At 35.1% G+C, this 72,089-nt stretch overlaps 1 pseudogene; it reads right to left on the bottom strand.

The window, feature by feature from the left end:
* Window positions 1–22,333: 22,333 nt before the first annotated feature.
* Window positions 22,334–24,100, bottom strand: LOC136793374 (tigger transposable element-derived protein 1-like; annotated as a pseudogene).
* Between the last annotated feature and the right edge of the window lie 47,989 nt (window positions 24,101–72,089).

Genomic DNA, 72,089 nt, shown 5'->3' with positions numbered 1-72,089 from the left:
ATGTTAGTTTCTGCTTTACAACAAAGTGAATCAGTTATACATATACATATGTTCCCATATCTCTACCCTCATGCATCTCCCTCCCTCCCACCCTGCCTATCCCATCCCTCTAGGTGGTCACAAAGCACTGAGCTGATCTCCCTGTGCTATGCGGCTGCTTCCCACCAGCTATCTATTTTACGTTTGGTAGTGTAGATATGTCCATGCCACTCTCTCACTTTGTCACAGCTTACCCTTCCCCCTCCCCGTATCCTCAAGTCCATTCTCTAGTAGGTCTCTGTCTTTATTCCTGTCTAACCCCTAGGTTCTTCATGACCTTTTTTTTCCCCTTACATTCCATATGTATGTGTTAGCATACAGTATTTGTTTTTCTCTTTCTGACTTACTTCACTCTGTATGATAGACTCTAGGTCCATGAACCTCACTACAAATAACTCAATTTCGTTTCTTTTTATGGCTAAGTAATATGCCATTGTATATATGTGCCACATCTTCTTTATCCATTCATCTGTCGATGGACACTTAGGTTGCTTCCATGTCCTGGCTATTGTAAACAGAGCTGCAGTGAACATTTTGGTACATGATTTTTTGAATTATGGTTTTCTCAGGGTATATGCCCACTAGTGGGATTGCTGGGTCGTATGGTACTTCTATTTGTAGTTTCTTAAGGAACCTCCATACTGGCTGTATCAATTTACATTCCAAACAGCAGTGCAAGAGGGTTCCCTCTTCTCCACGCCCTCTCCAGCAACTGTTGTTTGTAGATTTTTTGATGATGGCCATTGTGACCGGTGTGAGATGATATCTCATTGTAGTTTTGATTTGCATTTCTCTAATGATTAATGATGTTGAGCATTCTTTCATGTGTTTGTTGGCAATCTGTATATCTTCTTTGGAGAAATGTCTATATAGGTCTTCTGCCCATTTTTGGTCTGTTTTTTTTTGTTTTTTTGTTATTGAGCTGCATGAGCTGCTTATAAATCTTGGAGATTAATCCTTCGTCAGCTGCTTCATTTGCAAATATTTTCTCCCATTCTGAGGGTTGTCTTTTGGTCTTGTTTATGGTTTCCTTTGCTGTGCAAAAGCTTTTAAGTTTCATTAGGTCCCATTTGTTTATTTTTGTTTTTATTTCCATTTCTCTAGGAGGTGGGTCAAAAAGGATCTTGCTGTGATTTATGTCATAGAGTGTTCTGCCTATGTTTCCCTCTAAGAGTTTGATAGTTTCCTCGCCTTACATTTAGGTCTTTAATCCATTTTGAGCTTATTTTTGTGTATGGTGTCGGGGAGTATTCTAATCTCATACTTTTACATGTACCTGTCCAGTTTTCCCAACACCACTTATTGAAGAGGCTGCTTTTCTCCACTGTATATTCTTGCCTCCTTTATCAAAGATAAGGTGACCATATGTGCATGGGTGTATCTCTGGGCTTTCTATCCTGTTCCATTGATCTATTTCTGATTTAGTGCCAGTACCATACTGTCTCGATTACTGTAACCTTGTAGTATAGTCTGAGTCAGGGAGCCTGATTCCTCCAGCTCCATTTTTCGTTCTCAAGATTGCTTAGGCTATTCGGGGTCTTTTGTGTTTCCATACAACTTGTGAAATTTTTTGTTCTGCTTGTGTGAAAAATGCCAGTGGTATTTTGATAGGGATTGCATTCAATCTGTAGATTGCTTTGGGTAGTAGCGTCATTTTCACAATGTTGATTCTTCCAATCCAAGAACATGGTATATCTCTCCATCTGTTTGTATCACTTTAATTTCCTTCATCAGTGTCTTTTAATTTTCTGCATACAGGCCTTTTGTCTCCTTAGGTAGGTTTATTCCTAGATATTTTATTCTTTTTGTTGCAGTGGTAAATGGGAGTGTTTTCTTAATTTAATTTTCAGATTTTTTATAATTAGTGTATAGGAATGCAAGAGATTTCTGTGTATTAATTTTGTATCCTGCTACTTTACCAAATTCATTGATTAGCTCTAGTTGTTTTCTGATAGCATCTTTGGGGTTCTCTGTGTATAGTATCATGTCATCTGTAAGCAGTGACAGCTTCACTTCTTCTTTGCCAGTTTGGATTCCTTTTATTTCTTTTTCTTCTCTGATTGCTGTGGTGAAAACTTCCAAAACTATGTTGGATATGAGTGGTGAGAGTGGGCCACCTTGTCTTGTTCCTGACATTAGTGGAAATGGTTTCAGTTTTTCACCATTGAGGATGATGTTGGCTGTGGGTTTCTCATATATGGCCTTTATTATGTTGAGGAAGGTTCCCTCTATGCCTACTTTCTGCAGGGTTTTTATCATAAATTGGTGTTGAATTTTGTAGAAAGCTTTCTCTGCATCTATTGAGATGATCATACGGTATTTTTTTCTCCTTGAACTTGTTAATATGGTGTATCATGTTTATTGATTTGTGTATATTGAATAATCCTTGCATTCCTGGAATAAATCCCAGTTGACCATGGTGTATGATCCTTTTAATGTGCTGTTGGATTCTGTTTGCTAGCATTTTGTTGAGGATTTTTACATCTATGTTCATCAGTGATATTGGCCTGTAGTTTTCTTTCTTTGTGACATCTTTGTCTGGTTTTGGTATCAGGTTGATGGTGGCCTCGTACAATGAGTTTGGGAGTGTTCCTCCCTCTGCTATATTTTGGAATAGTTTGAGAAGGATAGATGTTAGCTCTTCTCTAAATGTTTGATAGAATTCGCCTGTGAAGCCATCTGGTCCTGGGCTTTGTTTGTTGGAAGATTTTTAATCACTGTCTCAATTTCACTGCTTGTGATTGGTCTGTTCATCTTTTCTATTTCTTCCTGGTTCAGTCTTGGCATGTTGTTCATTTCTAAGAATATGTCCATATCTTCTAGGTTGTCCATTTTATTGGCATACAGTTGCTTGTAGTAATCTCTCATAATCCTTTGTATTTCTGCAGTGTAAGTTTTTACTTCGTTTTCATTCCTAATTCTATTGATTTGAGTCTTCTCCCTTTTTTCCTTGATGAGTTGGGCTAATGGTTTATCAATTTTGTTTATCTTCTCAAAGAACCAGCTTTTAGTTTTATTGATCTTTGCTATAGTTTCCTTCATTTCTTTTTCATTTATTTCTGATCTGATCTTTATGATTTCTTTCCTTCTGCTAACTTTGGGGTTTTTCTGTTATTTCTCTAATTGCTTTAGGTGCAATGTTAGGTTGTTTATTCGAGATGTTTCCTGTTTTTTAAGGTAGGATTGTATTGATATAAACTTCCCTCGTAGAATTGCTTTTGCTGCATCCCATAGGTTATGGGTCGTCATGTCTCCATTGTCATTTGTTTCTAGGTATTTTTTGATTTCCTCTTTGATTTCTTCAGTGATCACTTCATTATTAAGTAGTGTATTGTTTAGCCTCCATGTATTTGTATTTTTTTACAGATATTTTCCTGTAATTGATATCTAGTCTCATAGAGTTGTGGTTGGAAAAGATACTTGATACAATTTCAATTTTCTTAAGTTTACCAAGGCTTGGTTTGTGACCTAAGATATGATCTATCCTGGAGAATATTCCATGAGCACTTGAGAAGAATGTGTATTCTCTTGTTTTTGGATGGAATGTACTATGAATATCAATTAAGTCCATCTTTTAAATGTATCATTTAAAGCTCGTGTTTCCTTATTTATTTTCATTTTGGATGGTCTGTCCATTGGTGAATGTGGGGTGTTAGAGTCCCCTACTATGAATGTGTTACTGTCGATTTCCCTTTTTATGGCTGTTAGTATTTGCCTTATGTATTGAGGTGCTCCTATGTTGGGTGCATAAACATTTACAATTGTTATATCTTCTTCTTGGATCGATCCCTTGATCATTAAGTAGTGTCCTTCTTTGTCTCTTGTAATCGTCTTTATTTTAAAGTCTATTTTGTCTGATATGAGAATTGCTTCCCCAGCTTTTTTCCGATTTCCATTTACATGGAATATCTTTTTCCGTTCCATCACTTTCAGTCTTTATGTGTCCCTAGGTCTGAAGTGGGTCTCTTGTAGACAGCTTATATATGGATCTTGTTTTTGTATCCATTCAGCCAGTCTGTGTCTTTTGGTGGGAGCACTTAATCTATTTACATTTAAGGTAATTATCAATATGTATGTTTCTATTCCCATTTTCTTAATTGGTTTGGGTTTGTTATTGTAGGTCTTTTCCTTCTCTTGTGTCTCTTGCCTAGAGAAGTACCTTTAGCATTTGTTGTAAAGCTGGTTTGGTGGTGCTGAATTCTCAGCTTTTGCTTGTCTGTAAAGGTTTTAATTTCTCCATCAAATCTGAATGAGATCCTTGCTGGCTAGAGTAATCTTGGTTGTGGGTTTTTCTCCTTCATGACTTTAAATATGTCCTGCCACTCCCTTCTGGCTTGCAGAGTTTCTGCTGATAAATTAGCTGTTAACCTTATGGGATTCCTTTGTGTGTTATTTGTTGTTTTTCCCTTGCTGCTTTTAATATCTTTTCTTTGTATTTAATTTTTGACCGTTGATTTAATATGTGTCTTGGCGTGTTTCTCCTTGGATTTATCCTGTATGGGACTCTCTGTGCTTCCTGGACTTGATTAAGTATTTCCTTTCCCATATTAGGGAAGTTTTCAACTATAATCTCTTCAAATATTTTCTCAGTCCCTTTCTTTTCTTCTTCTTCTTCTGGGACCCCTGTAATTCAAATGTTGGTGCATTTAATGTTGTCCCAGAGGTCTCTGAGACTGTCCTCTGTTCTTATCATTCTTTTTTCTTTCTTCTGCTCTGCAGTAGTTATTTCCACTATTTTATCTTCCAGGTCACTTATCTATTCTTCTGCCTCAGTTATTCTGCTATTGATCCCTTCTGGAGTATTTTTAATTTCATTTATTGTGTTGTTCATCTTTGCTTGTTTCCGCTTTAGTTCTTCTAGGTCCTTGTTAAATGTTTCTTGCATTTTCTATATTCTATTTCCAAGATTTTGGATCATCTTTACTATCATTATTCTGCATTCTTTTTCAGGTAGACTGCCTATTTCCTCTTCATTTGTTAGGTCTGGTGGGTTTTTACCTTGCTCCTTCATCTGCTGTGTGTTTTTCTGTCTTCTCATTTTGCTTATCGTACTGTGTTTGGGGTCTCCTTTTTGCAGACTATAGGTTCGTAGTTCCCTTTGTTTTCTGGTTTCTGTCCCCAGTGGGTAAGGTTAGTTCATTGGGTTGTGTAGGTTTCCTGGTGGAGGGGACTAGTACCTCTGTTCTGGTAGTTGAGGCTGGATCTTGTCTTTCTGGTGGGCAGGTCCAGGTCTGGTGGTGTGTTTTGGGGGGTCTGTGCCCTTACTATGATTTTATGCAGCCTCTGTGCTATTAGATGGGGCTGTGTTCCTGTCTTGCTAGTTTTTTGTCATAGGGTGTCCAGCACTGTAGCTTGCTGGTCATTGAGTAGAGGTGGGTGTTGGCATTGAGATGGGATCTCTGGGAGATTTTTGCTGTTTGATATTTTGTGGAGCTGGGAGGTCTCTTTTGGACCAGTGTCCACAAGAGTGCTTGCTGTGTCATGCACAGCACTGACTCCTTCTGGAGCACCAAGAGACTTTCATCCACATGGCTCAGAATAAAAGGGAGAAAAAGTAGAAAGAAAGAAAGTGGATAAAACAAAATAAAGCAAGCTAAAATAAAGTTATTAAAATAAAAAATAATTGTGAAGAAAAAAAATTTTTCTTTAAGTAAAAAAAAAAAATAAAAAAACAGACAGAACCCTAGGGCAAATGGTGAAAGCAAAGCTATACAGACAAAATCTCACACAGAAGTGTACACATACACACTCACAAAAAGAGGAAAAGGGGGAAAAATAATATATCTTGTTCTCAAAGTCCACCTCCTCAATTTGGGATGATTCGTTATCTCTTCAGGTATTCCACTGATGCAGGGTACATCAAGTTGATTGTGGAGATTTAATCTGCTGCTCCTGAGGCTGCTGGGATGGATTTCCCTTTCTCTTCTGTTTTCGCACAGCTCCTGGGATTCAGCTTTGGATTTGGACCCGCCTCTGCGTGTAGGTCACCTGAGGGCGTCTGTCATTTGCTGGGACAGGACAGGGTTAAAGGGAGCAGCTGATTCGGGGGTTCTGGCTCACTCAGTCTTGGGGGAGGGAGAGGTACAGATGCAGGGCGAGCCTGCAGCGGCGGAGGCCAGTGTGACGTTGCACCAGCCTGAGGCGCGCCATGCGTTCTCCCGGGGAAGTTGTCCCTGGATCACGGGACCCTGGCAGTGGCGGGCTGCACAGCCTCCCAGGAGGGGAGGTGTGGAGAGTGAGCTGTGTTTGCACACAGGCTTCTTGGTGGCGGCAGCAGCAGCCTTAGCGTCTCATGGCCGTCTCTGGGGTCCGTGCTGATAGCCGCGGCTCGTGCCTGTCTCTGGAGCTCCTTTAAGGAGCGCTCTTATCCCCTCTCCTCGCGCACTAGGAAACAGAGGCAAGAAAAAGTCTCTTGCCTCTTCGGCAGGTCCACACCTTTTCCCGGACTCCCTCCCCTTCAGGCTGTGTTCACACCACCAACCCCAGTCCTCTCCCTGGGATCTAAGCTCCGAAGCCCGAGCCTCAGCTCCCAGCCCCCACCCGCCCTGGTGGGTGAGCAGACAAGCCTCTCGGGCTGGTGAGTGCTGGCCAGTACCGATCCTCTGTGCAGGAATCTCTCCACTTTGCCCTCCGCACCCCTGTCGCTGTGCTCTCCTCCGTGGCCCCGAAGCTTCCCCCTCTGCCACCCGCAGTCTCCGCCCGCGAAGGGCCTTCCTAGTGTGTGGAAACCTTTCCTCCTTCACGGCTCCCTCCCACTGGTGCAGGTCCCATCCCCAGTCTTTTGTCTCTGTTTATTCTTTTTTCTTTTGTCCTACCCAGGTACGTGGGGGAGTTTCTTGCCTTTTGGGAGGTCTGAGGTCTCCTGCCAGCGTTCAGTGGGTGTTCTGTAGGAGTTTTTCCACGTGTAGATGTATTTCTGATGTATCTGTGGGGAGAAAGGTGATCTCCACGTCTTACTCTTCCCACCATCTTCCCCCTTTCCCCCATCAACTCCATTTTTAAGATTTGACTACTCCAATTATTTTTAAGCAATTTATTTCTCTGTGGCACTACAAGGGAGCATAATTTCTTAGGGGGCCTGGAAAGTCTTCAGGATGAATTGAAATTTTGCCCTGAACTTTAAAAGATCAGTGGGATTTTATGAGATTCAGAAAGTTCCTCCATACAAAGGGGGGAAGCATATTCAAAGACATAGAGATGTGAAAGAACATGGTATCCTTCAAAAAGCAATAATTCTGTGTAGCTGCTTGGGCAGTTGATTGGAATCAGAAGAATGATTGGAAAGATAATTTGTAGCTGACTTTTGTGTTAAGATTCTTCCAATTTAGACTTTCTCTTTGTGTCTCTAAGAATATAAAACAAGAACGTAGAGTCAATTGAGAGAAATTGTTAGAAATTAATGTACAGTTTTTTTTCCCACAAGTTTAAATTTAGATAATGAACAGCACTAAAAAGAGGCAACCATATCTTCACAGTGAAATTTATCTTCTTACAACTGAGGTCCAGTACTATCACTTTCTGACAGCATATCAAGTGTAAGAAAAATTTTGGGGAGGCTGGGACTTTATAACTGCTAAAACAATATAGAAAAAAACTCTCCTAAGATGGCAGCTTTGTGATTCCTAGTCTTCGGGGTGGTTATTTATCATGGAACTTACCATTAGAGATAGTGATTGTCTCAAACTCTCTTGACACTGCATATTTATGAGACATACTTGACAAGACCTATTAAGTCATTTGATTGGCTATTCATTTAATGGGTTTTGTATTAGTCTGCTCGGACTGCTATAACAGAATACTATAGGCTGGGTGGGTTAATCAACAGACCTTTATTTCTCATGGTTCTGGAGGCCAGACCTCAAGATCAAGGGGCCAGCTTTGCAAGAGGGTCCTCTTCCTTGCTTGCAGACAGCTGTCTTTTTATTGTGTCCTCACATGGTGAAGAGAGCACAGTCTTTCTCTTATAAAGCCACTGGTCCTATCATAATAGCCCTACCTTCATGACTTTATCTAACAATGATGACTTCCCAAAGGCCCCATCTCCAAGGCTTAAATAGGAATTTGGGGGCTGGGGGACACAATTCAGTCTTTAGTAGTTCTTTATTACATATTTTAACATATAGCATTCATGTAAAAATTAAATTTTATTGACTTCTTTAGTTAGAGTTTATTTAAAATATCTTCACTTAAAACATTCTAAGATTGATATATGTGTATTATCTAGTCAACTTGGTTTCAAATTAAATATAATATGGTTTCACAAATAAACAAAAAAATGACCTAAATACCAGAGGGTAGCAGCTGTCCAAATAGAGCTTGTAAACATTTAAAATGCCACTTGTTTTACCAAGGTCTCTGTAAAAAAATACATTTGTCAAAATTTCAAAGCAATATCTTTTATAGTAGAGCTGGAAACTGACTTATTTAGAAACTCATTTAATACAGGTGCATATTCTTTTTAATTACAACAGATGTTATTAATAAACTTAGTGAGTATGGATCTTTTAATATCTCACAAGAGTGTGTGACAGCCCCATCTATCCATGGTGGCCAAAGAAGGAAAATTGGAAGGGTCATAGTTTTTTTTTAGTTTTTAAAATATTTTTTATAGTTTTATTTATTTTTATTTATTATTTATTTTTGGCTGCATTGGGTTTTCATTGCTGCATGCAGGCTTCTCATTGGGGTGGCTTCTCTTGTTACAGAGCACAGGCTTTTGGCATTCAGGCTTCAGTAGTTGTGGCACACAGGCTCAGTAGTTGTGGCTCTCAGGCTTAGTTGCTCCATGGAATGTGCGATCTTCCCAGACCAGGGATCGAACCCGTGTCCCCTTCATTGGCAGGCAGATTCTTAACCACTGTGCCACCAGGGAAGTCCCATGGAAGGGTCACAGTTTTGTTTGAATTCACTGTGGGCACATCATCATCCCAAATCAAGCAACCTAATGATATCTGCCTATTATTTACATCCTTTTTGAGGGACATCATACCTGAAAATATACTTTGTGAATTACACTTTTATAGAAAATTTCTAATTGGAAAAGACAACTCCACACCACCGCAGTAATTTACCATAACTCATGTGCTTCTTACACTGTGTAATTTACAAGTGCTCTCCTTCTTGAACATGATTAAAGTCATATCTCATGGGTGATTAGATAACCCCTTTGTACCCTTAGGTTCAAGGAAATAAATGGGAACAATTTTCTTTTTAATAGACAATGGTGGATAAACAAGCAAATACACAAACGTGCTTTAAAAGGTCAGCCACAATCAGCTGGCTTGGCTATTGCAGTATCTTAAACATATATACATATGTTTATATATACATTTATATATGTATATATAAACATATGTACAGTAATAAACCTGATTAAGAATACCTATTTTTCTTATTATAGTATTTTCTTCTGGATTATAATAGTATGCCCTTGGAATTTTCAAAAAAAAAAGAGACTTTATAGATTCTTTAAAAAGATTATGTTAAAAATAGCAAACTCTCTCACTCTACCCATTCAAGATCCAAATTTATGTTTAAAGGTCTTCCATTTTTCTCCTAATGTATGGCATAGTTTTTGGAGGGAATTGTATTTGTTTGATATATTCCCTTTTGTGATTCAATCCCATACAGTATAAAAATAAATATTTTTCAATTAAAGATTACAGTTAATGTAGTGAGCTTTGAAAAGGTCAAAACCTGAGTCTAGGCTTCACCTAGACCCATAGTGCCTTTTACAGTATTTTATGTCTTTATTATTAATAATACTGTGTTTGCTCTAAAGACAGAATCAGTCAGAGAGAGAAAAACAATACAAGATAGTTTAGCTTTCTTACTTTCTCAAACCCAAACCTTTGATAACAGAAAGGACTTCTGGCTAGTTTTTGCCATATCCAGAAAGAAGTTTACCTTGTCAATATGTTATTTGAGATGGCATTGCTTCCTTGGTACAGTACCCAAGAAAAGGGCTGTATCCCTTTTCTAGTAATATACAACCCACACAGCAGGAAGAAGGCAGTTCACGTACTTTTGCAATAGATTTTAAACTTTGAAAAAATATGAATCTATCTGGATTGATGGTACATTTGTGGGTACCTTATCTTTGCCTGTGTACTCAAATGGTGCATCTGTCTTTAATCTTACAGTATATCTCATGAACATACAAATCGAGCAAGATCCGAGGTAATCAAGTTCTCTGTGACAACCTCAGCAATCTTTCTGTTTTAGGGTGGGTGACGTATCTGTCTTCCTTGGTAAAGCCATGACTAATAGATGAGAATATTAACATCTTTCATCCTTTATATCTATCCAGAGATAATTTAGAGGACAAAGGAGATAGTGTGTGCCACATTAGGGCTTGTTTTGTTCATTCTTTAGACAATTAAGTGGAGACAGGTGAATATGACATATGACAAAGCTAATATTTTTTTTCAGCAGTAATGTTTTTACTTGAAATCCATCCTTTGGTGAGGGAGTTTCTTACCAGCGCATTTCTATATCATATTTCTATTTAAATGAAAGTTTGTAGTTCACTGTTTGATTATGTGCCATGCTGAGTCTTCTGAGAACACCTTTTCCAAGAAGACAGTCTCTAACTGGTCAGGCACCTATTCCCTTTGAAAAAGAGTAAAGTGGGAAGCTCAGACATTCAAAACAGTAATATAAGAAGCTACTGTAGACTTAGGATTCCTTGTACTGCTGGAATCAATGTGTTGAAAGACAAGAATATTTGGGGATACATGAAGGATTTTTATTTTGCTTGTTAAGAAAAAAAAAGTGAGAGAAGCTACATGAAGATCACACCCATGGTGGTATTTAAAATGCATTAATTTTCCTCCCTTTTCTACTTCATTTTCTGGATTATTTTCTTTCACTTTTGTCCTAATTCTACAGTGTCATTTAGGACCAGGGATGCAATATCAATATTAGTATTTTTTCATTCTGTATATGGTAAGTGAATACATTTATCATTTTGCTTCAGCTCTTCCATAATTTACAATAATAATGTTGAGCTTTGGAATTCTTTAGAGGGCATGAAAATAGGACTATATCAAGAGTAATAAATCTGGGCTTCCCTGGTGGCACAGTGGTTTGGAATCCGTCTGCCAATGCAGGGGACACGGGTTAGAGCCTTGGTCTGGGAAGATCCCACATGCCATGGAGCAACAAAGCCCGTGTGCCACAACTACTGAGCCTGCGCTCTAGAGCCCACGAGCCACAACTACTGAAGCCCGTCCGCCTAGAGCCCATTCTCTGCAACAAGAGAAGCCACCGCAATGAGAAGCCCGCGCACCGCAACGAAGAGTAGCCCCAGCTCATTGCAACTAGAGAAAGCCCGCATGCAGCGATGAAGACCCAACGTAGCCAAAAATAAATAAATACAATAAATACTTTTTTTAAAAGAGTAACAAATCTCATATTTCTGGCTTTCACGCCACATGTTGATAAAGAACGTCTCGTCCCTTTCAAGGGGTTCTGTTTATTCATTGTTGGAGGGCTTGTTGTGAAGACCATTAAAGTCCTTTGAATATCATTAAAATATAATGTTATAGTAGAGATAAGCAAAGTTCAGTATTTGGAGCCAGTTAGGTTTACATTTAAGCCCCAGTATTTGCCAATAGTGTATATATGAAGGTAACGTATGTATATAATGAAGGTAACATTAATATCTACCTTTAAATTTAGGGCACTCTGGAAAACATGTTTGATTTTTTGACAGGGCATGTGATGAACTACTTTTTTAATGATGCAGAAAATGAAAGAGGAACAGATAGAATCTAGCAGAAAGATATATTAGTCAAGCTCTTTGAGGTTGCAAGGAAGAGACAAACCTGGTTACTTCCAGTTTTAGAGATTTGTTATAACAATATGCAAGAATGATTTATTATTAAAGGCCACTCCATCAACTATCTAGTTTCGGATGTACACTACAATTTATGAAAATTGGAAAATTTACTCAGTGTTCCATTACCTGGCTGAAATAACCTATTTTCTCTTTGTAACCCTAACACAGTTGCCCAAAGGGAGATTTTGACTGGGTTGATAGACTGCTATCTCATATGGAGTAACATGGAGAGCTGGCCTCCTTCATACTCAGCCCATATACTGTTGCTTTCAAACAAAGAATTAACGCCTAAGTTTAGGGCAGCAGAGATGGTTTCAGTGAGATGTAGTGTCAAAACTAAGTCATTGCAGCCAATGCCTGAGAGAGAACGCTGAAACTAATGATAATCATTAGCAAGTGTGTGCAGCTATACAAGAATGGTATTAAGTATTGACTATAGTATTTTGATGCTGATGAAGTCCAATGCTTTTATTTCTCTCTATGAAACTATTTGACCTTAGAGTACAAATATACATTTCCCCTTAGGGTACAAGTTAGGAAACTGTAATTTAATGGGTAATATGTTATTTTTATCTGGTTTAAAGTAATATTCAAACTCCCTTTCCTAATCCCTAATTAGCTAAAGTATTACAAGACCAAATTACATAATCCTGAAGAAACAGTCATGGGAATATAAGTAATATCACAATGGATTGCTTCATTCTTCTAATTTATCCTACATAATTTAGGTTTTCTTCATTTTACCCAAGAATACCTCTGGATTTATTATTCTGCAGATAGGTGAAATATAGTATTCCTAGATGATTTCTAAGCAGGATTTTGGAAACTCTGAAGGAGGAAGGAGCCATGGGAATCTTGTATTAGGGTCTATGTTGTTTGGCCATTGCAGGAATTATACTTTGTCGGCTAAGGCATATATTGTTTAGCAGAGAGCTGATTTTGATAACTTTTTTCATAATGGTTTTTGATATTTGGCAAGCATTTTGAGGTTTTATATGTATTACCTGGAGCTCATACAGTACAAAGAGGTAGCATACTCGAGGAGGGATTAATAATTTTTGGCTTATTTGATTAGTAATTTTGGGAAGAAGGCAAAATTAATGGAGCACGATTCCAGATTAGTGAAGAGAGGATGAAATGGTCCAGTGGTTTTGCCACCTCTGAAATCGAAATAAAGTGTGAGAATTCCTAAGAATGAGCTAGTTACTATAAAATCAGGTCATCCAGATCCTCACTGGATTTTAACACTAGAAGTCTTGCATCCCAGGCCTCTAGTTTGCGTGACTAACTTGTTGCAGTTTTCCAGAGACTGTCTTAGATTTACAACAGTCCCAGGGAAACCAGGCCTATTAGTTACCTCCTCATGAGAAATCTTAGGCCAAAATCACCCAGCTGCTCCCAAACTCCTAACTCACAAAAATAAATGTTGATTGATTTAAACTACTATGTTTTGAGGTAACTTCTACATAGCAACAAATAACTAATATAGTACCCATTTTACAGTTGAAGATATATAGAGTCAGACATTTTAATTTCAGAAAAAATTCCCTTGTACAGAGTTGCTTAGCCCAAGTATCTAGTATGAAAATATATTCAATGTGATTGTGGACCACAATTACCAGTAAGTTATGTATGCCAAAGTGATATGAAATTGAAAAAATATGAACTATCAATAATTCAGGTTTCAGCAAAGGCCTGAGATTTGAAAGAGAACAAAAAAAAACATTGGTCAGGTAAACACCAAAACGTTCTGATATCTTAAGAATTTACTATTGAGGAAGTTGAGTAATCAACAGAATTTTCAATAAATTAAGATCAATTGCTCTCTCTAGGCCATCCATATTTTGAATAAATTGCTCCACTCAACACCTTAATTCTTCCTTTAGGCTACTCAGACAATGAACTGGGCTACATATATTTGCATTTAGTGCAATGAGGCTTTCAAAATAAACCTCATTGTTCCTGTAAGTATTTTGAATTAACAATCAGACATGTGCAAAACAGATGCAAATTTTAGCAGATAGTCTGTCTTAAGTAGCCCAATAATGAAGGTTTTACTTGCAGCAATATCATTTATTGCATTGTTTCAGTTCTTTTCTGTTATATACAGAGTTACTGCCAAAAGCCTCCTAGCGTTCCAAGAAATGAGGAAAAAAAATCTGCCTTTTAAAGTTGGGTTGTTAGAAAATTGATAGTTTAGCATTTCATATCCTACCTCTGTGAAACCCAGACTTGCATGAAAATTGCACTTGCTTCGGATAAGTGAAAACAAATCTTTGTTCACACTCAAGTCAGTTAGAAGATTTTAAAATTAATGACATTTACTGTTTTTTAAAACATTTTCAAGTAAATATAGTAACCTTAAGGTCAGATTAAATTGGACTTTGGATGTCAAATTGAAGACTTTGAGCTCTGCTTCAACTCCAGCAACTCCTCAGTCTTGCTATACCTCAGAATGACCTGGGAGCTTTAAAAGTACAGATTCCAGGACTCCAACGCAGATTGAATAGCCAGGGTAGGCATTAATTTTTTTTTTTTTGCTTTTATTTGTTTTTATAGTAACTTGATGATAGGGCAAAGGTGTTTTAGGAAGACACATTTCATTCCAGGTGAAATGTACAGGATGGACTGATGTGAAGATAGAGTGAGGTGAGACAAGCCTCTTGAGAGATAGTGGAAGCAGGTATTTTAGATAAGGGGTTTTTGATATAGTTTTAGGCATAAAGGTGAGCGCCAAGATAAGGATAGTGGCAATGGTAAGGAAAAAGCTTGTTACTGATGTCAGACATTTCCACAGAAGACTGTTTCTCTTCACTATTTTTGGTTTGGTCTTGTCCTGCTCTCATGTGCTCTTCTTTTAAAGGCCAGATAATGTTAAATTGACATCTGTATAGAATAAACCACCAGAAATTCAAACAGTTAGAAATGTCATCCTATCGGCCTGGATTCTGCCTTTCAGTAAAAGAAAAGCTTGGACTTCCCCTGAGGTTATATTTGATCCTCAAATCTTTCTGTTCCCACCCAAAGAGAGATTAAGAAGAGAGAAATATCCTCAAAAACTGCTCTCTGCAAACAACTAACACCTAAACAGAGAGAGGATGAGCAAGATCAGGAGAGGAAAGTCTCAGATAAGAGCACCGATTTATGTACAAAATATTACACATCTGTCTAAGCATGTTGATATTGAGTAGCAACTTGCTATTATATATGTTCAATCAGATATCCCTGACAGGTGCTCTTTGCACCCAGTCCAATCTTGAACATTCTTCCCAAAGATTGGGAATCTTTGGGAATTGGATTATGTCATAATAATTCTATTTATTATGTCTTATGTCAGCAACTACTGACATAAGACAAAATGGTGTACTATATAAACTTCTCTATTTTATCCAATCAGTCGCCCCAAAATCAATCTAGAAGATATTTAGAAAGGCAAAGAAATATATACATATTTTATCTCCCCAAAAGAAATATATATGTCATTCTCTCTAAAAGCAAATAGAAAGGTAGTTTACTGAAAACAATGATGTATTGTAAATCAAATTGTTTTTTGTTTTGTGTTGTTTTCCATAACACTAGCTGTTTAGTATTATTGGTATAGGACTCCCCTGCATTTGAATAACAAGCTACACTTTCATGGTGTGCTCAGAATAAACATCAACATGTTTATTCTGTACATCAACAGTGTTACAACTGTTGATGTTCTGTACATCAACATCAACAGTATTCTAGCCTTTTTTCCCCCAGCAGACATGCCTAGTCCAAACATGGTAATTGGACTAGGCATGTCTGCTGGGGGAAAAAAGGCTAGAATACTGCTCACCAGGAGAAGGGTCAAAACATCTCTTGTGGTTATGGGAGGAAAGATCATAAAATATTAACTTTAACATTTGCATCATTGTGCATGGAATTTTCTCACACATCTGTCCTGTGTTCTGAGAGTCACCACAACAATTATGTCTATGAATCAGCTGAAGTAAATATTAATAACAGTAAAAACAATGACAATAGCAGTAGCAGCAGTGACAGGTTATTGAAAACCTATTTGGTGCCAGCTATCTTTGGAATTCACAAAGCTCTGTGAGAGCAGGGACCTTTATCTGATTACTGCTGTATTCTCAGTGCCTAGCACCATGCCTGGGACCACACTATGGGCTTGCTATAAGTAGTGGTTGAATAAATAACCAACTACTAGTTTCCAAGCATTATTTTTTTTTAATCAAAAAGTGAACAAGACAAATATCTGCCTTCGTGGAGTGTATAGTCTAGCAGATTATTTTCACATTGAATATATACACACGCATATACACACACACACATACACATGTAACAGAAATATCATGTAAGGGTAAGGACTTTATAATTTGTGCATTTAATTTTTTAAAGTTTTTTTTTGAGTTTTCTAAATTTTATTGGAGTATAGTTGATTTACAGTGTTGTATAAGTTTCAGGTGTACAGCAAAGTGATTCAGTTATACATATACATATATTCATTCTTTTTCAGATTCTTATATATGTTATCATGGAATATTGAGTAGAGTTCTCTGTGCTATACAGTAGGTCCTTGTTGATTATCTATCTTATATATAGTAGTGTGTGTATGTTCATCCCAAGCTCCTGATTTATCCCTCCCCTGCCCTTTTCCTTTTTGGTAACCATAAATGTCTTTTCAATATCTGTAAGTCAGTTTCTACTTTGTAAATATGTTCATTTGTATCATTATTTTTATCATCTACAAATAAGTGATATCACATGACATTAGTCTGTCTGACTTACTTCACTTAATATGATAATCTCTAGGTCCATCCATGTTGCTACAAATGGTATTATTTCATTCTTGTTTATGGCTGAGTAATATTCCATTGTTTATATTACCACATCTTCTTTATCCATTCCTCTGTCCATGGACATTTAGGTTGCTTCCATGTCCTGGTTATTGTAAATAGTGCTACAGTGAACATTGGGGTGCATTATTTTTTGTATTATGGTTTTCTCTGGATGTATGCCCAGGAGTGGGATTGCTGCATCATATGGTAGTTCTACTTTTAGTTTTTTAAGGAACCTCCATACTGCTCCCCATAGTGGGTGTACCAATTTACATTCCCACCAACATTGTAGGAGGGTTCCCTTTTCTTCACACCCTTTCCAGCATTTATTGTTTGTAGATTTTTTGATGATGGCCGTTCTGACTGGTGTGAGATGATACCTCATTACAGTTTTGATTTGCATTTCTCTAATGATTAGTGATGTTGAGCAGCTTTTCATGTGCGTCTTGGCCATCTGTATGTCTTCATTGGAGAAATGTCTATTTAGGTCTTCCCCCCATTTTTTGATTGGGTTGTTTGTGTTTTTGACATACAGCTGCATGAGCTGTTTGTATATTTTGGAGATTAATGCCTTGTTGGTTTCTTCGTTTGCATATATTTTCTCCCATTCTCTGGGTTGTTGTTTGTTTTGTGTATGGTTTCCTTTGCTGTGCAAAAGCCTTTAAGTTTAGTTAGGTCCCATTTGTTTATTTTTGTTTTACTTTTCATTTCTCTAGGAGGTGGATCAAAAAAGATCTTGCTGCGATTTATGTCAGAGTGTTCTGCCTATGTTTTCCTCTAAGAGTTTGATACTCTCTGGCCTTACATTTAGGTCTTTAATCCATTTTGAGTTCATTTTTGTGTATTGTGTTAGGGAGTGTTCTAATTCCATTCTTTTACATGTAGCTGTCCAGTTTTCCCAGTACCACTTATAGAAGAGACTCTCTTTTCTCCATTGTATAATCTTGCCTCCATTGTCATAGATTAATTGACCATAATTGCATGGGTTTATTTCTGGGCTTGCTATCCTATTCCATTGAACTATATTAAAATTTGTTTATCATGCCTTTTTCCCCATTAGAATGTAAGTTCCATGTGGACTGGGACCTTGTCTGTCTCATTCACTGTATCCCCCTAATGCCTAGAACAGTATCCTGCATATGATACTCAATAAATAATTAAACTTTTGACCTTTCTACCTAAACTTGGTTTACATTCCCTGGGCATTTATTTACTTTGAAAAAGGGGGAGCTTACACTGAACCTAGAGTGCTTTAGTGGAAAGATATGAGTAAAAGTCACAGAGAAAGGACTGAAAGATAGGAAGGGGAAACCAATAAAGATTACTTCCTAAAAGCAACTGGAAATGTAAAAATTATAGACATGGAGAACAGATTAGAGGTTTCCAGAGGTTAGGAGCAGGATGGGATGGGAAAAAAGTGAGTATAGCTATAACAATGCAACTCAAGGATCCTTGTGGTAAGGGAACTGTTCTGTATCTTGATTGTGTCAATGTCAGTATGTATCCTGGTTGTGATACCATACTATAGTTTTCCAAGATGTTACCATTGGGAGAAACTGATTAAATGATACATAGGGTCTCTCTGTATTATTTCTTACAATTTCATGTGAGTGTACAATTGTCTCCAAATAAAATGTTTAGTTTAAAAAGTCGCTGTAAATGTGTCAGAAATAATGCATAAAGAATATTTAGATATTTTAAATACAGACAGCCATTTTGCTCCCTCATGGAATGCTCACATCTAACTTTATTTTCAGTGGATTGATAGAGACATCTCAGAGGCCCAAGCCAGCAATTACTGACACAAGACAAAGTGGTGTGCTACATAAACGTATGTGTTTTACCCATCTCTGTTGCCATGAAAAATATTTCTAAAATCCAAAATGTCATGTTTTCAAGTTATTCTCAAAGCTGCTGACAGTTGTAGCTGTTTCTAACATTGATTCTCAGTCTGGAATGTATGCCGAAAAATGCGAACATGGCTCTGGGATTTGGCGTGTAGGTCTGTTCACTCTTTTCAGTGATTTTGGATGACATCCAAACAAACTCATAAATGTAATATTCAGAGCATAGTTCTTTTCTTTCCCAGCCCTATCCCAACATATAAATCACTTCCAGGGGTGTGTATTTGGATATCCCCCCTCTCATTTTAAACAAGGAGGCAAGAGTTAAAAAAAAATATGTCCTTCAAGATCAACTCTTACATGAAAGTTCTGTGGAAAAGAAAGATCCATTTTTAAATAACAACCTAGTATGTGAGTCTCCCAGTATGGTAGTCTCCAACTCCTTGGCAGCAACTTTTTGTGTTTGTTTGGTATCATAGGTAAACAGTATTTAAATGAAATATAAATATGCATCCAATCTTGTACCAATGTTGAGTCCAAATTGATCCCTTTGAAATATTATATAAAGATTACAGACTAATTCCTCAAGCTTCTGGTTTTGCATGAGATCAACTCAACTAACAACATGACTATACACACAACATGGTCACTATAAATGGTGTGTGAAAAATGTTTGATTTTATGAAACTTTTGTGAAACTATCACTTTTGGTAAATATTTAAATCTAATCCTACTTTATGTGATTTTAATGCTTCTATTTATAGATTACCTCTAATGCTTTTAAAAAAGGTGTGTACTGATGATTGTTAAACTGCCTCAACCTCTTGAATCTAGAATTCTTTTCTACTTGATAGTTAACATAGCACATTTCATAATTTTATATACTGCTGTAGCACTTGACATACAAATCATCCCCTTGGTAATTATGTGGTTTTCTTTGTATATAGGTGTCTGATAACTGTTATTTCTTTATTTTTTTATACATCTTTATTGGAGTATAATTGCTTCACAATTCTGTGTTAGCTTCTGTTGTACAACAGAGTGAATCAGCCATATGCATACATATATCCCCATATCCCCTCCCTCTTGAGCCTCCCTCCCACCCTCCCTATCTCACGCCTCTAGGGATAACTGTTATTTCTTTAAAACCTAATTCTCCAAATATAAATCTGTGTTCAATGTAAAGATATGTAACACATAAACAAAGAACAGAAGGCAGTCATAGATAATTTCATTAAAAAGGGAAAGCTATTTAGCTTTTTGATTATGTTACATACATTTATTTACATATGGTTTATGTATTTCACCATTTAATTTCATTTTTTACAGTATGGTGATAGTTTCTGATATATGCATATGGGAAAGTTATGTATTTTTAATTAAATCAATTGGTTTAATTTTTTTTTTTTTGCCTTTCACTTTCTAACTACATGAGTTTTGGATAATTCATGTAACCTCTCTGATTTTTATTTTCATATGTTAAATTAAGATGATAATACCATATACTTCTCCAAGTTATTGTAAAGATTAAATGAAATAATCCATGCAACATTTTCATGATACCAGGCTTTTAGTGAGTATTCAGTGAATATTAGCTGTTGTTGTTACTACCAGCACTAATACCAGCACCATCACCACCAATACTACATACTTTTGTGTTCTGTAATTATCATCTTTACGTTTATTACTTAAACTTAAACTTTAAATAAGCTTTTCTATAGTATATTAGGACTCTATATAAACATAATTTAATACATACAGATGTATTTCATTAACTATCATTCTTAAATAAATGTTTTATAAACAACAACTTTATGAACATCTTTGGGAGTAAAACTTATTTTAAACTATTTTTTCTATACTATATTTTTCTTTGAAAATAACCGACCACCAATCCCATCAAGTGGTAGTCCCAAGTATTTTAATTCAGTGCTGAGTTATATCAGTTATATAAATTTTTATTACCTGGCCTTGGAAATCTAGATTGTTTTTTATACAGGGTAAGTAATTCTACACTCCATCTATTAAAGTAAACAAATCCAATAGAACCCACTTAATTTATAAAGTGGTGATTACATACAATTATGAGCTTGATGTTTATTTTCATGCTTGCATGCACATGCACATCATCCTATATATCTATGTTGATCAATCTATGTATATCTACCTACCTGTCTACTGTATCTATAATAACAGAGGCATCTTCACAGTCATATAGGTAAGCCACTCCATAAAGAGTTACTGGCAGTAGGATTATATCTAGAATTTTAAAGGAAAATCTTTAGTCTGTTAAAAACCTCACCATCCCAAGCTTTTTTAGGTTGTTTGAGGACATTTTGGAATTAGGCCACAGTTGGTAGCAGTGATGGAAAGAAACAATGAAAAGAGAAGATGATTGGTAATGCTGCTAATGAACTGGTTTGACACAGTGCTTAGCCCAGTGTTCATTATAAACTTGTAGATGACAGACATTTAGTCAATTCTATGTTATAATATTAAGGAAGAAACTAAAGCAGAATCTGTAGGTGATACTGCAGAAGTCATCTACAGTATTGAAAAGGCCATTTATAATTTGCAAAACTGCACATTACTTGATGAACTGAGCATACATAGGTAAGCTTGAGTAAGCTAGAAGGTTAATGATATGGCTAAAACTCTTACCAGAAGGAAACATATTTGACAAATGGTTTGTAGCATGTTAAAAAAAATCTGAACATTAAAATAATCAAGAAATTCCTAGTTTAGATGAGTTGTTTAATATTTATTATAGATACATAAAGAGACAAATGAGAATTATTTTTTAAGTGGTGAGGGAAGTTAATGAACTCTCTAAAGTATTGAAGTTACAAAATGTACATAAGGTGAGACTTCTAGACATCTACTTTTAGGAAGGAATAAAGAAAGGAATGGCTAATGCTATCAAAAACCATGCCAAAACATTATTCTTGTTTAAAAATAAAAATCCTTGCAAATTTTAGTGATATTAGAAGACTTATATAACTCTGTGCCACAGTATGTGGGGAAAAGCTGCCAAATACAGAAAACTCAGAGGACACCGAGAAATACACATAGGAAGAAAGTCTGCAGCTGTGAATTTCAAAGTGGTATTGCTAAATTTGTCAATCTGTTGTTTAGAAAGGCAAGCATGGGCTTTTACAGAGTTCTATTCCTTGCATTCCATTAGGCATTAAAGGAAGGCAGACTTGGGAGTTCCCTGGTGGCCTAGTGGTTAGGATTCTGGGCTTTCACTGCCATGGCCCGGGTTCAATCCCTGGTTGGGGAACTGAGGGAACTGAGATGCCGCAAGCCATGCAGCATGGCCAAAACAAACAAACAAAAACTAGGAGGCTTATTGAAGTATGAAACAGGAAGTAGTCTATGGCTGGTTAGGGAGAAGTAAATATTTAAATAACTCACACACAACTCTGTATCATAAGTAAAAAATACTAGCCCTTCCTCCACATAAGCCCCTCTAAACTGCTGGTCCATAGATACTTGGTTTATTCAAACATAAGTAGTTACTAATGAGGAACCAGCAAAAGAACTACAAAAATATACCATGAAAAACTACAGGCATACCTTGGAGATACTGTGGGTTCACTTCCAGACCACCACAATAAAGCAAATATTGCAATAAAGCGAGTCACAGCAATTTTTTGGTTTCCCAGTGCATATAAAAGTTATGTTTACAATATACTGTAGTCTATTAAGTGTGCATGGCATTATATCTTTAAAAAATGTACATTCCTTAATTTAAAAAAATACTTTATTGCTAAAAAATGCTAACTATCTTCTGAGCCTTCAGGTAGTCTTAATCTTTTTGCTGGAAGAGTGTCTTCCCTTGATGTTGATGGCTACTGACTGATCAAGGTGGTGGTTGCTGGAGGTTGGGATGGCTGGGTCAATTTCTTGAAATAAGACAACAGTGAAGTTTGCCTCACTGATTGTCTCTTCCTTTCACAAACGATTTCTCTGCAGCACATAATGCTGTTTAATAGCATTTTACCCACAGTAGAATGTCTTTCAAAATTGGAGTCAAGCCTCTCAAACACTGCCACTGCTTTATCAACTAAGTTTATGTAACATTCTAAATCCTTTGTCATCATTTTAAGTCTTCACAACATCTTCACCAGAAGTAGATACCATCTCAAGAAAGCACTTTCTTTGCTCATCCATAAGAAGCAACTCCTCAGCCATTCAAGTTTTATCATGAGATTGCAGCAATTAATTAATATCTTCAGGCCCCACTTCTAATTCTAGTTCTCTTGTTATTTCCATGCCATCTGCAGTTACTTCCTCTGCTGAAGTTTTGAACCCCTCAAAGTCATCCATGAGGGCTGGAATCAACTTCTTCCAAACTCCTGTTAATGTTGATATTTTGACCTCTTCCTGTGAATCACAAATGTTCCAAATGGCATCTAGAATGGTGAATCCTTTCCAGAAGGTTTTCAATTTACTTTGCCCAGATCCATGAGAGGAATCCCTATCTATGGCAGCTATAGCCTTATGAAATGTATTTCTTAAATAATAAGACTTGAAAATCAAAATGACTTCTTCATCCATAGGCTGCAGAATGGATGTTGTATTAGCAGGCATGTAAAGAACATTAATCTCTTCACCCACCTCCATCAGAGATCTTGGGTGACCAGGTGCATTATCAATGAGCAGTAATATTTGAAAGAACTCTTTTCTCTTAGCAGTCAGTCTCAACAGTGGGCTTAAAATATTTAGTAAACCATGTTGTAAACAGATGTGCTGTCATCCAGGCTTTGTTTATGCTCTATTTATAAATCACAGGCAGAGTAGATTTAGAATAATTATTAAGGGCCCTAGGATTCAGAATGGTAAATGAACATTGGCTTCAACTTAAAGTCACCAGCTCCACTGGCCCCTAACAATGGAGTCAGCATGTCCTTTGAAGCTTTGAAGCCAGGCATTGACTTGTCTCTGGCTATGAAAATCCTAGATGGCATCTTCTTCCAGTAGAAGGCTGTTTCGTCTCCATTGAAAAGCTGTTGTTTAGTATAGCCACCTTCATTAATTATCTTAACTAGTTCTTCTGGATAACTTGCTGCAGCTTCTACATCAGCACTTGCTGCTTCATTATGTACTTTTATGTGATGGAGATGGCTTCTTAAACTTCATGAACCAATCTTTGCTAACTTCAGACTTTTCTTCTGCAGCTTCCTCACCTCTTTCAGCCTTGATAGAATTGAAGTGAGTTAGAGCCTTGCTCTGGATTAGATTTGGACCTAAGGGAATGTCGTGGCTGGTTTGATCTTCTATCCAGACCAGTAAAACTTTCTCCATATCAGCAATAAGGCTGTTTTGCTTTCTTATCACTCATATGTTCATTGGAGTAACACTTTTAATTTCCTTCATGAACTTTTCCTTTGCATTCACAACTTAGCTAACTCTTTGGTGCAAGAGGCCTAGCTTTTGGCCTATATCAGCTTTCAATATGCTTTCCTCAGAATAATCATTTTTAGCTTTTGACTTAAAGTGAGATACATGCAACTCTTCCTTTCACTTGGAAACTTAGAGGCCATTGTAGGGTTATTAATTGGCCTAATTTCAATATTCTTGCATTTCAGGGAACAGGGAAGCTGGAGGAGAGGAAGAGGGATGGGGGAACTGCTAGTAGATGGAACAGTCAGAACACATATAACATTTATTTATTAAGTTTGCTATCTATTTGTATGTGTGTGGTTTGTGGTACCCCCCCACACACAATTACAATAGTAACGTCAGAGATCACAGATCACCACAACAAATGTAATAATAATGAAAAAGTTTGAAATACTGTGAGAATTATGAAAATATGACCCAGAGACAGGAAGTGAGCCAATGCTGTTGGAAAAATGGTGACAGTACACTTGCTTGATTGTTCCACAGTCCTTCAACCTGTAAAAAAAAAAAAAAAAAAAAAAAATCAATATCTGCAAAGTGCAAAACAGTGAGGCAGAGTAAAAGGAGGTATGCATGTATAATGAAAGGAACATGGAAAACAAGTGGTTAGTGAAGAATATTAACAAGAAAAATACTGTAGGTTAACAGATGACATAACTAAATATATTATTGTAATTCAGGTAGCTTAATAAAACAATCATAACTTTAATATAGGAGCTCATTTCACAATATATATGTATATCAAATTCTCACTTTGTATACCTTAAACTTATACAATGTTATATGTCAATTATATCTCAATAAAGCTGGAAAAAATAAATAGGATTTCAAAGCAGTCATATAAGAAGTCAGAGAAGATGTTTTAAAACAACAGAAAGAGCTAAAACATGAGCCAGCTGAATTAAGAGAAAAAAGTGGAAGAGAGAAATAAGGCCATCTTAATTTTGAGATACCATAAAAGAAAATAACTGTTGAAAACACAGCAAGGAATGTGGAGATAAGGACTGAGAAATGGTAAAAGCTAGTAAGAGAGAGATGGACATGAACAAAAAGTTTAAAAAAAGATTGATTAAAATAATGAATATGGAAGACAAGCAGAAGAACCAACTTACACATAATTGGTGTCACTAAAGAAGAGAAATAAATAGAATAGAAAATCAGTGTTTAAAGTATACTTCATAAAACTTTTCTGGAAATGAGATTTTAATTTAAATGCCTTTAAGGGTACACTGAGTCCCAGTCGGGAAAATGAAACAAAACAATGAACATCAAAATGCATCATAGTAAACTTTCTGGATTCAAAGATAAAGGAAGATTCTTTGGACATCCAAGTAAAAATGTGAAGTCACCTGTAAGGGAAAGAAACCCAGAAAGTCTCAAAAATGTCCACATCACCTTCCAATATTAGAAGCCAGCAGAACAGTGTTTGCAGAATCTTCAAAATAAATAAATAAATAAATAAATAAAGTGTGACCTCTGTTTTATCACTAGGCAAATATTAATTCAAGTATAATAACAGACTATGATTTTTGAATACACAAAATTTCATGGAATATAGTTTGCATATGTCCTATTGAACTGATCTAATAGAAGAAGAATTTCAAACAACCAAATGATGAAAGAGAATCTTTGTTAAACAGAGAGGTGGCAAGCATTAAATCCATTAAACCCTAGCCTTAAAACTAAAACTGAGAGAATTATTGTTTCAGAGCAGAATTTAAATATTATAAATCATGATACCATATTAATATTCTAGCTAAATAAAGTTGGATTGGTGTGTGAAAGAGAAAATAGAAAGTAATAATTTCCCAGTCTTCTATAGCCTGAGGGTGAAAGTATATAATTTAAAGCTAAAGGTAATAAAGTAATAGGTTACATATATAATGATATAATGTTAATTATAAGAGAGCAAAAAAATTAAAATTATGTTGGGGAGGTAAAAGAATAAGTGCATAATAATTCTACCATTATTATTGATGGAGTCTTATAGGTAATATGTTAAATAGAATATTAAAATTATAGTTATAAGAGGTAATCTCTTCAAAAACTAAAATCAAACCTCATATTATTGGAAGGAATATATACAGAAAAACAATGCGAAGAAAACACTAAGCACAAATAAATAATGTGAATGAGGACATAAAACCAGAAACCACAAATGTAGAATATTATGGCAGAATTAAGACAAAATCTATCAATAACTGTAAATGTGGTAAATAATCCATTAAAAAGAAAACCATCACATTTCAGTTGGAGCAAAGTGTGACCATATGCTGTAGAACTGTGATACAAGGAAAATCAAGTGGCTCAGAAAGGTTGAACATAAAAGTCAAAAGTATTTCAGTTGTGTATTAAAAAAAATAACATACCAGAAGTCTTGATGGTAATTTGAGTCAAAATCTGAGGCAAAAATAATTCAATAAGATGAAGAAGAGTAATTCTTACTAATAAAGTACAATCCTACATCGAAGTGTCAGTTATTCATCAAATAAGATACCTTAAAAAGTCATAAAGCAGAAAATATCAGTAAATGCAAGGAGAACTAGATACTATTATTAGTAGAATAACTTAGTTAACCTCTCTCATCCATTACAATTCTAGAACAAAAGTAGGAATGTAGAAAACCTCAAATGCTTACATGATCAGTTAGATCTAATAGATACATAGCTGAAAACAGAAAGACCACATATAAATTAATTACGGAATTTTTACAAAATTTGAGCAGGTATTAGGCCCAAAGAAAACTAAAAGTAAAACCCCATGAATAGGAAATTACCAAAAAAGAAAGATTACTGGTAAAATACATAATTGATAACCAAATCAGAAAAAAGTTCTAACATCTAGATATATAAAAATAAAAACTGTCAACATCTGAAGCAAAGAAGAAATATGAACTAAAATTAGAAAACAATAGGAAAGCTACATATCAGACACTTGAGGATGAACATAAACAATAAAGGAAATTTCATACACTTTTCAATGTATGTTAATGGACAAGAAAGAATGGAATTCAACATAGTACTGGAGTCCTAGCCAAAGTAATCAGGTAAGAAACATAAATAAAAGGCATAGAATTAGAAAAGAAGAAGTAAAATTGCCTCTCTTTGCAGATTACATGATTTATATATAAAAAATTTTAAAGAGTCCACCAAGAAACTTATTTCTAATTAACAAATTTAGGAATGTTGCTGGGTAAAATTTAACATGGATAAACCAGTACCATTTCTATACACTGATAATGAATTACAATAATGAATTACTTGAAGAAAAATTTAAAATTCCCATTTATATTAAGCATCAAAACAATAAAATACTTAGGAATAAATTCAATCACAAAACATTGATGAAAGAAATTTTTAAAATGCTAATAAAAGGTATCTTGTGGTAATGTATTGGAAGAATATTGTTAATATATCCATACTACTCAAAGCCATCTTTAGATTCAGTGCAATTCCTATCAAGATTCCAATGGCATTTTTTACAGAAGCAGAAAAAAAGTTTTAAAATTGATATGGAGCAACCAACAAGGGATTAATCTCCAAAATATACAAACAGTGTATACAGATCAATATCAAAAAACAAAAACAATGCAATCAAAAACTGGGCAGATGATCTAAATAGACATTTCTCCAAAGAAGGCATAAAGATGGCCAAAAGGCACATGAAAAAATGCTCAATATCACTAATTATTAGAGAAATGCAAATCTAAACTACAATGAGGTATCACCTCACACCAGTCAAAATGGCCATCATCAAAAAGTCTACAAATCATAAATGCTGGAGAGGGTGTGGAGAAAAGGGAACCCTCCTACACTGTTGGTGGAAATGTAAATTAGTATAGCCACTATGGAGGACAGTATGGAGTTTCCTTTAAAAACTAGAAATAGAGCTACCATACGATCCTGCACTCCCACTCTTGGGCATATATCCAGAGAAAACCATAATTTGAAAAAATACATGCATCCCAGTGTTCATTGGAGCACTGTTTACAATAGCCAAGACTTGGAAGCAACCTAAATGTCTATCGACAGATAAATGGATAAAGAAGATGTGGTGTGTGTGTGTGTGTATGCAATGGAATATTAGCCATAAAAAAGAATGTAATAATGCCAACTGTAGCAACATGGATGGGCCTAGAGATTATCATACTAAGTGAAGTATGTCAGAGAAAGACAAATATCATGTGATATCACTTATTTGTAGATGATAAAAAAAATGATACAAATGAAATTATTTACAAAACTGAAACAGACTCACAGATACAGAAGACAAACTTATGGTTACCAAAGGGGAAAGGTCGGGGGAGGGATAATTAGGAATTTTGGAATAACATATACATACTACCATATATAAAATAAACAGCAAGGACATACTGTATAGCACAGGGAACTATATTCAACATTTTGTAATAAACTTCATAGGAAAAGAATCTGAAAAAATGTACATGTGTGTGTGTATATATATATATATTACACATATGTATATGCATATACATATGTATATATATATATATATATATCTGAATCATTTTGCTCTACACCTGAAACTAATACATTGTAAATCAACTATACAAAATTTAAAAAATTTTAAAACTTGATATGGATCCATAAAAGATCCTGAATAACCAAACCAAAGCTGAGAAAAAAGAATGGGAGGCATCATACTTCCTGATTTAAAGCTATTTTATAAAGCTATAATAATCAAAACAGTATTGTACTGGTATAAAAACAGACCCATAGACCAATGGAACATATTGAGAACCCAGAAATAAACCCATGTGTATATAGTCAAACATTATTTCAAAAGATCCAAGAATACTCAGTGGAAAAAAGATAGTTTCTTCAATAAATGGTCCCAGGAAAATAGTATATTCACATGTAAAAGAATGAAATTCGACTGCTGTATTACACCACTCATAAAAATGAACTCCAAATTCATGTAAGACTTAAATTTAAGACCTCCCACCATAAAACTACTAGAAGAAAACAGGAAAAAAACTTCATGACAAGGGTCTTGGCAATGATAATTTTTGGATATGACACCTAAAGCACAAGTGATAAAATAAGTCAGACCACATAAAACTAAAAAGCTTTTGCATATCAAAAGAATCAATCAACAAAATGAAAAGGCAACCTACAGAATGGGAGAAAATATTTGCAAATCATATGTTTGATAAGGGATTAATATCAGAATATATAAAGAAGTCATACAACTCAATAGCCAAAAACCAAATAATGCAATTTAAAGAATGGGCAAAGGACCCAATTAGACAGTTTTCCGAAGAAATTATACAAATGGCCAACAGTTACAAGAAATGGTATTTAACATCAGTGATCATTAGGGAAATGCAAATCAAAACCACAATGAGGTATCATCTCACACATATTAGAATGGCCATGATGAAAAAGGCAAGAGATAACAAATGTTGGTGAGGATATGGAGAAAAGGAAACCCTTGTTCATGCTTGGTGGGATTGTAAATTGGTTCAGCCACTATGGAAAACAGTATGGAGTTCCATAAAATTTTTAAAGTAAAGCTACTATATGATCCAATGCTTCCATTGCCGGGTATATAGGTGAAGGGATATCTGCACCCCAATGTTCATTGCAGCATTATTTACAATAGCCAAAATATGGAAACAGCCTAAGGTCCATCAATGGATGAATAGATAAGAAAATATGGTATATCTATAGAATGGAATACTCTCCAACCATAAAAAAGAAGGTAATCCTGCTATTTGGGATAACCTTGATGGCATTATGGTAAGTGAAATAAGTTAGAGAAAGAAAAATACTGTATAATCTCATTGATATCTGGAATCTTTTTTTTTAATTTCTCATATTTTACTTTATGGTTTTACGTTGTATTTTTTAACTTGACTTTGTACACCTTTCCCCATGTCACTTTTTTTTTTACTGGAGTATAATTGCTTTACAACGTTGTGTTAGTTTCTTCTGTACAACAGAGTGAATCAGCTATATGTATACATATATTCCCTCCCTCTTGAGCCTCCCTCTCAACCCCCCCACCCCACCCCTCTACGTTATCACAGAGGACCAAGCTGATCTCCCTGTGCTATGCAGCAGTTTTCCACTAGCTAGCTATTTTACACATAGTAATGTATATATGTCAATGCTCCTCTCTCAATTCGTCCCATCCTCCCCTTCCCCCCTTGTGTCCACAATTTTGTTCTCTACATCTGTGCCTCTTAAAAGCAAATCAAACTCAGAAAAGGAGATCAGATTTGTGGTTACCAGTGGTGGGGGTTGGGGATTTAGGGAGATTTGGGTGAAGTGGTCAAAGACACAAAGTTCCAGTTGTAAGACAAACATAATGTACATGATGACTATAGTTTACACTACTGTATGGTGTATTTGAAAGTTGTTAAGTGAGTAGATCCTAAAAGTTCTCATCACAAGAAAAGAAACTTAAAAAAAAAATTATTTTTGTATCTATATGAGATGATGGATGTTAACTTATAGTGGTAATCATTTTATGATATGTAAATCAATTCATTATGCTATATATCTTATTCTGTACTTATTTCAATTATACCTCAATAAATCTGAAAGAAAAAAATCTCTAATTTCAAAATTATCATACACTAAAATTTACTTAAAATCTTCAAAATACTCATTTTTCATAAAGCCTTCTTTGTTATGTTCCCTAGTATACTAACTGGGGACACATTTTCCAAGGATTTATTTAGGCAAGTGTTTTGCCTCATAAAAATTTAACTCAGGAAGAAATTAGTAACCTTAATAGATCTATAATTATTTGTTAAAAATCAATAATGTAAAAATCAATATGTTTCCAATTTAAATCCTAACATATTTTTCATGGAATTTGAAAAGCTGATCATAAAATTCACAGAACCCCAAAATACCAAAAGTGTTGATAAGTAAGAATAAAGGATGGGAGCATGTTCTATCAGATATCAAGTTTTGTTTTATAGCTAAAGCAATGAAATTCATATATATTGGCTCAGGGGTGGCTATACATACCAAAGGAATGTCACAGAGATATCAAACAGAAAGATCAATGGGGAACACATGGACTGACTGTAACATGATCCTAGGTCCACAGGTTGTCAAACTGGAGAAAAAAAAGAAAAAAGAAAGAATGGAAACAAATCCTGTAAGAATTATGTAAGTCAATATGATAGATTAACCACAGTAGGGATAAAAGTGAAGCTATACACAAAAAAAGAAAAGCAAATTTGAGCAATTTATTAATTGATGATTTGGAAAATAGAACTAATAAATCAATCTAATTTCTGGCACACACAACATACGTATTAGAAATTACCTCATTTAATGAATGAAAAAAGCAGAAAGCATGAAAATATGCAAAACAGAAATGATAATGTTAAAACAGTTGTTGCAGAGAAAAATAATTATAAGTAGCTACATTTTGATTATGAATATATATGAAAATCTGGATGATTTGGATTAGTTCCCAGGAAAACATAAATGACCAAAACTGAACTCAGACTAGGAAGCAAATTTTAACTGTTCTAGTTCCATAAAATAAACTTTTTCAAAGAATTATGCCCTCCTCCCATCACTTAGCCTGCAGAAAAGTCCTAAGCTGTATGATTTCACAGGGGAATTCTGCCAAAATCTTAAAAAGATTGAACTCACATGCTATATTAACCACCACAGCAAATAGAAAAAGAAGGAAAGCCTTTAAACACTTTTATAGTGATAGCATTAATACCAAACTGAGAGATATAAGAAAAAAATAAAACTACAATGTATTTTAAAATTACTGCTAAATCTTTGTTACTAAGCAGGATCATGTTACAAAAGTTTAAAGATGTTATGAAAATTATGCCCCAAAATGATTCATGGCAGGGATGAATGGATCAATGGTAGCAATTCTATTAATATAAATTTTATAAAGAAAAAACTGACAAAAATCACAAAAACACTAACTATAATTGCTCAAAAGATCTGACAAAATTCAACATTAATTTAGATAAATAGAAGTGGACAGATAACACAATCTTTCTGTCTTTATGATTTTCTATCCTACTTGAAAGAAGGGGTAACTATACTTATATGAGACAAAATGGACTTTAAATTACACATGGTCAAAAGAGACAAAAAAGGTCATTGTATAAAGGGGTCAGTTCATCTAGAAGATATAACAGATATAAATATGTACGCATCCAACATCAGAATACCTAAAAATAAAAAGCAAATTCTAAGGGAATGTAAAGAAGTAAATAGCAATATAATAATAGTTGGGAACTTTCATACTTCACTCTCAATAATAGAGAGATCATCCAGACAGAGAAAAGATAGGAAGCAAGGGATTTGAACAGCACTATAGACCAAATGAACCTAACATACATATCCAGAGCATTCCAAGTTTCTATCAACAGGTGAACAGGTAAAGAAAATGTGGTATATGCAATGGAATATTATTCACACTTTAAATAGAAGTAAATGCTGTCACATGCTACAATATAGATGACTCTTGAGGATGTTGTGCTAAATGGAATAAGCCAGTCACAGAAAGATAAATAATGCATAATTCCACTTAAACGAGGTGTTTCAATTAGTCACATTCATAGAAACAGAAAGTGGTGGCTGCCATGGGCTGGAGGGAGAGAGAAATGGGGAATAGTTAAATGGATATAGATTTTTAGTTTTGTAAGATAAAAAGTTCTGGAGATCTATAACACAACAATGTGAATATACTTAACACTACTGAACTATAGACTTAAACATTGGTAAGATGGTAAATTGTATGTTATGTTTCTTTAAACCACAATTAAAAATTTAAAAATCATTAAAAAAAAAAAGATTTCCTCCTAAGATCAAGAACTAGAGAAAGATGTCCACTCTTGACACTTCTAGTAACCATTATCCTGGAAGACCTAGCCAGGATAATTAGGCAAGAAAATAAATAATAAAACACATCCAGATGAACAATGAATAATCAAAATTATCTCTATTTGTAGGTAATATATTTTTTCTTGTAGAAAATTATAAGGGCTCCACAACATGCTATTGGGGATTAAAAAAAGAAGTTTGGCAAAGTTTTAGCATACAAGATCAATATACAAAAATCAATTGTGTTCTGTACACCAGCAATGCAATATCTGAAAGTGAAATAAAACAATTACATTCATATCATCTGAATAATAAAATACTTAGGAATAAATTTAAGCAAAGAAGAATAGTACTTTTACACTGAAAACTACATAACATTGCCAAAAGAAGTTACAGAAGACCTAAGTAAATGTAGAGATCTACCATGTTCATGGTTTGGAAGATTTAATATAATTAAAATATTCCCCCAGGGCTTCCCTGGTGGTGCAGTGGTTGAGAATCTGCCTGTCAATGCAGGGGACACGGGTTCGAGCCCTGGTCTGGGAAGATCCCACATGCCACGGAGGAACTAGGCCCGTGAGCCACAACTACTAAGCCTGCTCGTCTGGAGCTTGTGCTCCGCAACAAGAGAGTCCTTGACAGAGGCCCATGCACCACGATGAAGAGTGGGTCCCACTCACTGCACCTAAAGAAAGCCCACACACAGAAATGAAGACCCAACACAGCCAAAAATAAATAAATTAATTAAATTAAATTTAAAAAAAAGATATTCCCCCAAATGGATCTATGCATTCACTGCAATCCCTACCAAAATTCCGACTGCTTTTTTTGTATTAATGATAAAGCCCAGCCTAAAATTCATATGAAGTTACAAGGCACTCTGAATAGCCAAAACAGTCTCAAAAAAGATGAACAAGTGGGAATACTCACAGTTCCTGATTTCAAAATGTACTACAAAGCTATGATAATCAAACCAGTGTGGCACTGGAATAAGGATAAACATACAGATCAATGCAATAGAATTAATTGTGTGTAAATAAATCCATAACTCTATGATCAATTGATTTTTGACAAGAGTCCCAAGACCATTCAATAGAGCAAGAGTAGTAATTTCAAGAAATTGTGTGCTGTGACAACTGGATACCTACTTGCAAAAAAAAAAAAAAAAAAGAATTTGGACCTTTCCCTCCCGCCATATATACTTTAGCCAAATCAAAACAGCAAAAAGAAAAATAATTTGGATTTTGTCAAAATTTAAAACTTTTGTGCATCAAAGGACACTATCAAGTAAGTGAAAAGGCAACTCAGAGAGTAAGAGAAAATATTTGCAAACCATATATAATGCAGTTTTATAGAATTTATAAATTGATAAAACAACAAAAAGACAATTCAATTTTTAAAATGGGCAAAGTACTTTAATAAACATTTCTTCAAAGGTGGATGGTCAATAAGCACATTAAATGATTCTCAAGTTCATTGGTCATTAGGGAAATATAAATGAAAAACACACTGAGATACCAGTTCATATCCAATAGGTTGGCTAGACTAAAAATAAAACAAACAAAATGACATGGCTTGGCGAGTGTGTGAAAAAAAATGATCATTCGTAAATTGTTCCTGCATCTATAAAGTAGCTCAGCTGCTGTGAAAACAGTTTAGAATGCCTCACAATATTAGAGTTACCATATGATTTAGCAATTCCACTCCTAGTCATATAACAAAGAGAATTCAAAACCGGTGTTCACACTTGTTCACTAATGTTAAAAGCATCATTCATAATAGCTGTCAGTAGTGGAATCAACTCAAATATCCATTAAGTGATAAATGGATAAACAGAAAATTGATATACAGTGGTATATTATCCAGTCATAAAAAATGGAGCATTGGTATATGCTACAACATGGATGAATCTTGAAAACATGGTGCTAAGTGAAAGAAACCAGTCACATAAGACCACATATTCAAAAACACATCTCCATACTTCATACCTTTTCTTAGCAAAGACACACCCTGTTTTCCTCGCATAGATATGTTTTCCTTATTATTTCTAGTAGTTTTAATTACATATATTAATTATAATTCTTTACCTTTAGGATTGTTAATTCCTAGTAAAAACTAAGAAGTACAAAATTGTGGACTGTCTGTTACACTAACATTCTGGGAATTGGCCAATTTATAAATACATTTCATAGACTTAGAAAACAAACTTATGGTTATCAAAGGGAAAAAGTGGTGGGGAAGGATAAATTGGGAGTTTGGGATTGACATATACACACTGCTATATTTATCAATGAAGTAGATAACCAACAAGATGTACTGTATAGTACAGGGAACTCTGCTCAACTCTGAAACAACCTAAATGGGAAAAGAATTTGAAAAAGAATAGATACATGTATGTGTATAACTGAATCACTTTGCTGTACACCTGAAACGAACACAACATTGTTAATCAACTATACTCCAATATAAAATAAAAAAATTTTTAAAAAGATTTAAAAAAATACATTTCATAATTTCTAGAAATATATTCTTCCTCATAGTAGAATTTTCAATGTGACATAAACTCTATTTATTAATAGAACCAAGTATCTTTAGTTCCTCTGTAAAAGGAAGCCAAAAGTGGATAAACCTACATTCAGTAATTAATGTTTCAGTATTTTACCTTATTTGGAAATAATCTAGATATTGAATGAATACCCATCATTTAAATTATCTCAGTATAACTTCAAGATTTCAACTTACCAAAAAGATTTTGGAAACTATTTTCATGTAGACATACCATAAAGAATATTTGTTGTTGAAAAGTTTAGTTTTGAACTTTATCTTACATCTATTTACTTGTTCATAAGAATTAGATTACTCATGAAAGTTTCATGAGGAATTAAACAGTTAACCCTCATCTTAAGTTATCCTTGCTAACAAGTTCTGTAACAGAGATAATGTGAGTTTGACTTTTAGTAAACCTGTAGAATAAAAGTTGGATTCTCCATTATATTTAATGATGATAACTCTAAAGACATGCCTGTTTTAATTAAACTAACAAACTTAAACTAGCTTTTACTAATCAAAGATTATCCTAGATCATGTGAACTTGAAAAACATTTGAGGTAGTTTCTATATTTCTGAGAGTGTACTTGATTTATATAAATATTTATTTTTCCTCAAGTCAGCTAAATAGAGCTTTATACAAACTAGTTTTAGCAATACCATCCAGAGGCAGAAAAAAATCACACATTTACAATATACATACATAGGCATACATAAACATACAGACAGAAGCAAACACATCTGTAAACTACCAACCTGGTGGACTGTTGTTTACAGCCTTGTAGTATCTTCAGAGTGAAAAGGCAATTCAGATAGAGGATTAGTAGACTGTGAGTATTCCGATAAAGGACGGTAGAGGGGGAGTACTAGGAGTCATGTCAGTCTTAGTCTTTTGTTTTAGGTACCTCTTGTGTCTTTAATTTTTCATTATTGGCCCTGTGCAATGAATCTTTCATTGAAACTATTGTTAAATTATTTTTGAGGATTCCTCATGCCAGTTAAAATCGGTATCCCGTTCTGTTTGTTTAAATTGGGAATGTTTACTCTCAAGTGTATTTTTAAAATGATCTTATCTAATTGGAACTGTAGGGGAGGAAAATTTTACCCTTTACCCTTTCTAGGTTCTTTGGCTGGCCTAATAATTAAATTGACATGAGACAGATTAACAGGAGAAAAACAATTTACTTTCATATGTACAACAGCCCCATTAAAAATATGAGACTCCAAGAAGTGACCAAAGCAGGGAGCTTTATACCTTTTAGACAAAATAACAATAAATTAGTGAAGAATTTACAAGACAAAGGAGTTTGGGCTTGGAGGATAGTAAATTAGTCAAGTAAAAAAGTTTGTTTCTATAACCTTTTCACCCTAAATTTCCTATTTCTGGTGATAAGGATACCTTTTATCCTTAATGTATAGGGAGGGTACCTTTCATGGGAGGTTTATTTCCTGCTTTCAGGGTGACAAAGGAGGGCCAGAGTGTCCTCACACTGGCTGCTTCTCAAGTAACTTTAATTCAAAATAATCAATATGCCAAACTGACATATTTTGGGGTTGCATATTCTGCACCCATTCAGAACGTTTCCCATAATGGCCATTGTAATTCTAGGTTGTCTTAATAAGTTTTTGCGATTTTTATTATTTACATCTTACAGGAGAATAGTTCTTAGACATTAAATAAGCAGAAGGTGTACTCAGTTCTCTGAAACTTGAGGATCACAATTCTTTAGCTAAGCATTGGGTCTCAGCCAAATTAATCCCCAAGAGAGATGTGCCACTTGGTTAAGGATTTTGTGTTGTTTTATAGTGTACCTCATTGCATGGAAATTTTCTTGAGGGTGGCTTGTGACTTAGTTCTAACCTGTTCTGTGACCAGTTTATCCTAGCACAGGATCTTAGAGTTAGATGGCAAGCACTCTAACATCTTTTATTATTTATTTTTAAAAATTGAAATATAATTGATTTACCATATTATTATTAGTTCTAGGGGTACAGCATAGTGATCTAATATTTTTGTAGATTAGATTCCATTATAAGTTATTTCAAGGTAATGGCTATAATTCCCTGTACTATATAATATATCCTTTTAGCTTGCTTATTTTATACATAGTAGTTTGTATCTGTTAATCCCATACTGGTAATTTGTCTCTCCCCATTTCCCTCTCCCCTTTGAAACCATGAGTTTGTTTTCTGTATTGGTGAATCTGTTTCTGTTTTGCATATTCATTTGTATTGTATTTTAGATTACACATATAAGTGATATCATACAGCATTTGTCTTTGGCTGTCTGACTTATTTCACTAAGCATAATATTCTCTAGGTCCATCCACATTGCTGCAAATGGAAGAATTTCATTTTTGTTATGGCTTAGTAAAATTCCATTGTGTGCGCATGTGTGTGTGTATCTCACATCTTTTTGCATTCTTATGTTGATGGGCACTTGGGTTGCTTCTATGTCTTAGCTATTGTAAATAGTGCTGCTATTAACATTTGGGTGCATGCGTCTTTTTGAATTACTGTTTTCATTTTTTCCAGATATATACCATGAGTAGAATTGCTGGATAATATGGTAGTTCTATTTTTAGTTTTTGAGGAACTTCCATACTCTTTTCCACAGTGGCTGTACCAATGTATATTCCCACTAACAGTGTAAAAGGCTTCCCTTTTCTTCACATCCTCTCAAGCACTTGTTATTTGTAAACTTTTTGATGATAGCCATTCTGACAGGTGTGAGGTCATATCTCATTGTTTTCAGTAATATTTCCTATTAGCAATGTTGAGCATCTTTTCAGATGCCTGTTAGTTTTCTGTATGTCTTCTTTGGAAAAATGTCTATTCAGGTCTTCTGCCCATTTTTTTGATTAGGTTGTTTGTTTTTTAGATATTGATTTTTATGAGCTGTTTATATATTTTGGATATTAACATCTTGTTGATCACATCATTTGCAAATATTTTCTCCCACTCTACAGGTTGTCCTTTCATTTTGTGAAATTTCATTTGCTGCACACATCTTTTAAGTTTGATAGGTCAAATTTGTTTATTTTTGCTTTTATTTCTTTTGCCTTGGTAGACTGATCTAAGAAAATATTGTAACCATTTACATCAGAGAATGTTTTGCCTATGTTGTCTTCTAGGAGTTTTATGGCATCCTGTCATATATTTAGGTAGTTAAACCATTTTGAGTTTATTTTTGTATATGGTGTGAGGAAGTGTTCTAATTTCATTGATTTACATGAGGCTGTCCAGCTTTCCCAGCATCACTTGCTGAAGAGACTGTCTTTTCTCCATTGTATATTCTTGACTCTTTTGTCATAGATTAATTGACCATAGGTGCATAGGTTTACTTCTGGGCTCTCTATTCTATTCCATTCGTCTGTGTGTCTGTTTCTGTGCCAGTACCACACTGTTTTGACTACTGTAACTTTGTAGTATGTTCTGAAGTCTGAGAGTATTATACCTCCAACTTTGATCTTTTTTCTCAACATTGCTTTGGCAATTTGGTGTCTTTTTTGGTTATATATGAATTTTAGGATTATTTCTTCTAGTTCTGTGAAAAATGTCTTGGCTATTTTGATAGGGATTGCATTAAATCTGTAGATTGCTTTTGGTAGTATGGCCATTTTAACAATATTAATTCTTCTAATCCAAGAACATGGGATATCTTTCCATTTCTTTGTATCATCTTCACTTTCCTTCATCAGTGTTTCATAGTTTTCAGAGTATAGGTCTTTCACTTCCTTGGTTAAGTTTATTCCTAGATATTTTATGCTTTTTGATGCTGTTTTAAATGGGATTGTTTTTTACTTTCATTTCTGATATTTCATTATTAGCATATAGAAACAGTAGATTTCTGTATGTTAATCTTGTATTCTGCAACTTTGTCAAATTAGTGTGTTAGTTGTAAAGTATAAAGTATCATGTCGTGTGCAAATAGTGACAGCTTTAACTCTTCCCTTCAATTTGGATGCCCTTTATCTCTTTTACTTGTCTAATTGCTGTGGCTAGTATTTCCAATACTTTGTTAAATAAAAGTGGTGGTAGCGGGCATCCTTGTCTTACTCCTGAAATTAGTGGGAAGACTTTCAGCTTTTCACTGTTTGTATGGTGTTGGCTGTGGTTTTTCCATAAATGTCCTTCATTATGTTGAAATATATTGCCTCTATACCCACTTTGATGATAGTTTTTATCATGAATGGATGTTGAATTTTACTACAAATTTAATTGCACGTGTAGTGATCAGTCTTTTCAAATTTTCCATTTCTTCTTGACTTAGACTTGGCGGGTTGTAGGTTTCTGGAAATTGGTGCATTTCTTCCAGGTTGTCCAATTTGTTGGCATATAACTATTCATAGTATTATCTTATGTTTTTTGTATCTGTGATATTGGTTGTTATTTCTCCTCTTTTATTTCTTATTTTGTTTATTTGAGTCCTCTCTTTTTAACTCTGCATTTTATTTATTTCCTCTATGATCTTTATTATCTCTTTCCTTCTGCTGACTTTGGGCTTTGTTTGTTCTTTTTTTTTCTAATTCTTTTAGGTGGTAGTTTAGATTGTTTATTTGAGATTTTTCTTGTTTCTTGAACAAGGCCTGTATCACTATAAACTTCCCCCCTTGGAACTACTTGGCTGCATCCTGTAGATTTTGGAAAGTTGTATTTCCATTTTCATTTAGCTCAAGGTATTCTCTGATTTCCTGTTTTATTTCATCATTGACCTTTTTTTCCCCTTTTTCTTGGCAACTTGCTGTTTAGTCTCCACATGTTTGTGCTTTTCCCAATTTTCTTTCTGTAGTTGATTTCTAGTTTTTTTTTTTTTTTTTTTTTTTTTTTTGTGGTACGCGGGCCTCTCACTGTTGTGGCCTCTCCCATTGCGGGGCACAGGCTCCGGACGCGCAGGCTCAGCGGCCATGGCTCACGGGCCCAGCCGCTCCGCGGCATGTGGGATCTTCCCGGACCGGGGCACGAACCCGTATCCCCTGCATCGGCAGGCGGATTCTCAACCACTGCGCCACCAGGGAAGCCCGATTTCTAGTTTTATATCATTATGGTGGGAAAATATGCTTGATATAATTCCTGTCCTTTTAAATTTTTTGAAGCTTGTTTTGTGACCTAGTATGTGATCTGTCCTGGGGAACATTTCATGTGTGCTTGAAAACAATGTGTCTTCTGCTGTTTTTTGGATGTAATGTCCGGTAGATATCTATTAAGTCCACATGGTCTATTGTGTAATTTAAGAACACTTGCCTTATTGATTTTCTGTCTGGTTAATTTGTTCATTGGTGTCAGTGGGGTGTTAATGTCCCCTCCTATTATTGTATTATTGTCAGTTTCTTCCTTTATGTCTGTTAGTATTTACTTTATATATTTAGGTGCTCCTGTATTGGGTACGTTATGTTATTAGTATAATAGTCTTCTCTTGTGTTAATCCCTTTATCATTATATAATGCCCTTCTTTGTCTTTTATTATAGCATTTGTTTTAAAGCCTATTTCGACTGATATGATTATTCCTACCTCCATTTTCTTGTCCTTTCCGTTTGCTTGAAATACCTTTTTCCATCACCTCACTTTCAGTCTATGTGTCTTTAGCCTTGAAGTGAATCTCTTGTAGGCAGCATAGTGAAAGGTCTTATTTTTTGTCCAATCAGCCTCCCTCTGTCTTTTGATTGGAACATTTAGTCCATTGACATTTAAAGTAATTACTGAAGCCAGGACATGGAAGCAACCTAAGTGTCCATTGATAGATGAATGGATAGAGAAGATGTGGCACATATATACAATAGAATATTACTCAGCCATAGAAAGCAACGAAATTGAGTTATTTGTAGTGAGGTGGATGGACCTAGAGTCTGTCATACAGAGTGAAGTAAGTCAGAAAGAGAAAATGAAATACCATATGCTAACCCATATATATGGAATCTAAAAAAAAAAAAAATGGTTCTGATGAACCTAGAGGCAGGATAGGAATAAAGATGGAGACATAGAGAATGGACTTGAGGACATGGGGAGGGGGAAGTGTAAGCTGGGATGAAGTGAGAGAGTAGCATGGACATACATACACTACCAAATGTAAACTAGATAGCAGTGGGAAGCAGCTGCATAGCACAGGGAGATCAGCTCAGTGCTTTGTGACCACCTAGAGGGGTGGGATAGGGATGGTGGGAGGGAGATGCAAGAAGGAGGGGATATGGGGATATATATATATATATATATATATATATATATATAGCTGATTCACTTCGTTATGTGGTAGAAATTAACATAACACTGTAAATTATACTCCAATAAAGATGTTTAAAAAAAACACAACAAAGGTGTCTTGATATTCAAAAAAAAAATAAAGTAATTATTGATAGGTATGTATTTATTGCAATTTTATTACTTGTTTTCCAGTTGTTTTTTAGTTCTTCTCCATTCATTTCTTCTTTTTGTTTCTACCACTGTGGTTTGATGATTATTCTTAGGTAGTATGCTCAGGTTCCTTTCTTTTTGGCTTTTGTGTGTCTATTGTAGGTTTTTGATTTGTGTTTACCATGGGGTTCATATACGTTTATCCATAAATACATCCACTTGTTTTAAACTGGTAGTAAATTTAGTTCAAACACATTTTAAAAGATCTACATTTTTTTTACTCCCCTCTCCCACATTTTGTGTTTTGGATATCCTATTGATATTTTACAGATGTATGCTTGCCCATTAACTATTCATTTTAGTTATAGTTGCTTTTACAGTTTTTTTTTAATCTTTTGCTCTACATACTGACTTATTTAAGTAATCTTCAATTCTTGCTATATATCTGCTTTCCTTGTGCAATTTTCCCTTTCCTGTAGATTCTTGCTTCTTTTGTATTTAGAGAAGATCCTTTGATATTTCTTTTAGGGTAGGTTTAGTGTTGCTGAATTCTTTTTGTTTTTGCTTGTCTGAGAAATTATTTATCTCTCTTTTATCTAAATGATAATCTTTCTGTCTACACTACCCTCAGTTTCAGGATTTTTGCCTTTCAGGACTTTGAATATATCATGCCACTCCCTTCTGGCCTGCAAAAGTTTGGCAGAGAAATTAGCTGATAGCCTTATGGGGATTACCATGTATATCACTCTTTGTTTTTCTCTTGCTGCCTTTAGAACTCTCTCTCTTTATATTTAACTTTTGTCATTTTAATTATGATATATCTTGGTGTGGGTCTGTTGGGGTTCATTTTGTTTGGGGCCCTTGTGCTTCCTGTACCTGGATATCTGTCTCCTTCAGTTTGGGGAAGTTTTCAGTCATAATTTCTCCAAATATATTTTCAATCCCCTTCTCTCTCCTTTGCCCTTTGGAATACCTTCAATGCAAATGTTGGCACTCTTATTGTTATTTCAGAGGTTTCATAAATTGTTTTCATTGTCTTTTCATATGTCTTTCTGTCTGCTGTTCTGATTGGGTGATTTCCATTATTTTCCAGATCACTTATGTGTTCTTCTGTATCCTTAGTCTACTATTCCTTCCTTCTAGTGTGTTTTTTATTTCAGATAGTGAATTATCTATTTTTAATTGGGTATTTTTTATATTGTCTTGTTCCTTGATAAAGTGGTCAGTATTTAGATCAATTCTTTTCCCTAATTCAGTCAACATTTTTATTACCAATGTTTTGAATTCCTTATCTGGTAAATTGTTTATTTCTGTTTCAGCATTTTTTTTTTCAGGGGTTTTCTCTTGTTCTTTCAACTGAGAGTAGTTCCTCTGACTTTTCATTTCATTTAACTTTCTCTGATTATGAATTTAGGTGAAACATTTATGTATTTTGGTCTTTTAAAGGGGAATTCTTATGTGAGAGCATCCCTATGTAGACAGCATGTGTCCCATGTGCCTGGTGGGAGAGCTGGATTTGATGTGGAAGCCAGTCACATCTTTCCTCGGGGTGGGCTGGCAACTATCATCTTGGTAAGGGGTGGGGCTGGAGATGGAGGAGCTAGACCCTGTTCAGGGTGTGAGGTGTGACTTCCACTCTGCTCAGTCACGGTCATTTCCCTGTCAGGGGTGGGGTCTGATCCCAAGTTGCTGGAGTGGAAACCCCTAAGTGTCAAGCGCTAGCTGGCTCCATTTTCTTTTAATGTGTGTTTTTCCTTCTCTCTGTACCAGGAGTTTTGTCCTGAAGAAGGGGAATGCTGAAGCAAGTGGGACTCCTTTGCTTAAATAGGTCTGATCCTCTGCCTGTGTAGGCATCTGTGGCTGTGCTCAGATGTGGCCCATGCTTGCATTTTTCCCCTGATGGTGACCACCCCAGATCTAGTGCTCCACTGTGGCATGGAGTGAGCAGGGCAGGAGCATTTGCTCAGCTTTGGCTGGGACACACAGTGAGGCTGTCACAGGAAACCTGGAAGCCATGCTGCCATCAGAATTCTGGCTGTTTCTGGGGTGCCGCTTGAGTAAGCACCAACCATGGCCATCACCACCCCACCTGGGCTCTGCCCCAGGATTCATTTGCCTCCTTGTCCCAAGGTCGAGTCTTTTCAAGGTCCTGGCAGCCCTGGGTCCAATGCTGCATTGTGGCTTGGAGTGAGTAGGACCAAGGTGTATGCTTGGCTTGGGCTGCAGAGTGCAGGGTGGCAAAGTAGTTGTGGGGAAACCCAGCAACTACTAGGGCAGACCTCTCTCAGTCCTGCCTGGGGGCAAGCTAGCACCTGCATGCTCCTCATGAGTGGAGTCTAGGCTTTCCAGTCTTTCTCTCTGTCCTAGCATTTCTCCAGCCAGCCAGGGGGTTTGTCTCCTATGTATAGGACCCCAGGACTGAGTCACTCAGTCTGTGGCTTGACCCGCTTACTCTCCAGTATGGCCGTTTGCCCTGCCCATACTATCTGTCTTTTCCTCTGAGATGCCTCTCAGGGGCACAGGTCGGGACCCAGTCACTTTTTTTTCTCATCCTACCTGATTTTATGTATATCTTTCTTCCAAACTTGGTTGTACAGGTGTCCTTCTGCCAGTTTCCAGTTAGTTTTCAGTGAGAATTGATCCACATGTAGATGTATTTTTGATGTGTTTGGGGCCGGCAGTGGGGAGGTGAGCTCCACATCCTCTTACTCCACCATCTTGATCTCTCTCCTCTAACAGATTTTAAGTACTCGACTCATGCTCACCAATTTTGCAGCTTTGGCTGCCGAGATTCCTGTTAGGAACAGATCTATTGTTTCTTTCAGAAAAAGATCTATTTATAGTGGTAGATGCCCTAATGGCTTCTATTAGTCTGGCTTGTGCCTGCTTAGATTTTGACATGTTGTTGGTCAAAACAGTTTGAATTTCTTGCCTTAATTTATTTCCCCAAATTCCCTAGCAGTTTATGCTATGGACTTAACCTTGAGGCTTTATGAATCTCCTAATAGCTACCATCTTGCTTTCTTCAATTGAGTTGTATGCATTATTTTCCCTTGTTGAAATAATCCTCCTTAATTCAACCAGATTTATATTTCTGGCTTCCTGTGCACAGTTCCTGAGACCTGTCAGGACCTCCAAAAGGCACTTACCTTGTAGATGAAGTTTGCCACGAAACCCAAATAAGTAAGTCTCACTGTGAAAAATATGGAGTCTCTCATACACCAGTATTCCACCTGAAAGGATTAGGAAAAATTTGAAGAGTTCAGAATGCAAAATATGTTGCTTGACCTGAGAGAAGCGTATTAGTGATCCTGGAGAGTAGCCCAAGAGGCAGTGAACTAAAAAGGCTCTGTGGGTATCTTTACTTGCATCTAGGAGCCATACCTGGAATCAGCAGCAGCTGGTTTGGGGTCTCATCTTATTGTCAAACCTGTCAAATGACAGACTAAAACAATTTAGTAATGAGTTTGATGTCCTTTATTCAAGGAAAAATAATCCATGGATTGAGGGTGTATAGTGCCTCACAAGCAGTGGAGAGTAGTCTTCCCAAAATCTTTTGGGAAGAGTGAGTTTTATAGAGAGTTAGAAGTAGCAATGCTGAAACAGGGCATGATTGACTGGGAGTATGGGAACTTCTTTTCTTGTTGTTGTTGAGGTATAGTTGATATATAGTATTATAAAATTTTCATTTGTACAACATAGTGACTCACAATTTTTAAAGATTATACTTCATTCATAGTTATGAAATATTGACTATATTCCCTGTGGTGTACAATATATCCTTGTAGATTATTTTATATACAGTAGTTTGTACCTCTTAATCCCCTACTCCTATGTTACCTCTTCCCCCTGCCCTCCCTCCCTGGGGATTTCTTTATAAGGCTAGCTGATCCTATTTTTATGGTAAGGTTTCCTCACTAAAGCTAAGTTGGAGGATTGTGATTGGTATATGTTAGGTTTCCTTGACAAGTATTTCCCCTAAATGCAGGCTGACTTAGGTTTAGATTTGTGATGTGGGCTGGGCCCTTGGGGTGGCCATCATTTTTTGGGTCCTGATATACAAATTAACTTTATCAGCTCCAGTCCCAGAGTGCTTCAGGACATATATATTATGTTTTATATTATATTATATTATATTATATTATTATAAAATATATTTAAAACATAATACAAAAATATATTTTATATATAGTATTTTAGGGATTTATTTTTATTTATATTAATATTAACAGACTTGATGTCAACCTATAATATATTAGATATATTTAAAACAAATATATCATACTGAAGAAACAATATAATACTAAGCAATAATATATTATTCCTAAGGAAGATACATACAAATAATATACAAAATTATAGAGTTGAAAAATAAGGAATTATTTTCAACATGTATCATGAGGCCAGCTTAACCATGTGATATTCTCACTTTTGTGCAATCCCCTCCAGTTGAATATGGGCTGGACCTAATGACTTTCTTTGAATTAAGTGTGGCAAAGGTGATAGGATGGTATTTCCAAGATTACATTACCAAAGTCTGTGATTTCTGTCTTTGTGACGTTCTCTTGCTCTAGTTTGATCACTGTGAAACAACCAGCTGCCATGTTGTAAACTGCCCTAAGATTTATGTACCCAGGAATGTCTGTGAGAATGTATCTAGATGAGATTAACATTTGAATGGTGGACTCAATAAAGTAGATTGCCCTCCCCATTGTGGGTGGGCAGGCATCACCCAATTCATTGGGGAACTGAATAGAACAAAAGACAGAAGAATGAAGACTTTGCCCCTTTTTTTCATCCTGTCTGATTTCTTGAGCCATTGGTCTGCCCCTGCCCTCCAAACTCCTGGTTCTTAAGCCTTTAAATCTGAACTGAAATCTACACCACTGGCATCCCTGGTTCTCAGGCCTTCAGAATAGGACTGATTTACATCACTGGCTTTCCAGTGTCTCCAGCTTACAGATGGTAGATCATTGGAATTTTGAGCCGCCTCTGTAATTACATAAGCCAATTCCTTACAATAAATCTCTTCCAAGAATATCCTATTGTTTCGGTTTCTCTGGAGAATACTGGCTAATACAGTTACTAAGCATTGGTGTAAACTGTTATACTGCGATAGGTAACATCTAAGAAGAACATTATGAGTAAGTGAAATTATATGCCAATTTTATCCATAGACTTAGATGGAAAAACATAAACAAAATATTAGTAAACCAAATTCCATGATGTAAAGTGGTAATATACTACAGTAGACTAGGTTTGTTTTGAATGCAAGGTTTGTTCAATTTTTGAAAATTGCTTTCTTGCATTATCAGAATAAAAGGGGACAATCATATATTCATTTTTATAGAGTGTGTATTCTTGCAATGATAGAATAATAGATCAGTCAAATATAATGGAGAATGCAAACACAAACTCATAAATATGTGGACAAAATTTATAACAGTTCATACCACAGTGCAGTGGGGAGAGGATGCTGTTTTTCATAAAATGATTCTGGTCAACTACATGGAGAATTTTTGGAAGGGAAAGATACTTGATTTTTGCCTTACACTCTCCCTCTCCACACACATCATATAGATATAGGGGATTGTAGAACTGAGTGCTAAAGGCAGATAATAAAGATTTGGAAGATAACATGTGGGGATAGCTTCATGATGAGTTGGGAAAGCAATAGCCATAATGGAAAAGATTAATATATTATAACTTTATTAAAATTAAGAACTTTTGTTACTTATCATTAAAAGAATGAAAATATAAACCATGGAGTGAAAGAATATATTAATAATACCAATACTGAATTCATATATAAAACCTACAATTTGTTAAAAAATGGTAGAAAACAAAGTAAGGAAAACAAGACTTTTCATAATAAGATAAGCAAATCACCAGTAGGCATAAGGAAAGGTACTTAAACTCATTAATAACCAGCAAAATAAAATTATAATCAGATACTACTTATATCCATCAGAATGGAAAAAACTTAAAAGATTGACAATTTCAAGTGTTGTGAAGATGTCAAAGAACTCTCATATGCTGTTGGTGGGAATATAAACTGTTACATCTCCTTAGGAAATAATGTGTCATTATGTATTAAAGTTAAAAATACATATGTCCTGTGCTCCCACAGATACATTTCTAGGAATGTATCTTCCACATATGCTCATACATATGTAAAATGTACAATGATATTCAGTACAGCATTTTTATAGTGGCATAAGACTGAAAAAAGTGTTCTTCAATGGGCATTGATCAGATAAATTCTGGTATTTCTGTGCAATGTAAACTATGCAGTTGTTGAAAAGAATGATGTAGTTCTATATCTACCAATATAAAACTATATGAATGGTATATAAGATAAAATAGTAATATGCGGTGGAGTATATGTTTCTTAAAAGTGAGCTATCTTTAGATATATTTCTTTCGTAAAACTATTTTATTTTAAAAATGGATAAAAGTAGTTGCTTCTAGAGAAGAAAACTGGTTGTAAAAGAGTTTGTATCTTTTGTATCATATGCATATATAACCTGTTTTAAAATAACTTTTAAAAGAACTACAGAAAAGACAGGAAGTAGTAGGTAATGATGCATTACTTTGATTATAAAAGGACCCTCAGAAATATGACAACTGTAGGTACCATTTTTTTGTGTGATATTGAAAATAAGCACAGTCTCTAAAATTGACAATTGTCTATGAGGTGCTTGATAAGAGTTGTTTGGTGTTTAATATTACTGCCTTATGTACTTATTCTTTGCTTAATGCATTTGTTAACATAGCTGCTCATACAGGATGGTGGGGAGGAGTGAAGGCAGGTGAAGGGGATTGATCATAAACATTGCACTACCTTAACCAGAGGGATAGAAAGTTTGCTAAGTTTCATTGGGGAGATTTTCTGAAGTTTTTACTCCAGTCCATATATGCATCTTCTACAGTCTGGGTTCAAACTATGTAATAGTTGCACCTGCTATTCTTAAAATGTAGCTAAAGATTGAATGGTGAACTAAATAGACAACTTGATTTTGCTATTGAGACCAATGACTGCAGGTGTAAGTAATTTCGCATTCTATTCTGTCTCCTCCAGCTTACGGCCAAAAACATATCTTTTAAAATCTAGATTCCTGATGTTAGTTGGGAGGAGCATATGACTTTTGAGCAGCACCCAGACATTTGATTTTCAAAAAGGATATGGCAATCTATGTTTAAAGGCTTTGGTGGAAAACCAGGGTCTTTGTACCTAATGACAGATCTAAGAACTGCATTCGACTCTTTTTATACATTTTTGCCTTTTTAAATCTCAAAAATTTACCAGAACTCCTCTTTCTAAGGTTATAAGAGTTTACTGCAAACAATTTCTTTGTAGAGGAACTTAATTAAAAAGTATAGGTGGGACTCACATTTGCAATGAGTATTTCCCTGAAGAATTGTGTATATCCTGAATTCTGGAAAATTAAATTACATTTTACATGCAGTAGGGGAGTTTTCTATTTAAGGACAATCTTTGATTTGTCATTTCATTTTATTAGGCTTGCTTAATTAAATTTAGCATAGTGGAGGTAAAATTACCCAGTATCTGGCATTGTTATCCACTACCAAAAGCAGCATTTAATTTAGTTTAAAGCAAAAGAAAAATCTTACAGATGTTTGAACTTATCAATTTAGTCCACAAAATTGATTAGGTAGGTATTTGATGACAAAATTTGAAAGTGAAACAAAGTAGCAGGGACTATAGAGAATATACAGGCTATGCTCTTGGGAAGCTTACACTGCAGAGTTGGAAAAAGTGCAAACCCCTTTCCTCAAAATGTAACAAAATATTTATTAAGCAGCGTTTATGGCAAGTGATCAATGCAGAGTTACATATTCAACATAGAACAGGAGAAAATACATAGACCAAGGAAATGAAAATTGTGGATAAGTTAAATAGAAGATACTTAGCAAGAAAAAGTTATCTGTTCACCAAGCAATGAGTACGTTCATAGTATCAACATGTCAGCTTTCCTTTTATCAACATGTGTACTTTCCTCTTACCTCCTCCTTCCTCCTTCTCTGTCTTTCTTCTCTGTTCCTCCCTCCCTCCCTCCCTTCCTTCTTTCCTTCCTCCCTTCCTTCCTTCTTTCCTGCCTCCCTCCCTCCCTCCCCCCTCCACACACACACAGAGAGTGTCTGTTACTCCCCAGAACCAATAAACAAAATTGCAAAGATTTTTTTCCTGATGAAACTTCCAAGTTTAGACTGAGTCTGTGCCCAAGCCCTTTAAGAGCTTGAAAGCATTTTCATAAATTGTTCCCTGGTGCCTTTGACCTAATTTCTGAAAACTATTTGAAAACCTCAGGTGTCTGAATGCAAATTTTATCCTTATAGTTCATTAATAGCTCTATAAAAGTTAAATATATGAGCTGCTGCAAATTGAAACAGCTGAACTATTTGCTTAATGGATACATAGCCTGGGTACCATAATACTAAAAGGAATATAAGGTCATAGTATCAATTTCACTTGCTCATTTATTTTTTTTCCTTTCCTCATTCCTGCTTCTATGTGTTAAGGATGCAAATTTCTACTAGAATATATCAAACTAAAAATAATTTTTAAAATAATGTAAGAAAATAAAAAGTACTCTTTTGGTCAAGGCCTAATTTGAGAAAATATATACCATTTATTGAATATCAGATCTACTCTTGTGTTAAATTCTCTCTCTCTCTCTCTCTCTCTCTCTATATATATATATATATATATATATATATATACACACACACACACACACATATATATTATCTCATTTAAAATAAGACACAATAAGTTAGGTTATTATTACCATGTAACAGATGAAATGAGTGGATAAAGACTTAACAACTTGCAGAAGGTCATGCAGCTAGTAAGCAATAAATCTTACTCCAAAACCTGATTTTTTCAATTTCTTTTACACTAAATTGGAGTCAGATTACCTGGTGGTCCATATTTCATCTCTGTCAATTATTAAATGTGTGACCATGGGCAAGGCAGTTAACATCTTTCTGTCTCATTTTTTTTTCCTTTAAAACAGGTATACTAATATATAGGATCTATATCTAGGAGGTTCTGGAGAAAAAATTAGTTGATACATATGAGGCACTTAGAAGACTGCCTGATGTGTTAGTTATTTTATTATTGTTGTTGTTATAATACTGTTGGGGGAAAAGGAGATGAATTGCCATATTTTTATTTACTGAAAGAGCTTGATATGACCACTTGCACTTGGTAATCCATCACAGTTGGAGAATGGAATGTTCTGATTAATTCAATATTGTGTTTGATAGAATGTTATAACATATATCTTATTCACATAATAGATTATCAGAGAATGTAAAAACATTATATATACTATACCAAACTTATAGTGAAGAAATTTTATCTTTTAAATGAATCAGAAAATTCGTCCATATATGTTGCAGCTTTAGACCCACCAATAAAAAAAATCCACTTACAGACTTTTGGTTACCAGTCTAGCATGTAAGAAGTTTAGAAGTCACCACTTCATCCTCGAAGTAAATACTGAATAAACTGAAAAATCAACAGCTATTCTTAGATCTGTAAGAGAAGCGAGTTCACAGGCCAAGAGCAGAAACCTCCATAGGAACCAGTGCCAGGGTAGGAAATCCTAAACCGTTATTGATTAATTGCTGGAGTCTCAGTGTGGACAAGTTTGAGAGATAAAAACTCCAAGGGGACCCAGTCATCAGGGCCCCCATACTTTTGTGAGTTTTATTTCCCAGATTCTTACAATGAATATTGGAGAAAAATCCCTTCATGCTTCTGGCAAGGGAGGGGACAAAGCACCATTTTGAAATACACCAGAGCATTCTGTTATTTTTAACAATGTCTGCCCTTCGGAGGAACTAACCAGACCTTAACCTGCTTGGGCTTTTACTAGAGCCTAAGTGACCTGGGGGGAAGGAAATACTCAACTCAAGTCAGCTCTAGCCTTCTACATGAGAGAAGGGAAATACCCAACCCAAGCTTACTCTACCCATCCTGTCCCACCAAAGTGGAGAGGGTACTGAGCATCATATGAAATGTTCAAAGACAACCATAAAAGGCAGCCAAATAATGGAAGACAAGAATAAGAACTAAGGTGACTTCCCTGGTGGTCCAGCGGTTAAGACTCCATGCTCCCAATGCCGGGGGCCCAGGTTTGATCCCTGCTCAGGGAACTAGATCCTGCATGCCTCAACTAAGAGCCTGCATGCCTCAACTAACTTTGAGCATCAATGATCTAAATTCATCAATTAAAAGATGGAGACAGGCAGGGTAGTTCCCCCCAAATGACCAAACTTTATGTTGTCTACAGGAAACCAACTTTAAATATAAAGACACAAATATTAAAAGTAAATGGATGGAGAAAGATATATCATGCTAACACTAATCAAAAGAAGGCAGGAGTAGCTGTACTAACTTCAGATACAGCAGCCTTCAGATCAAGGAAAGTTATCAGAGACAAAGCGGGACATTACATAGTGATAAAGGGATCAGTTCTCCAAGATGACACAAGAATCCTTAAGTGTATGCACCTAACAACAGAGTGCCGAAATATGTGATACAAAAACTGATAAAACTGCAAGAAGAAATAGATGGATCCAGTATCATAGATGGAGATTTCAACACCTCCCTATCAGAAATGGACATATTCAGTAGGCAGATTATCAGTCAGAATAAAGTTGAACTCAACAATATCAGTCAGAATAAAGTTGAACTCAACAATATCATCAGTCATCTAGATATAATGGACATCTATAGTCTACTTGATCCAACAAAAGTAGAATATACATTCTTTTGAAGCTCACATGGGACATTTACTATAAAACACACAGAGGATAATATAGGAGAAAATCTAGATGACCTTGGGTTAGGTGATGACATTTTAGATACAACACCAAAGGCACGATCCATGAAAGAAATGCTTGATAAGCTGGAATTCATTTGAATTAAAAAATTCTGCTCTGCCAAAGTAATGTCAACAGAATGAGAATAATATCTATGGACTGATAGAAAATTTTCGTGAAAGACACATCTAATAAAGGACTGTTATCCAAAATATACAATGCATTCTTAAAGATCAACAATAAGAAAACTAACAACCAATTAAAAATTGGTCCATATACTTTGAAACCCCACCAAAGAAGATGTACAGATGGCAAATAAGCATATGAAAAGATCCTCCATATCATATGTCATCAGGGAAGTGCAAATTAAAACAATGATATCACTATACATACCTATTACAATGGCAAAAATCCAGAACATCAACAATACCAAATGTTGGTGAAGGTATAAAACTATAGGAAGTATCATTTATTGCTGGCGGAAATACAAAATGTATAACCACTTTGAAAGACAGTTTGGCGATTTCTTACAAAACTAAACATACTTTTACTACATCATCCAGCAATCGGGCTACCTGGTATTTACCCAGAGGAGTTGAAAACCTGTGTCCACAAAACCTGTACACAGATGTTTATAGTTTCTTAATAATTGCCAAAACCTGGAATCAACCAAGTTGTCCTTCAGTTGGTGAATGCATAAACAAACTATGGTACAACCAAAAAGTGGAATATTATTCAGCACTGAAAAGAAATGAGCTATCGGGCTTCCCTGGTGGCGCAGTGGTTGAGAATCTGCCTGCTGATGCAGGGGACACGGGTTCGTGCCCCGGTCTGGGAAGATCCCACATGCCGCGGAGCGGCTGGGCCCGTGAGCCATGGCCGCTGAGCCTGCGCGTCCAGAGCCTGTGCTCCGCAATGGGAGAGGCCACAACAGTGAGAGGCCTGCGCACCACCAAAAAAAAAAAAAAACAAAAAAAAAAAAAAAAAAGAAATGAGCTATCAAGCCACAAAAAGATAGGGAGGAAATATAACTGCATATTATGAAGTGAAAAAAGCCAGTATGGAAAGATACATACTATGTGATTTAAACTATATGACATTTTGGAAAAGGCAAAATTATGGAGACAATGAAAATATCAGTGATTTCTAAGGTCTAGGAGGGAGGAAGAAATGAATATGCAGAGCACAGAGGATTTTAGGTACGTGAAATTAGTCTGTATGATACTATAATGGTGGATACATGCCATTATCCATTTGCCCAAACCCATAGAATGTACAACACCAAGGGTGAACCCTAAATTAACCATGTACTTTGGTAATCATCATGAGTTAATGTAGGTTCATAAACTCTAACAAGTGTATCCTCTGTTGGTGGACGTTGATAATGGCAGAGTTTCTGCATATGTGGTGGTAGGGGAAATATGGGAGATCTCTGCACATTCTGCAGAGCATTGCTGTGAACCTAAAATTGTTCTAAAAAGTAAAGGCTATTAAAAAAAAATCACTTGCCTTAATTTTTTTCAGCAATGAAATATAAGGCAAGAGTCTAATGAGATACAGGATAGAAAATAGAGTTTACTCTTAAAAGAATAAACTTGGATGCTTTGGGTTTATTCAAGGGATTAATTTGAAAGTAGAAAGTATTCTACTTGCTGATAGATAAAAATTAAAAATTGTCTTTTGTTGGTGAAAAAAATACATAATGCCATAATTGTAGGGAATTTTCCAGAGAATACAGAGCTTCCACACAAGGGAAAGGGTGTTCTTCATTTATACCTGCTTTACCTTGCCATTAGGTCTAATTCTGAGCTTTCATTCAAATATGAATTTCTTTCTAACTAGTATCCAATTGAGCAAACAAAGGAGACAGTTCATTGGATATATTAAATTCACATTTATTAATCATTGCTTAAATTATCTCTGTGATACAGAAACAAATCGCTGTTTTCCAGGATTAATGAACAAGTCATTTCTATAAAAAGAAATCATTAAAATGCAAGTTCTATTCTCTGAAAAATCTGGACAACACTTTAAATAGTTAATTTTTTTTTCAGATTTGCTTGAGGATTTAATTGTTTAACTTCATGTAAAGTTAATAGGGTTCAAATACTGGGATTTTTATTTCGGGACAAGATATAATAACAGAGACTGCAATTACCACCACATCATGTGCCCCAAATCAAGAGGAAACAAAACAAACAAAACCCTGGTAAAACATGAGAAGTGATGGATATCAGAAAAATTAGGACAGTGATCCATAAGAGATTGGGGAAAAAATAAAACAAAAAGGTAAGTCCCATCATTGTTCCACTTTACTGACTTGAAGGAGTTTCCACACTACATTGAAGACAGAGAGAATACAAGCTGGATCTATCAGACTCCCTGAGTTCAGAAGAGGGAGCTGAGAATCTGGGGATGTCAAGGTAAAAAGAATTGTGTGTCAGAGTAACAGAGAGGTGGGAGGTACATAGAGAGAGAACTTTAGAAATCCGTGTATAATCATCCTTGAGCTTTGAGAAGAGTACTGATTGGTCAATGTTTGTAGGGAAACTACTTGAAGGCAAGGAAAGAACCAGTGGAGAGGATAGAGGGAACAGTGGTTGGCAGTCACACAGGACCAGGAATAGTGTCTATTCTAACATGCATAGAGGAAAAGCCTCATAATTCATGGGGCACTGGGTAGATAATTCAGAAGGGTCTCTTCTCAATATTGGTAATAACTAGATTGAACTAAGTGGTCCTGGCTAACTAATCTCAAAAGCAAGACTCAAAAGGATAAAATAGTTTCCAAGTAATTTACATGCATTCCATAATAAAGTACAAGAATACTTACAGGATTACAAAAACATGCAACTCCTAACAAAGTAAAATTCACAACGCTTGGCATCCAATCAGTAATTACCAGGCATGAACCGAAGCAAGGATACATGACCCATAATGAGGAGAAAAATCAAACAATCAAAACCAACCCAGAACTGACACAGATGTTATTAGCAGACACACTTCAGAACATTTATTATAACTATGGCAGATGTTAAGGAAGTTAAAGTGAGACATGAAAAATAACTTTTAAATGCCCAAATCAAATTTAGAGAAATGAAAACTACAATATCTGAGGTAAAGAAAAAATACAAGGGGTGGAATTAAGAGGATATTAGACCTTGAAGAAGAAAAACTGAGTAAACTTGAAAGTACAGCAATAGACACTTTTCAAAATGAAAAAAAGAGAGAAAACAAGTCTCAAAAGTTAAAAAGATTGTTTGTGAATTATTGTACAACTTCATATGGCCTGAGACATGTTTAATTAGGGTTCCTGAAGAAGAAGAAGGAGAGGATGAAGAGTGGCCCCCGCTTGCCACAACTGGAGAAAGCCATTGCACAGAAACAAAGACCCAACACAGAAAAAATAAATAAATAGATAAATAAATAAAACTCCTACCCCCAACATCTTCCTTAAAAAAAAAAAAAAAAAAAAGAAAGCTCGAGTAGCAATTCTCATATCAGACAAAATAGACTTTAAAATAAAGACGATTACAAGAGACAAAGAAGGACACTACATAATAATCAAGGGATTGATCCAAGAAGAAGATATAACAATTGTAAATATTAATACACCCAGCATAGGAACACCTCAATACATAAGGCAAATAAATACTAACAGCCATAAAAGGGGAAATCAACAGTAACACAATCATAGTATGGGACTTTAACACCCCACTTTCACCAATGGACAGATCATCCAAAATGAAAATAAATAAGGAAACACAAGCTTTAAATGATACATTACACAAGATGGACTTAATTGATATTTATAGGACATTCCATCCAAAAACAACAGAATACACATTTTTCTCAAGTGCTCATGGAACATTCTCCAGGATAGATCATATCTTGGGTCACAAATCAAGCCTTGGTAAATTTAAGAAAATTGAAATCATATCATGTATCTTTTCCAACCACAATGCTAAGAGACTAGACATCAATTACAGGAAAAGATCAGTAAAAAATACAAACACATGGAGGCTAAGCAATACACTACTTAATAACCAAATGATTACTGAAGAAATCAAAAAATACCTAGAAACAAATGACAGTGGAGACACAACAACCCCAAACCTATGGGATGCAGCAAAAGCAGTTCTAAGATGGAAGTTTATATCAATACAATCCTACCTTAAGAAACAGGAAAAATCTCGAATAAACAACCTAATCTTGCACCTAAAGCAATTAGAGAAAGAAGAACCAAAAAAAAAACCCAACGTTAGCAGAAGGAAAGAAATCATAAGGATCAGATCAGAAATAAATGAAAAAGAAATGAAAGAAACAATAGCAAAGATCAACAAAACTAAAAGCTGGTTCTTTGAAAAGATAAACAAAATTGATAAACCATTAGCCAGACTCATCAAGAAAAAGTGGGAGAAGACTCAAATCAGTAGAATTAGAAATGAAAAAGGAGAAGTAACAACTGACACTGCAGAAATACAAAAGATCATGAGAGATTACTACAAGCAACTCTATGCCAATAAAGTGGACAACCTGGAAGAAATGGAAAAATTCTTAGAAATGCACAACCTGCCGAGACTGAACCAGGAAGAAATAGAAAAGATGAACAGACCAATCACAAGCACTGAAATTGAAACTGTGATTAAAATTCTTCCAACAAACGAAAGCCCAGGACCAGATGGCTTCACAGGCGAATTCTATCAAACATTTAGAGAAAAGCTAACACCTATCCTTCTCAAACTCTTCCAAAAGATAGCAGAGGGAGGAACACTCCCAAACTCATTCTATGAGGCCACCGTCACCCTGATCCCAAAACCAGACAAAGATGTCACAAAGAAAGAAAACTATAGGCCAATATCACTGATGAACATAGATGCAAAAATCCTCAACAAAATGGTATCAAACAGAATCCAACAACACATTAAAAGGACCATACACCATGATCAAGTGGAGTTTATTCCAGGAACGCAAGGATTCTTCAATATACGCAAATCAATCAATGTGATACACCATATTAACAAACTGAAGGAGAAAAACCATATGATCATCTCAATAGATGCAGAGAAAGCTTTTGAAAAATTCAACACCCATTTATGATAAAAACCCTGCAGAAAGTAGCCATAGAGGGAACTTTTCTCAACATAATAAAGGCCATTTATGAGAAACCCACAGGGAACATCGTTCTCAATGGTGAATAACTGAAGCCATTTCCACTTAGATTAGGAACAAGACAAGGTTGCCTACTCTCACCACTCTTATTCAACATAGTTTTGGAAGTTTTAGCCACAGCAATCAGAGAAGAAAAAGAAATAAAAGGAAGCCACATCGGAAAAGAAGAAGTAAAGCTGTCACTGTTTGCAGATCACATGATACTCTACATAGAGAACCCTAAAGATGCTACCAGAAAACTACTGGAGCTAATAAATGAATTTGGTAAAGTAGCAGGATACAAAATTAATGCACAGAAATCTCCTGCATTCCTATACACTAATGATGAAAAATCTGAAAGTGAAATTAAGAAAACAGTCCCGTTTTCCACTGAAGCAAAAAGAATAAAATATCTAGGAATAAACCTACCTAAGGAGACAAAAGACCTGTATGCAGAAAATTATAAGAAACTGATGAAAGAAATTAAAGATGATACAAACAGATGGAGAGTATACCATGTTCTTGGATTGGAAGAATCAACATTGTGAAAAATGACTCTACTCCCCAAAGCAATCTACAGATTCAATGCAATCCCTATCAAACGACCACTGGCATTTTTCACACAAGTACAACAAAAAATTTCACAATTTGTATGGAAACACAAAAGACCCCGAATAGCCAAAGCAATCTTGAGAATGAAAAATGGGGCTGGAGGAATCAGGCTCCCTGACTCAGACTATAATACAAAGCTACCGTAATCAAGACAGTATGGTACTGGCACAAAAACAGAAATATAGATCAATGGAACAGGATAGAAAGCCCAGAGATTAACCCACGCACATATGGTCACCTTATGTTTGATAAAGGAGGCAAGAATATACAGTGGAGAAAAGACAGCCTCTTCAGTAAGTGGTGCTGGGAAAACTGGACAGCTACATGTGAAAGTATGAAGTTAGAACACTCCCTAACACCATACACAGAAATAAACTCAAAATGGATTAAAGACCTAAATGTAAGGCCAGACACTATCAAACTTGTAAAGGAAAACATAGGCAGAAGACTCTATGACATAAATCACAGCAAGATCTTTTCGACCCACCTCCTAGAGAAATGGAAATAAAATAAACAAGTGGGACCTAATGAAATTTAAAAGCTTTTGCATAGCAAAGGAAACCATAAACAAGACCAAAAGACAACCCTCAGAATGGGAGAAAATATTTGCAAATGAAGCAGGTGACAAAGGATTAATCTCCAAGATTTATAAGCAGCTCATGCAGGTCAATAACAAAAAACCAAAAAACCCAAACCAAAAATGGGCAGAAGAGCTAAATAGACATTTCCCCAAAGAAGGTATACAGATTGCCAACAAACACATGAAAGAATGCTCAACATCATTAATCATTAAAGAAATGCAAATCAAAACTACCATGAGATATCATCTCACAGCACTCAGAATGGCCATCATCAGAAAATCTAGAAACACTAAATGCTGGAGAGGGTGTGGAGAAAAGGGAACACTCTTGCACTGTTGGTGGGAATGTAAAGTGATACAGCCACTATGGAAAACAGTATGGAGGTTCCTTAAGAAACTACAAATAGAAGTACCATACAACCCAGCAATCCCACTACTGGGCACATATCCTAAGAAAACCATAATTCAAAATGAGTCATGTACCAAAATGTTCATTTCAGCTCTATTTACAATAACCAGGACATGGATGCAACCTAGGTGTCCATCATTGGATGAATGGATAAAGTCGATGTGGCACATATATACAATGGAATATTACTCAGCCATAAAAAGAAATGAAATTGAGATATTTGTGGTGAGGTGGATGGACCTAGAGTATGTCATACTTAGTGAAGTAAGTCAGAAAGAGAAAAACAAATACCGTATGCTAACACACATATATGGAATCTAAGGAAAAAAAAAAAGATCATGAAGAACCCTCAGTAAGATGGGAATAAAGACACAGACCTACTAGAGAATGGACTTGATGATATGGGGAGAGGGAAGGGTAAACTGTGACAAAGTGAGAGAGTGGCATGGACATATATACACTACCAAACGTAAAATAGATAGCTAGTGGGAAGCAGCTGCATAGCACAGGGAGATCAGCTCGGTGCTTTGTGACCACCTAGAGGGGTGGGATAGGAAGAGTTGGAGGGAGGGAGCGAGACGCAAGAGGGAAGAGATATGGGAACATATGTATATGTATAACTGATTCACTTTGTTATAAAGCAGAAACTAACACACCATTGTAAAGCAATTATACTCCAATAAAGATGTTAAAAAAATAAAGTAATTTTTTTAAAAAGGAATAAAAGGCATCCTGAATGGAAGAAATAAATAACTGTCTTTACTTGCAGAATATCTGATGGAATCTACAAAAACCAATTAGAAGTTACAGTTTTCAGTATACATGATAAAAATGCAAAATTAACTGCTTTGCTCTGTACTAGCAGCAAACAATCAAAATTTGAAAAAAATCACCATTTATAATAGCACTGCAAAATATGAAGTACATAGGGATAAACCTGACACAAAATCTGTAAAAACTGTTCACTGAAAATTTCAAAACTTTGCTGAGAGAAATTAAAGAAGATCTAAATAGAGATACTCTATCTTCTTTGGTCAAATGACTGATTATTGGTAATACATTTCTCAAAACTGAATTATAAAGTCAATATAGGGACTTCCCTGATGGTCTGGTGGTTAAGACTCCGTGCTTCTAATGCAGGGGGAGTGGGTTCAATCTATGATTGGGGAGCTAAGGTTCTGCATGTCATGTGGCATGGCCAAAAAAAAAGAAAAAAAAAAGTCAGTGTAATCCCTATCAAAATCCCAGTAGGCCTTTTAATGCAACTGAGAAATTAATTATAAAAGTAGTATAGAAATACAAAGGATCTAGAATAGCCAAAACAATTTTGAAAAAGAAAAACAACTTGTATGGCTAATATTACCTGATTACAAGAATTATTATGAGGTACAGTAAGCAAGGCAGGATATCTAGATAGATGAGTAGAACAAAAAAGAGAACCCAGAAACAGATGCACACATGTATGGAAACTGTGAAATTTATGGTAAAATACACATAAAATTTACCATCTTAACAATTTAAAATTGTACAGTTCAGTGATAAAGTGTATTCATATTGTTCAAGCATCGCCACCATCCATCTCCAAAACTCTTTTCATCTTACAAAACTAAAATTATGTACCCATTAAACAATAACTTCCATTGCCCCCTCTCCCCAGCTCCTGACCATCACCATTATACATTCTATCTTTATGAATTTGACTATTCTATGTACCTAATATAAGTGGAATTTATGGCATTTGTCTTTTGGTGACTGGCTTAGTTCACTTAGCAAAATGTCTTCAAGGTTCATACATATTCTGAGTCAAAATCTCCTTTTAAAATATTCCATTGTATGTATATCCCACACTATGTTCATCTATTTCTCCATAGATGGCTATTTAGGTTGTTTTCACCTCTTGGCTCTTGTGAAAAATGCTGCTATGAACATGAGTGTACAAATATCTCTTAGAGACCATGTTTTAAATTCTTTTGGGTACATTTCCAGAAGTAGAATTTCTGAATCATATGACAATTTTATTTTTAATTTTTTTAGAAACCGCCATTCTGTTATCCATAGCAGCTGCACCATTTTATATTCTCACTAACAGTCACACACAAGAATTCCACTTTCTCCACATCCAAATCAATTGTCACCTTATGATTCTTTTTTTAATAGTCACCATCCTAACAAGTATGAAATGGTATCACACTGTAGTTTTGAATTGCATTTCCCTAATTATTCACGCTGTCAATCACCTTTTCATATACTTATTGGCCATTTGTATATCTTTGGAGAAATATCTATTTGAGTTTTCTGCTCATTTTTGAATCAAGTTGTTTGTTTTATTGTTGAGTTTTAGGAGTTTTCTATATATTCTGGATATTAATTCCTTATCAGATATGTGATTTGCAAATATTTCTCACACTCCACGGGTTGCCTTTTCACTCTGTTAATTGTGTTTTTTGATGCACAGAAGTTTTAAATTTTGATGTAGTTCCATTTATTTTTCCTTTTGTTGTCTATGCTTTTGATGTCACATTTATGAAATCATTAGCCAATTCCAGTGTTATGAAGGTGTGCCCATATATTTTCTTTTAAGCGTTTTATAGTTTTAGCTCTTATGTTTAGCTCTTTTATCTATTTTGAGTTAATTTTTGTGTACAGTGTGAGGCTAAGTTACAACTTCCTTCTTTTGTGTGTGAGTATCCAGTTTTCTCAGCATTTGTTGAAAAGACTGTCCTTTTCCCATTGAATATTCTTGGCATCCTTGATAAAAATCATTTGTCCATAATTGTGAGGATTTATTTCTGGTCTATCTATTCTATTCTATTTGTCTACATGTTTTTCTTTATGCCAGTACAATACTATTTTGATTATTATAGCTTTTCATGTAGTAAGTTTTGAAATCAGGAAATGTGAGCCCTCCCAGTTTATTCTTTTTCAAGAGTGTTTTGGATATTTGATGTTTTTGTTTTTCTGTGAGAAACATCATTGGCATTTTTATAGGGGTTGCATTGAATCTGTAGATTGCTTTGGTAAGTATTGATATTTTATGGTATTAGTCTTTCAATCCATAAACATGGGATATGTTTCCATTTCTTTATATCTTAATTTCTTTTTGCACTGCATTGTAGTTTTTGTTGTATAGTTGTTTTGCTTCCTTGGTTAAATTTATTCCTAGATATTTTATTATTTTTGATGCTGTTGTAAATGACATTGTTTTCATAATTTCCTTTTAAGAAATGACCCCCCAAAAAAGATAATCCATCTATTGCAACCAACAGTGTTTGGAATACACTAACTAAATTCTGCATATTTTTATTTATTATAATTCATACTGATTCCATGAGCTCATTCCTTCTAATATAACAAAACTAGCAATCAGCCGTGACCTAAAATCCATTGATCTGCCCTTCATCCCCATTATATTCTTCATTTCTTTATAAAATTAAATTTCATTTTTAATTATTGTAATCATCCCTTTTTGTTTACACTTTTTTTCCTGTCCCCTATCTCCCTTCCCTAAACTCAATTGACCAAACCAATCCCAGCTATCTATTTGTTGCACATTAGCACTCATGCAGCTGAATGTGACTGGAGAAAAACACACAACTCTATAGGGTGATGTTCGTGTAAATTCAAGACCACAAACCTCGAATGGATTCTTAATGCCGCCATATAATGGCAGCTCCCCTATCTCCTAGATAACTGCTTTACCTCTTCTCTCCTCATATTCCAATATCTTCTCCCCAGTCTTTACTCTTCATTGATTATTTTTTGTTCTATTTCACTAGGAAAATTGAACTGATCACAAGGGAACTATATTTTAATGTAAACACAATTAAAAATATCATCAGCTAGATAATTTATTATGAATTTCATTTGGAAAATAAACCTCGCATAAAACTGTGATAAAAAGAACAATGAGAAGTGGTATAAACTTAACAGACCTTAAAACATGTCATAAAAGCCTGTTTTAAAATAATATGGTATTGGTGCTTGAATAGATTAATGAAACAGAATTATTAAAGTTCTCCCAAAGGCCCAACTTCACATGAAAATTCAATATTGATGAAGATATAGTACCCAATCTGTGAATTAAAGAGGGACATTTTAATAAGGGATGATTTGAAAACCGGATAGTCAAATGAAATAATGTAAAAGTGGATAAATTCTTCATATCATGCACCAATAGAAATTCTAAATGTATCAGAGGTCTAAAAGTAAAACATGAAGCTATATAAGCATTAGAAGAAAACATGGATAAATTCCACCATAACCAGATGTGGTAATCTTTCCAAACTATGATCCCAAATCACGAAACCTAGGAATGGCAAGGAAATATTAAACTACATTCGCTATCCTTGTTTTTAGTATAGATATCGATGTTGTTACTTTGATTCAATTATCAATATATTTTACATCATATAATTAATTGTGTTAATATCATTAAGAACCAGTATTTCCAGTATTAGATAAAAAGAGATACAAAATAAAAGAAGTTAGAACTCATAGCATTATATCTAAAAAGGAAATAGAATAATTTGTGATTTATGTTTTATTTTTTTAACTATGGAATATTCTAGCTGTGTTTACTAAGAAATCCTAGAAACAACAACAATCCAATAATAATGGACACCCTTAGTACCCAGAAAGTGATTTCTAAATACCATTTCTCACTAAAAGAAGAGTGGACTTCCTTGGTGGCACAGTGGTTAAGAATCCACCTGCCAATGCAGGGGACACAGGTTCGATCTCTGGTCCGGGAAGATCCCACGTGCTGTGGAACAACTAAGCCCATGTGCCACAACTATTGAGCCTACGCTCTAGAGCCCCCGAGCCACAACTTCTGAGCCTGTGTGCCACAATTACTGAAGCACTTGCACCTAGATCCCATGCTCCGCAGCAAGAGAAGCCACCTCAGTGAGAAGCCCGCACACTACAACAAAGGGTAGCCCCCATTTGCCACAACTAGAGAAAGCCCATGCGCAGCAATGAAGACCCAATGCAGCCAAAAATAAATAAACACTTTTTAAAAAAAGTTGCTGTCTCTCAAACCACTAAAAAAAAAAAAAATGTTTTTTGTTTTTTGTTTTTTTTAAAGAAACGAGCTCCTTGAAGAAATTTCAAAAAAATAACATGATGAGTCTGGATATATCATTTGTGCTGGGAAACAGGGAAACTATTAAATAGTACTAGGATCAATCCAAAAGTACACAGGAGCCAATTTGAAAGGACCTCCAGTGCCAAAGACAGGACAATTTGAGCATGAAAAAAAATGACTAAAATGAATTGAAGCGTATTAACTTTATATTAAAATTCTAAGAGTTTATAATGATTCTTAAAACAGAAATAGCTGAGGTAATCTTTGGAGGCTGCTAAGGCACCAACTAATTACTATGAAAGTTGGTGAATAAGGAGAAAGAAGTGTTTATTCTACCTTTTCTGTATGTACAATAATCAGATTGCTAACGACAGTTATTTCATATAGAATAATTCCAGAAAGAAGTTTAGAATTAGAAAAATAGCCAGTTTGCAATGCCTAAAGAAATAATGGACCTAAGCAATGAAAATCATTGTATGCTAAATACATTAGGTGAAAGGTTGATATTTATAATTAAAGGATTAAATCAACACCACTTAATTTCAATAACCAATTTTAGTTGACTAAAAATAGAACAGTAATACATATGGGCACATATTTTAATTCAATAGAAAGCACATAGTAAAATCCATTAATTATTCTTACTAAAGAAAGAGAATAGAACCTGAATCATCAAGTGTCCAGATCTAACTACTAGTTTACAGAAAGTATGTAAGCAAAAGGAGCATATTGAAGGGTACCACAAGAATAGAAATGGACAAACACAGAGTATGGAAAATTTTATAGTAGCCAAGTTTCTTCAACATATAAGTGGTATGGGAAAAAAGTCTTAAATACAGATTTAAGGAATACATTAACCAAATGCAGTGTGTGAACCTTGTTTAGATCATGATTTGTACAAATCAAATATGAAAACATAGTTTTGAGATAATCAGTGAAATTTGACAATGGAATGAGAATTAGATAATATTACAAGATTATTCTTAAATTTATTGTGGCAATGGTATGGTAGTTATGTTAAAAGCAAAAGCCTTTTAGAAATAAATGCTGAAGATTTTATGAGTGAAATGATATGATATCTGGTATTTGAATTACAATAGCTCAGCAAAAAATCAGGTTTTTTGATGAAACAAAATTGGCAAAATGATGCTAAATTTGAAACAATAATGGTACATAGAGGTTTATTATACTATTTTCTCTTATAAATTTGAGTTTCCAAAATAAAAATGTTTTAAATCAAACTTCCACAGTCTCCTGGTACCACATGTACCCACCAAATTGATCTCTATGCCAGTATACTTTTTTTTTTTTTGGCTTAAAGCAAAATCACATAAATTTTATTTGCTAAATAATATGAGTAACAGTTTTCATAGCTCTAAAACAAGCACATATTAACAGCCAATATACTTCTTGTTTCATAGATGAACTCTCTGTGCATCTATCTAAATCGAGTCCCTCCACCTATGCACAAAATCTCCTTCTTTCCTACTCAAGAATAATACTCCAGTAATTCTCCCCTTTTTCCTTCATCATTAATTGTTTGTTTTCTATTGAATTATTTTCATCAGAATACCAACATACTCTTATTCTTCCCATCTTAACGACAAACAAAAAGCTACTCTTTATCTTTCCTAGCTACTGACTAATTTCTTTGTACTCCACCTGCAGCTAAACTCCTTGAAACGGTTGATCATACATAGTACCTCAAATTACTCTTATCTTATTTTCTCTGAAATCCATTGCCAATTAAGCTTTTATGCCCTTAACTCCACCAGACCTCTCTCTGTTGCTTTTAGGTGATTTCTCACTCATCTTATTTGGTTACTTCTGACTCCTAAGAAACTTTTTCACATTCCTAAACTCTGGGCCACTGTATTCAATTACTTACTAAGCATATCCACTTGGAAATCCAACGGACATGTCAAAGGCAACATGTTCAAAATGGGAACTCCTCAAACTTGGTCTTCCTGGGGCCTTCCTCGTCTCAGTTTATGGTAACTCTAGAGTCCCACTTGCTCAGGTCCCAAATCTTGACTCTGTCGCAGACTACTTTCTTTTTTTTCACACTCTGTATCCAATCCATCAGCAAAACCTGTCTATGTAACCTATGAAACATATCCAGAATCTGACCATTTCTCACCACCTCCACTGCTACCACCCTAGTCCAATCTATTAATTTCCCTTGGTCTAAATTGGTTTTTCTGACTCTGTTCTTGCCTCTCTGTAATATATTCTCAACACTGCAGTCAAAACATTATTTTAAAATATAAGTATTAATACTATCATGACTTCCCAAGTTAGAGTAACATTCAAGTCATTCACTTGAAAGCTTTCCATGATCTGCCTCCCACTCCCATGTTACTTCCTTGACTTCATTTTCTACTGTTCTTCCTTCAGTTTCTCAGTTCTAGCCCCACTGGAATCCTTTCATTGTCTCCATCATAATGGGTACATTAAAAAATGTAGAACCTTTTGTACTAGCTATTTTTTCTCCTAGAATGCTCTTCTCCAAATATGATTAACTTCCTTCCTCTCTCAAGTCTTTGCCTAAATGTTATTGTGTAAATGAAGCCTATCTACTATGACCTCTATATTTAGAATTATAACTCTATCCTCACCTCAGAACTTCTCATTTTTTTTATTCTGCTTTACTATTTTTTGCCATAGCTCTTATCTCCTTTCAGCATACCATGTCATTTATTTATTTATTTATTATGGTTATTGTTTATTGTTCTTCTTCCTCTGGCTTACTAGAATATCATCTCCATGAGTGCAGGAAGTTTTGTTTTACTTTCTTTTTTCTTTTAACTGATACATTCCCAAGCATCTATGAGTTCCTAACATATAATCATTGTTCAACAAATGTATTACAAATAAGTACATTGTTTCTTTTTCTTGTGCCTGAAAGCTAGATATTTGTATGCATGGTATGCCTTCCTTTCTGTGATAAGCAAGTTCCTGGGATTTTTCTTCCCAGAATTCTTATTGTAAAGTCATCTTCAGCTTCATTCAGATGGACTGGTAATGGCAATAATTTCTGAAGTAGTTAGTACAGTAGTACTTTTTCATTGACCACAACTGTGAAACCCTCTGGATCAGGATTCTTTAAAATATATTTATTTATCTTGTCCTTGGTGAAACAAAATTAAAACAGTATTAAAGTGTTACAATGATAGCCTTACTAATACATTGATATTAAAAATAAGATAAAAATAAATATCATCAAAAGCTACCATTACCATATCACTACTTGTATTTCTCTAAAATACAAATCTCATTGTGCTAACTGCTTAAAACATTTCAATGACTCCCATCTGACTTTTAAATAATATCTAACTATGATAAGAATTATAATGATGATAGTTAAGTGATAAGATTTATTGAGTACTATGTTCTAGTCATTGTGCCTAGAATTTTATATTAATTCTGTCATTTAATCATCACAATAACCTTATGACATAGGAATTATTATTACTCCCATTTTGCCAATGAGAAAAGGGATTTGTCAAAGTTAAAGTGTTTGCACAAAGATTTTTGAATTTAGAAAACATTCTACTTGTATTTGAATTTAAATAATGTTCATATTCTCAAAATTCAACGCAGTTAAAACAACAGAAAATATAGTTATATTGGGAATAAATAGCAAATATTTAGATCATTTTTCATAATTTTCATTTTGCATCCTGTACATCAATTCTTATCATCTCTTTCTTTTCAATCCCCAACTCCAAGCTCATTATTTGTCTAACTGGGACATTTCATGATGGTCCTGTGAGGTCACTGAGTTCTTCCATTAAAATATACCTTGACTAGAAGCTGAGATTGAATATGGGACGAAATCTTAAATTTTCCCTTTCTAGTCTTATCTTAGAATAGGATTAGAGAGAAACAGAAAAAATAAACAGGGTAATCAAAAACTATTCACTCCAGAGTTAAACCCACTAGGAAAAGTGAAAAAGTCATGTGAGTAATTGCAAAGTGAAAAATTCATCTGTAGAAAATTGAAAGGAGACTATGTGTGTAACAGTTCTGTCCATTGGTAACCATCTTGATCAGGGCTTCTTAAGCTTGGATCTATAGGTCCCCAAGAGACCCATGGATAAATTTCAGGTATTCCATGTATTATACTTTCCTTCCTTATGAATGCAGGAAGCAAGCCACAGTATCATTGGTAGTGCCTGTGATTTTGTCGCCAATAAAAATCACCTATATTTTCCTATCATATTTTAGTTTTGAAATATTATCTATGCTCATTACTACTCTAAAATTATAATAGTTATTAGACAAGCCATGAGATTGCTCACTATTTGGAGTTGCACTCTATTACAGAGACTTTAGTAAAGTCACATGGACTGGAAGATATTGAGATGGTTTGGGGATGGAACAGAGGAAGAATTTAGAAGTGGGTCCCTATACAAATGTTGTGATTTATTCTTGAAGCAGATCATAAAGGAATTAGTAGATTCAACATTCCCATTGACTGTGTAACTAGATGAAGCTATTGTATAGACATCTCTTAAGGTAGCCAACAGATTGTTTTTGTTCATGATGTGCATACTGACACTTTGAAAAAAGAAATCTTATTTTGTGAGTCCCTTTTGGATGCTGAAAAATCTGCTGTTGTTGGGAAATAGTAAAAAGTTGTTTGCCAAACAAATATTTGATTGGGATAAAATGCTTCATATTTTTTGTGCAGGAGGATCTGGTAATGCATCTGGTTTTGCTACTTCAGTGAAAAAAAAAAAGGAATCTCCTTATGTCATTGTCACTCACTACCTTATACAGAAATATGCACTGGCAACAAAGACTTTTGCAGTAAGGCTGAAAGAAGTTTTGTCAAGAGCCATAAATGTTATCAATAAAATCAGGTGCAGATCTCTGAATCTCTTCATTTTAAAAGATTTATTTTCCAAAAATGGAAGGAGGCTATTACGCTCTACTCTACCACACAGAAGTTCTGTGGCTTCCAAGACAAGTCTTGCACTGATGGTTTAACCAGGGGCAGAAATTTCACTTTTTCTAAAAATAAAACAAAACAAAAACAAAACCCAAAAAACTCTCTTGAATCACTTTGAAAGAAATTATTTTACCCATTGGATGATTTCCTTGACAGATATTTTAACCATATGAATGATATAAATTTTTCAATATCTTAAAGTCCCCATTGCAGGTGCTTCTTAAAAATTCCAAGCTTTCTTGGCTAAGCCGCCAATAAAGAAGAAGAGTTGAGGTCAACATTCTTACAAACTTTAAACACTGGAGGAAATGCTTTACCCAAACAGAGTGGAGATGTAAAATTCTCTGTTAATTTATTTGAAAAGAGAAATCTGAAAACATCAGAAAACACATCAGAATATTTTCAACAGGTATTTTACATTAATAGCATTAAAATTAAAACATGGATTCACATTCCTTTCTTCTGATATCAACTATATTAAAGATGTTAAACTAGCTAAAGATGAACTCATTGATTGTTAGAACAAAAGAATTTACTACAATTGGAGTTTAACTCAAAAATCCTTGGACAATCCTAGTGTTCAGTTTGAGAAACCTATCCTTGCATTTTAAAGAGAGCTATGAAGGTTTTCTTTCCATTTTCAATAATATATCTTTGCAAATAGATATTTTCTGCTCTTGTGACTGATTTCGGGTGGCCTTGGCCTGCAGCTGCTTGAAGCAGGATTTCAGTTTCCGGCCAGAGACTGAGGTCGGGCAGTGGCAGTGGCAGTGGCAGTGAGAGCGCTGAAACCTAGCCACCAGAACACCAGGGACCAGTGGCCAGTGACAAGGCCCTGACCCTTCAGCTGTATAGAAATGAATTTCCACATAGAGATGGAAAGTAGTGAGGAAAAAGTACAGTACCTGTCGATAGACATATGGATGGGCTCAGAGAGAGTCATGCCCTCGTGGTAGTTTGAATCACTTTTATGGGGCATTTCTTCTGGGTTTCCTTTGACCAATTATCTTGCTTTTCCTGGTTCTGAGACCTTATTTGGTATACCTCAGGGTCCTCCCCTGTGTGCATGTGCATTTCTTAGCCGAGATGGAGTCTAGCAAAGAGGCCTATGGGTAGTTGACATCACTTACTGTGGAGTGGCGCCCCCTCCCTTTTTGACCTCCAGGGAACCTTTCTGTGCATGTGTAGTCGGGGAGGTCTCCTTGATTTCGAGAATGGGGATTATGTGGTCTTTTATCTCTTATCTGGGCAGGGCCCAGCCTCCTCTCTCAATTGTCCTGCTATTGATAGTTTGGAGTTTCTGTCCAAAATCCAAAAAGGAGCGAACTCCAGCTGCTTACCCTGGGGTCCATCTATCTCCTGCCATGAAAATAACAATAAGAAATAAAAATTGATTGGATATCCAACATGACATGTGTATTTCCCAACAGGTTAATGACCTCATTCAAACCAAGCAGTCACTGTCTTCACACTGAAGTGTTAAATTAATTTTAACTTGCTTTTCTAAAATATATCATTTTGTTACCGATGCACTGATAAAGAAACATGTATATTACTATATAGTACATTCAGTTGCTAATATTTGGTAAGTGATTCATTATAATATTTCTTTGAAATCCTATCTATTTTGTTTTATGCATTAAAAATATTAGTCTGAGAAAGAGTGTTCATATACTACTAGATTGCCATAGCACAAAAAAGTTCAGAAATCCTCACTTAGATCCTGGTTGGTTTTTTCCACCTATTTAATATATTCATTAGAAAAAATTTTTTCTAGTCTCCAACAGAGAGATTATAATATATCAATTTAATAAAAAACTAAAACCACTTACTAGTATTCTGGACACTGAATGAGTAAGTGCATTTCTCCCTGTGCTGAGACTAAAATAGTTAACAACTGTAGTTAAATGCATTTAGAGGAAATAATGAGATACAGATATATGCTTATTTATAAAATATTTTCATGTCACAATTTATCCCCAGGATCAATTGGCAATAGGTATTGACTAGAGTTCACAGGCATTCTTGTATTGTTTATGTGTCCAGTAGAGGGCTTTAGTATTGATTCTTTGTCTGCATCCTGTTAGTTCTTTTCCAAATGAGTTCTGTGGCTTGACCTTGGAAAAAAATCTTAATCTTATGTCCGCAGGTTTATTCTAATTGCAGTTGTTTCTCATGGACCACACCACACTAACCTGCCACTCATCAAGTCCATTTGTCTGTGAACTGACTTAATTAAACTTCTCAAATCCAATTTACTTGATCCTTCTACCATTAAGGGGGGAAAATCCCTGTCTATCACTTAAAATGAAATTGGTTAAAAAAAAACCCCAAAAACCCACAGCAACAAACAAACAAAAAAGAAATGAAAAGAAAGAAGGAAAAATGGTTTCCTTAAGGATTAGTGGCTTAACTCTGTGTTGCTCAAAATAATATGCTGAATGCAAAACAAACAAACAAAAAGTAATTAAAAAGCCATATAACATTAGCTTCACTTTGAATGCTTTATTCTGTTTCTGTAAAGAAAAGGACAAGTTAAAGGAAATAGGTAGCCTTACTTCTTTCTCTCAACTACAGTCATCCCTATGACAACATCTTAAAATCCCATCAATGGCTCTCTTTTGCCTTTCATATGGAACTTGTAATCAAACATTATTTTTCTGACAATGTACCTTTTACACTTTCAATCCATTTGTTCAACTAAAGCTATACTTGACTCCTTTGTTCTCCTTAACTAC

The sequence above is a fragment of the Kogia breviceps genome, chromosome X (assembly GCF_026419965.1).
Source record: "Kogia breviceps isolate mKogBre1 chromosome X, mKogBre1 haplotype 1, whole genome shotgun sequence".
NCBI lineage: Eukaryota > Metazoa > Chordata > Mammalia > Artiodactyla > Physeteridae > Kogia > Kogia breviceps.
The sequence above is the reverse complement of the archived record's forward strand: the minus strand, read 5'-3'. Positions and strand labels throughout refer to the sequence as shown.